The 72,089-nt window shown below is 40.4% G+C and overlaps 2 protein-coding genes across 2 annotated transcripts; one reads left to right on the forward strand and one right to left on the reverse strand.

The window, feature by feature from the left end:
* Positions 1–1,556: 1,556 nt before the first annotated feature.
* LOC105045546 (L-galactono-1,4-lactone dehydrogenase 2, mitochondrial) lies at positions 1,557–10,245 on the forward strand. Its single transcript, XM_010923872.4, has 6 exons — positions 1,557–2,279; positions 4,948–5,198; positions 5,333–5,515; positions 5,743–6,145; positions 6,750–6,890; positions 9,756–10,245. The coding sequence occupies exons 1-6, from the start codon at positions 1,569–1,571 to the stop codon at positions 9,912–9,914; spliced, it is 1,848 nt and encodes a 615-aa protein (XP_010922174.1). The 5' UTR covers positions 1,557–1,568; the 3' UTR covers positions 9,915–10,245.
* A 16,952-nt stretch (positions 10,246–27,197) lies between these two features.
* LOC105045547 (DEAD-box ATP-dependent RNA helicase 10) lies at positions 27,198–50,240 on the reverse strand. The gene is made up of 14 exons (XM_010923874.3): positions 50,041–50,240; positions 47,479–47,726; positions 44,783–44,906; positions 44,615–44,684; positions 39,784–39,846; positions 37,693–37,767; positions 34,396–34,515; positions 30,023–30,064; positions 29,841–29,915; positions 29,055–29,201; positions 28,751–28,888; positions 27,915–28,026; positions 27,733–27,821; positions 27,198–27,561 (listed from the first exon to the last, which is right to left on the reverse strand). The coding sequence occupies exons 2-14, from the start codon at positions 47,609–47,611 to the stop codon at positions 27,439–27,441; spliced, it is 1,311 nt and encodes a 436-aa protein (XP_010922176.1). The 5' UTR covers positions 47,612–47,726; positions 50,041–50,240; the 3' UTR covers positions 27,198–27,438.
* Between the last annotated feature and the right edge of the window lie 21,849 nt (positions 50,241–72,089).

Consider the following 72,089-nt stretch of genomic DNA (forward strand, 5'->3'; position numbering starts at 1 on the left):
GTCATCCAAGGCCGAGCAACGGTCTTCCAACATTGATAGAACATGTCTCTCTGTCAAATCGAAAAAGTCCAAATAGAGAAGAACTCTTTCACAATCGAACCTTCTCCAAAGGAAAGAACTCTCTTCAAACCAATCTACATGCAAAATTTGGAAAGCAATCAAGACTTCGAGACATATACGACTCCAACTTCTCCTCTATAAATAAAGGAGCACAGAGATCCGCAAAGTAAGTTCTCCTCTCCCACTCTCTTTTTCTTATTGTTCTCCATCTCCTGACTTGAGCGTTGGAAGGTCTTCACCGGAGAACACTCCGATGAGGACTTTTTGTAGGTTCTTGGGTGAAGCTCTAGCAGCAACAGTACCTTGGTCACCTTCACTTTGGCTGTCCGTCCTCAGGAGCAACAATATGCATGTCAAGCCTCTTGGCATCTCCTATAAATTTTCTAATACATTGCCTTTAAACTTTTTTTTGTTTGGTAGAAGAACTTTCCTCTAAAAAATGCCAGCTGGCTAGAATTCCAGCAAACACCCACAAAATCTATTATCAGCAGGAAACACATGATTTATTCATCAATACACATGATCATGGTTAGCTCAACATGTAACCATTATCCTAAATTTTAATTTATGGCCATGTGGCAAATGATGGTCAGAATCTTGTTATAAAATAGGAATGGGTATTGGCCCAACCATATTCTCCATTGATTCATCTTGTGACCGATCGGTGAAGCATGTAAGTAGGTGATAGAAATGGTTCTAAGTACTAACAGTAGGCCCACAAGAACCGTTCTCAAGCATGTGGTTGTTGAGTTAGTTCCAAGAATCAATTAGGGGGTGTTTGGTTGAGGAGAATGGGGATCCAGAATCGAAATTGGAATGGATGACTTTCATTCCCACCGTTTGATTGGGAGGAGTTCCATTATGATTCCGATTCTAGAGTGGAATGAGAATGGCTCAATCTATGTAGAACTCAATCCCTACTCTCCTCTATGGATTCAAATTTTCATTCCAATTCCAATTTCGATTCTAATTCTGATTCTGATCAGGAACCAAACGCTTCGAAGGATTTGGCCATTCCGATTTCAAGTCATTTCGATTTTTATTTCCATTCCGATTTCGGTTACGAACCAAATACCCTCTAGAATTAAATAAAATACAAGCACAAGAATGTCAGGGTAGTTCTGAAAATTGACTATACCTTAAAACATCACATAAATGCCATCCTTGTTGTAGGTAATTTTTTTGTGGTTACAAGTATAAACAAACAAGATCAAGTTTGATGTAGACATCACCAATCTCTTGATACGAGTACCCTATGTTTGCATCAAGTTTTCAATAAAAATATTTATGAACTAAAAAAATTAAATTATTTTTTTTATTATAATTAATTTTATTAAAAAAAAAATTTATGTTTGATTGAACCAAAATTTTTGATCAGTTTGCTGGCTATGGCACACCGGCAACTCGTTTGATCAATAGTTTAATTTCTCAGAAAACAACAACATCAAATAAGGCTGTCTCATGTAGGGAGTAATAGCCAACCATAAAAAGGGGAAGAAGTAGTTGGAATGTATATATATCACACTCCATCCGTTCCAAAATCGAACCCCAACGGCCCCGTCGGAAACTTTACAAAGGTCAGCAGGATGCTGCGACCGCTCTCGCTGGGCCGATCCGCCCGACTCCTCCGCTCGTCCCTCCATTCCGCCCGAACGCTAAACCCTAGCCCTACCTCCGACCTTCTCCGCCCCCTCTCCTTCTCCTCCTCCTCCTCCGGCGGTGCCTCCGATGCTGAGCTCCGGAAGTACGCCGGCTACTTCGTTCTCCTCCTCGGCTGCGGCGTTGCCACCTATTATTCCTTCCCCCTCCCCCCCGATGCCAAGCATAAGAAGGCTCAGATATTCCGCTACGCCCCGCTCCCTGATGATCTCCATACCGTCTCCAACTGGAGCGGCACCCACGAGGTCCACACTCGTGTCTTCCTCCAGCCGGAGTCCCTATCCGAGCTCGAGGCCGCCATCCAAGATGCCCACAATAAGCGCCAGCGGATCCGCCCGGTCGGGTCCGGGCTGTCCCCCAACGGGATTGGCCTCACGAGGACCGGGATGGTGAATCTTGCCCTCATGGATAAGGTCCTAGAGGTGGACCGGCAGGCCAAGACGGTCCGGGTGCAGGCCGGGATCAGGGTTTCCCAGCTCGTGGACGCGCTCAAGGAGAACGGGCTCACCCTCCAGAACTTCGCGTCTATTCGGGAGCAGCAAATCGGAGGCATCGTGCAGGTCCTTTTCTATCTTTTTGCATGCTTCCTTTGCAAAAAAAAAAAAAAAGAAAAAAAGAAAAAAGTCATGTTGGATTGTCGATTTCGTTCAAAACGTACATTTTTTAACTTTTAGGTATATTACCTTCAGTGGGGTAGTCGAAAGTTGTCTTTTTTCTTGGAGAAGTAGTTATTATATCGTTAAATGCTGATTCAGGTTGACTGACCCATTCTATGAATCTTTAGTTTGTAATTTTACTAAGTTGAAGTGCGTTAGTCTGCAGATAAATTGGATAAATAGTTTTTGTGTGTGTGTGTGGTGTTTTTTCCTTCCCTTGGAATCACAAAAAAGATGGTTACTTGGACTATACTTTAAGTTCTATTTTCCACTTTTAACTTTCTGATATTGGATTATCCAATTATCTTCAATAAGGAGAGAAAGGTAGCTCTTCATCTGGGAGAAGGTTTACTCTATTGCTAGTTCAGGTTGACCAAACCATTTTATGAATGTTTTATGATAAACATTTACTAACTTGATGTTAATTTCTTTGAATGGATGATTTGGATCTGCCATTTTCGAAAAAAAGGGTGCCTTAAATTAGCTCTGTCTTTGATCATTGATTGGTTTATGGGTATACAAAGTTGGTATTGGCTTGAAGCAAAAGAACTAACATTGTGATAACTCAAGACCTTGTACAATTACACTAAAAGGGTAGGCTTGAAGGTATTATTTGGATGCCTTGGCCAAATATAAGTACTCAGGATGTCCCTAGTACACAACTTATATGGGGCTAAATGTCGTGCCTGCATGGGTCTCACATAGTTCCCACGTTTAAGTCCTGGCATCATCACCTGTCTAAGGGCCTAAACATGTCAAATTCAAATCCAATTAGATCCAATCACAAACACCATGATCGATTGTACTTATCACCAAAAGGGCTCCGGACGTATGTCTCCTAGTCCACGTGGGCCATGACTGGGTTTGCTTTGACACCATTTTCAATGACCGCTCCCAAAAGTCTATCCGGAAAATGTTATCTAGGTTTCTTAACTTTATATAAGTATCCAAGATCTCGCAAACATACAAATGATATACAAGTGAAAACATGCCATCACAGGTCCTTTAAAACATGCAAGGGGGAAGGGAGAAAAAACTGCTTGTCTAGACAGCCGGATTAATCCAGGCAAATAGGTGCTTATGCAGCCAATGAGACGACCCTCTTGGTGAGCCAATTTGCTAGCGCTACTTGTTTTGTGATGCAGCTATCGCCTTCTGTTGATATGCTCAAGATGCCATAACTTTCTCTATTGCATATTCTTCCTTTTTTGGTGAAGCTTCATATTTCTGAGTGATCAAACTGAAAAACATTTGAGTTTTGCCATTTTGCATATCTTTAAGATGTTTTCTGTATAATTGAAGAAAAGAGGTAGGTTATCACTTATTCCCTATTGTAATTGTCAATTGTAATTGTGATTCTTGGACAATTGCCCCTATTAATGGATTTATCTAATGTTTCCACAGTATTGGTGCTTACTTGTATAATTAGAAGTACAGAAAAAAATCTTACTTCAGTTAGAGTAAAACAAGCCTCTATTATCTCTCACATTCTGTGATGTCTGGATTCACAAAAAAAAATAAAATAAAATAAAAAGAAAAGACTTCTTGGAAATCATGCATCAACAAAAATTTAGGACTACAAGTGACTTGATAAAGAAATTTGCAAAATCTGGTTGCAATCTATTATGCTTTTTCCAAGTCCTTGATGTTGCACAAACTACATGAACATGCCACATTCTTTTGTTTTCTTATCAACTTTGAGAACAATTTAACAATCATTAAACATAAGGAACTTATGTTAGATTTTTTCATTTCAAAAGCATATAGGTATGCAAATGGAGAACAGAGACAGACAAAAACCAGTTTGTGATCAAGATACTAAACCATGCCAATCATTGTTCTCATAAGCATGTCGCATTCTCTTATGATCTTATCAACTTTGAGAACAATGTAACAGCCATTAAACTTTGGATTTTTTTAATTTAAAATGCACATGGGTATGCATGTGGAGATCACAGACATATAGTCACATAAGTACCAATTCATGATCAAGATACTAAACCTCATTTTGAAAAATCAGCAATTAGTCTATTGCCTAGTTAATGTATCTGATGTCAAAAAAAAAGGAAAAAAATGTCATAGTTGACAATGAAGAAAACCATGCAGCAAAAACAACTTATTATCAACATATCAAATGAGATAAAGATCAAAATTGTGCTGATAGAAACTGGGGCATAGACATAAAACAATAAATTAATGGTAAGTAAATAGAACACATGCATTTCCGAAAACTGTTGGTCTAGGATTCTACCTATGGGAGCAGAAGAAGAACTGAGGAAATGAAAGGAGAAAAAAGGATATCAAAGGGGAGGAGCAGGGGGGGAAAAAATAAAAAGAGAAGGAAAGGAGGAAGGACAAACTGCACTAATCTTATAAGTGTGGCATTATGGCATATGACTGATGATTCAGAAAAGGACTCAAGTTACTGTAGTATTTCTTTTGTCTTACTGTTATGCTGATGACAGTGCAATACTTTATAATTAGTGTTCTATAAAATATCCCATTGTCTTTCTGGCTTCCTGGTTTAGATCATCAGAAAGATCTTGTTAGTATTCACATGCATAATCGCCAGGTTGGCGCCCATGGTACTGGTGCACGACTGCCTCCCATTGATGAGCAAGTCATCAGCATGAAACTGGTGACTCCTGCCAAAGGAACAATTGAGGTGTCAAGAGAGAAAGATCCTGATCTCTTTTATCTGGCTCGCTGTGGTCTAGGGGGCCTTGGTGTGGTTGCAGAGGTCACTCTTCAATGTGTGGAGAGACATGAGCTTGTGGAGCATACATTTGTTTCTAATGTCAATGAGATCAAGAAAAATCACAAGTACAATTTATTATTTAACATAGAATCTTGTTATACTTTGCAGTACAGTTTTGGTATTCCTGGTGTTCTTTAACCTGAACAAAACTTGATGGTATGTAATCACTAGGAGTTGCTGCTATACTCCCTGATTGCAGGAAATGGCTGGCTGATAACAAGCATGTGAAATATCTATGGATTCCCTATACTGACACAGTTGTAGTTGTGCAATGCAATCTTCTGTCAAAATGGAAAACTCCAAAGTTCAAATCAAAATATGGGAAGGATGAAGCATTGCAACATGTTCGTGATCTTTACCGTGATTCACTTGAGAAATACAGGTAAACCTGTGGGTTATGCTGTTACACTTGCTAATCAACCGCCATGTTGACCTACCAAGGCTGTTGACCAGCTGATGCTTTGAGGAAAATGATTAATATGATTCTTACAATGTCTAGAAAGGTCATTTTACATCACCAGTTCTTGAATTTCTATGGTTAGTCCAATCTATGATAAACAAATAATTTTTTTGAATCATTTGTGACTGCTAGTTTGTAGATGATTGCAGGGTTGAAGTTGGTAAGGATGAATCAGATATAGATCAACTTTCGTTCACAGAGTTGAGGGACAAACTTCTTGCCCTTGATCCCCTCAACCAAGACCATGTCATAAAAATCAACCAAGCAGAAGCTGAATACTGGAGGAAGTCAGAGGGATATCGTATAGGTTGGAGTGATGAAATATTGGGTTTTGATTGTGGTGGGCAGCAGTGGGTCAGTGAGATATGTTTCCCAGCAGGGACCCTCCCAAAGCCCAGCATGAAGGACTTGGACTACATAGAAGAGTTGATGCAGCTCATACAGAGCGAAAAGATACCAGCACCAGCTCCTATTGAGCAGCGTTGGACGGCTCGCAGCAAGAGCCTTATGAGCCCAGCATCAAGCTCTGGGCAGGATGATATATTTTCATGGGTAACTATAATTCTCTTATACTAATTTCACAGCATCAAGCCGCATCATTTGGTTCCATGTTTTGTAGATTTCCTTTTTTAGGTAATTTTCTTTGAACTCTTCACCTTTAGATCTACAGGGTGGAAATCTGAATGAATCGAAACTTCATTGTTTATGTCATCATATGTGAAATGTGAAGTTCTCGAAAATATCCCAGTCTGGTAGATTTAGTAAAGCTTTTCTTAGCGATCTGCATGTGTCTAGAAAGTTTGGTATTGATATTTCCAATGTGGAGCCCTATTTAATTCTTCTGCATATGTAGTTTCCATGTGTCACCATTATGTCTGATGCCTGTTGCCTCTTGTAAGAGGCAAGGGTACTTTAATGTTATCATTTTCACCGAGCAATTATTTTCTGTCTTTGCAATTTCTTTTCCCTTTCTAGTACAAACAACTCTAGATGCTGTTTCATCGGAGTGGTTGTTTTGGTTGTATGGCATGGCTTGTGACCTTCACTAACTAAATACAGCCTTCCGAAGCAATAGGAGTTGCACTTCTTTCGGTTGAATATATCATACTATTGCCTTTCAAGTTGACTTTCAGCTCCTCATCTCTCTGTTTCGTAGGTTGGTATAATCATGTACCTGCCTACAATGGATGCTCGTCAGAGGAAGGAGATAACAGAAGAATTCTTCAGTTACAGACATCTGACACAAACTAGACTGTGGGATGAATATTCTGCTTATGAACATTGGGCTAAAATTGAGGTACGTTAAGTGATTGGATATAGTCTCAATCTCTTTGTTATAGTATTAACGTAAAAAATTAAATATTTGCGTATCTAAGACTGAGAAGTTGAGATGCATCAAAGATTTAGGGGTTACATGGGTAGTTGATTTCCAAGTCTCTGTGTCATCTCATGGTGGAAAATATGACATTTAACTGACATTCGTCTGTGGAGAGAAGGTGGAGGGCGTGGTAAGGATTAGAGAGACTCCTGTCTGGAGATTTCATGGATATTGTTATCCTGTGCTCAATCCACCTCAACCTATTTGAAAGCTGGTTACATTTTACACATAATATAGGTACAGTAACTGGGTCCATACAACCCTGTAAAGTATGTACGTTTGCACGTATGTTACCTCAGTATATTCACAAGGGCAATGTAATATGCTGGCTCTTCCTCTTTTATGGAGAGAAACAGGCTAGCATTCATAATGTACAAAAAGTAGTAGACTTTACCAAGTTATGTTCATTGTATATTAGGCACTTGTGTTTGTATATCTTGAAAGGGCAAATTAGATTTTACAATTATAGCAAGCCACATAATTCAGGATCTGGATGCTTGGTGACTCATCTTCTGAAAACTAATGCACCAATTGCTATCATTACTTCCATTTTTGGTGTATTAGTGGATTTTTTTCACTGTGATATGATGGTTTCATCAGTGCAATGTAAGAGTATAAAAAATTTGTTTCCAGATATGGTCTGGTTTATGAGTGTGGATGCTGCCAAAGCGGCAGGTGTAAGGATTAGCTCTTTTGCTGTTCTATTCCTTTTTGGTAAGATGCGGCTTTTTAGGTGGTTATGCAACTAGGTTGTGGATGGTTATGTCGTGAATAGTGCTGTGAATAAGTTCTCTCAAATTAATTCATGTCTGAATTCTACCAGCTTTTAGTAAATTTCTCGATTCTAAAAATTGGAGGATCTTTTTTTGGGGGTAAATGATGATATCCTTCAAAGCAGATACTAACTTCTTTTGGGCACTATTGCCATATGAGATTCTGGTGTCACAGTGACAATTTACTAAAATGTACTTCTTTACCTATGGTCTTAGTGACTGTCCCACATCATTCTTTTCAGGCGATCTTCAGTATACCTCTACTAAATTAAAGGTAAGTTTTGAAGTCTAGGACTTTTCGTCCTAAATTTCATCTGTCAATTTTTCAGTCCAACATAACACTCTCATTCTAAAAATACAGAAAATATCCCAACTGCCAGCTAATATTTTGAAAGTATTCAGAATCATAAACATTCCATGAAATTTTAATTGATTATAATCAATTTCTGTATATGACTGATCAGAATATGAAATTCTAGATATTAGATATTTTTGGAAATTATTAATCATAATCAAAACCAATCATTTCGAGTATTTTAATTAATTATGATCAATTACCGTATCAGGCAGATTAAAATTTTGGAAATTCACATATAGGTGAGTAGGAATCAAATTTAGGACAGAGAGAGCACATCAACTTCTCTCAACTCTAAAATCAATAGTGGGACATCCAAATTGAAAATCCACACTGTTGATGATGATCTCTCCACTAAAAATATTTAAAAACCAGAAGCCGAATATTCTAATGTTTTGTAAACTATGCATCTGATGGAAACAAAAATGCACGGTTAAACACGATATTAGACCTTGTTTTGTTATGATATAAGCATCAAAATCAATTGATTTTCAATTTGTATATATTTTAACATGTATAGATTATGATCCGACTCTCAATATAGATGCTTTATCGTGTATTCTGGTAAACTAGTATAATGAAAACCATGTGTTCTTGTGCTTATATGTTGCATAGTTTAGAGACCAACAAAACATATGATTTTTTTAGTTTCTAGGCATTTCAGTGGCATAATCATGATCAACAGCATGGATTTTCGATTTGGATGCCCATTTTCTAGAGCAAAGTGCATATATATGTTTGTATGGCTAATTAGTTCCCAAGGAATAGCTAACTACCAGCTCGGTATGTATAGCTAATTAGTTCCCAACGAATAACTACTTGTACATGATAAAAGTATCTCTATGCATTGCACTAGATTGTTGCGCATGCATTCAGCATTTTTGTCATTTGGCAGATGTAATCAGTGCACTTTTCTGCATTGATTGTGTCACTTTGTAACCCATTGATTGCACTTATCAAATGACAAACTATCCCCATGCAAATAAACCCATCTAGTGCAATACACGGGAGTATTCTTCTCACTTTTTAGCCATCCCTTCTATACACATTTTTTCAGATCTTTTACCCATGCATGGAATCAATGGAAAATAAATGATTTTAATGGTATGATGTTATGCTTTCATTTGACTTACAATCTACAAGTATGCAAATCAACTGAGATATGATTTGCATGTTTTAAAATATTTAGATGAAGATCAATGGTTGTGCTCACTTGACGCAGAGCAAAGAGACCTCCAAAATAAATAATTTTATCTCTAGATAGTTTATGTGCCATTGATCATGATCAATAGTGTTGATTTTCATTTTCAGAGATCCATGATTGATTTTCACTAGGAAGCATTTGTGGCCAAATACAAGTACATTGTAGCCTACCCCCTATCTCTCTCTCTCTCTGCGTGCGCGCGCACACACACATGCACACACAGAGAGAGAGAGAGAGAGACCTTGCAAAGTACTTTTTTTCTTAGCCCTGGAAGATCCAACTATTTTCCCATCCTGGCTGGAATTAGAGGTTGCATTGGACTACTCATTTATTTTATAAAGAGAAGTGGAGACATGATTAGGTAAGAAAGAAAAAAAATTAAGGGGCTTTCCCAGTTAGCTGACCCCTTAAAAGTTCTTTTAGCTCTAGCACTAACAGGTCTGCATCTGCAGGTTCCAAAGGATAAGGACGAGCTTGCTGCACTCCAAGAAAGACTGAGGAGGCGCTTTCCAGTTGATGCCTATAACAAAGCACGTAGAGAACTGGATCCCAACAAGATTCTTTCAAATAACATGCTAGAGAAGCTGTTCCCTTCATCTGATACAGTTTGATCATCAAGTCTGTTTTAAGTATTTTTCTGCTTCAGGGTAAATAATTGGTGGTTGAATTTCATGAGGTAGTATGAAATGGTTAACTTTCTCAGAGAATCAATTTGCTTTTCTAAGAACTGCCCTATCATGGCTCAATGATCAGAGAATTAATTTGCATCCCCAGACTTTGCCTGTGCCTGGGGTTTTTTAATCCCATCGATGGGGATTGGGGAATTCTCTGCTTGCTATGCAATGTAATTGATTCAGTGATGGATTTTTACTGTCATCTAACAATCCCTGACAGGGCTCTTTTTTAAAAAAAATAAGTTATCACAGGATATTTACATGTTTATTATGCCTTCTCATTTTTGCCCTAGAAAGAAACAAAATCTTTTCTTTAATGACACTAGCATCTGGTACATGGCTTGCAGGAACAAGATGTATAGCTGTGATGAGTTTCTTCTTTCTTGAAACAAAGACTTATGGCAGATGATAAATGCACTTCAGTGTTTTTGGTCGCTATACTTCATCTGTCTTAAAAGAAAGGGGTAATAGAAAGAACCCAGGATCACCACTGAGCCAAGCCATTCATGAACAATTTTTGCTCAACTTAGTAACAGGCTTGCTCAAGCTGACTTGATCAAGTTCATAGAATATTTTTAGGACCAAGCTCCAGCATTCGTGCAGAAAAGTGGAGCTCAGGCTGGGTTTGATATTTAGCTTGTTGAAGTCCATTTATTTAAACCAAGTTTGAATGTTTTAAATTAATCTTAGCTTTAAAACCAATCAAAATCAAAGACCCGTTTCATTTTAGTGCCAGACCTAACAATTCAGATCATGTCAATTTTTTATCTTTCTTGTAGTCATGACGAGCTAAGCTTGAGTGGGCGCCCGAAGTAAAGATGCATTTTACCCCAAAATGCCCTTATATCGTAGAGATTGTTGAATGTTTTGACCCGAAATCTAGTTGGTGCGGAATAAATCACATATAAATTTACAGTGGATTTAAGCACGCGTTGGGATCCAAAGCATCCCCACAAATTATTCTTTTCAGTTAATTCGGGCTATTGATGCCAAACACGATGGGCGTGGGATCATATCCGAGCCTTCTTCCTATCTTCCATATCAATTGGTGATGTCAATATATGGAGATCTACAAATAATAGTATCAATATTATCAATATAATAGTATCAATATCAATATTATAAAAAATATTTAAATCTTTTACTATAACTTTAAATGAATAGTGTAACATTATATCATTATATCAATAAATGGTGATATCAATATTATCATGATGATAATAAAATAAATAATCATATATCTTGTAAAAAACAATATTGCAATTAATAGTATATTATGAGGATAGTAAATAATCGATCATATTATGTTAATAATGTAATGAGCTACAAAATCTAAAAATAATGAAAATAAAATTAACATGATACTTAATATAATAAATAAAAAGCTAAATTATACAAATGAAATTGAATAATATATAATATATTAGAAAAATGTAATCAAAATATATGTAATTTTTAAAATAGTAATCTACAATAAATACATTATTTATTATATAATAAATCACTGTAAGATAATAAATTAGTATAATATATTTTTGATAAGTAATTAATATAAATAACATATATTTTTTATCAATAATTAATAATGATAATATATTAAAATCTAGAATAAATTACAAAAAATTCTTTGAATTTTTATTTATTACTGTTTAATCCATTAATTTTCAAAATCTATACTCACACCTTTGAAATATAACGACGTTATTCAAACTATTTTAAAAGTATAAAATGATCAATTTTCCATCCGTTATAAAAAAGAAGTATCCATCTGTTGCGGCCAATCCCCTCGTCGCCTGATCGCCGGGAACAAGCGCCTGCAAAAGAAAGTCCACGCTGACCGGAGGTGGCTCCGGCGGGGACCCTCCGACGGTCAAGTCAGAGAGGAGACTGGGCAACAGTGAAAAGAAGACAGAGAGCTCAATCGAGAGAGGAAAAGAGAGAGAGGGGATAAGCCCAAGAGTTTCGAAGGGACCTCTAGCACTGTTGCCTTCCCCGATATATATAGTGGAGCGTGGTATGGCGCCGTCATTAATGGCGCAGACAATTGAAGAATTGTCAATTCACTGTAGACTGTCAGAGTTGCCGTGAAGGTGTCACATCGCCGTGGGGCTGTCAAATCGCTAGGGTTGACCCATGCCTTAGGTGGGATAATGCCCCTAGGCGGCAGTGCCACATGCTGTTGTCAGGACTGGCAATCTCTGGCAGTAGTACGGCGATTGGAGGAGTCGACCGGCCTTGGGTCGGTGACCAGCTGAGGAGCGTCGGGTGGAGATTCGGACCCTCCGACGGTCAGTCGGGCACGTCGTGGGAGTCGGGTATCGGACCCCCTGGTGCAGTCGGTCGGGAGAGCCGGAAGGGTCCGTCCGACCGACATATCTTCGGTCGGTCGACAGTTGGTCGGTCAGGTATGCCCGATTATAAGTCGGCATGAGCGAGGTCGGTCGGTATTCTCCAACAGTTGCCCCCCTCCACTCCTAAGTCGGACGGCGCACAGCGTCGGGCGAAAAGGAGTGGATCCACTGTGTGTCAAGTTCCGACCGTACCGTGGGTTGATATGATGTCAGGCGTCTCATGAATGTCGGGAGATTCGCTGGCGTCAGATGTCCAGTCGGTGCCAGACGTCTCGTCCCATCGGGAAGGGAAACCGCCGTTCCCGCGCGCCCCTTCGGGGATACGAAACGTCACGGTCTCTGTGCCACGTGGCACGTGGTCATTGGGAAGGATCCGTTGGAGCGGATTGAGGTGACGTGGCTCAATTTGAGGATGGGTGCGTCGAACCGTCGGGCCGACGGACGGCCCGGATGACGCCACGTGGCGAGATCTGGAGACTTCTCGTTGGTTGCGCCTTCATCTCGACCGTCGGGGGGTACTATATATACAGGGTCGCCCATATTCAGTTTTTACCCCCCCGTTGCTTTGCTGTCGAGACTCTGCCCGCGTAATCCCTCATTTCAGGTACTCTTCTTCGCTTCCCTCCTCCTTAGGAGTTCCGCCTTCTTCTTCTATAGGCCATCATCACCTTTTCCACCTCCTCCTTCTTCATTTCCTGTCATTTTTCTCAGTCCATGGCCAGAACTTCTCCACGAGGTGGTCGGTCGGGAGAGCCGACGGACGACACTCGGTCAACCCTGGAGGTGGAGGTCTCTTCACTTTCGGGGCTGAACGTCGATCGGCTCCGGGAGCAATATTGCATCTCGGAGCAGTTTCGGCTCTTCGCCCCTGGTGCCAATGGTCGGATCAACAGCCCGCCTGAGGGCCAGGTGGCCTTCTACGTGGAGGACCTCCGGGCCGACCTTCGTTTCCCAATCCCGGAGTTTGTTCGAAACATTCTCGACTATTACGGGCTGTGCCTGGCACAACTCGCGCCGAACTCAGTTCGGCTAATAGTCAGCTTTGCTCTTCTGTGTCGGTTTTTGCCGACTGACCCTCGGATCTCTCTCTTCCGAGCCTTCTTCGTCCTCCGACCCCACCCTAAAGCCCGAGGGTGGTGGTACTTCAATCCTCGGAAGGGGCTTTCCTTCATCACTGATCTTCCGTCATCCATCCACGGATGGAAGAACCAGTTCTTCTTTGCATCGTCTTCCACCTCTTGGGGATTTTTCGTCCGTTGGGGGAATCCCCGAACCGAACCGAACGAGAACAGTCGGGTGGAAGCCGAAGATCGGGAAGACTTCCACCGGCTAAAAGATATCTCGATGCCGAAGCAGAGGGAGCTCGTCACCGAGCAGGCCCTGTATGACGCCGGCCTCAGCCCGGTCCCTCACTTAGGTCGGTTTTTCATTTTTCTTCTCCTTTTTCTTCTTTTCATTTTTCCTTCATGGCTCTGACCGTTCGTCGTTGTTTGCAGATATGCCGTCGAGATCACGATTAACGACAGCCGACGTACGCCAGTACGCCGTTCGAAAGAGGCCGGCGCAAGGGGCCGGGCCGTCGCGGCCTCCCAAGAGGCCACACGCAGCCCCGTCGAGCGGACCGACTGGGTCGGGGGCGGACCCCATCATCGCACTGTCGGCTCCGACAGTGCTCGTCGAAGTCCCGTCCGAGGGACCGTCGGGCGAGGGCGGCGCTTCGCCCGAAAGAAGGGTGGCTGAGTCGGTCGACGGCGCGTCGGTTGCCCGGCCGGCAGAGGAGGATCGGGAGGAGGCTCACGAACCCGAGCGACCAGCGCCCGCTGCTGCCGCGCCGTCGGTCGAGACTCGGTCGGGCTCAAGCCTGCCGTCCATCTCCGACGTCAGGGCCTGGGCGTCCGGCCGAGGGAAGGCCCCCATGGCGTCGGGCGACGAAGGACGATCGGTCGGTGGAGGATCGACCGACTTCCCACTCCCCGAAGGTGCGTCGGGCCTGGTCAACCATGACTTGGCCAGGAGACTATGCCAGGCGCTCCTTCTTCCTACCGACATCGAGGCGATGAAGAACCAGCGTGTCTCCGACATGCTGTCTTCGTTCTATCCGATGATGATCCGGGTGAGTTTCTCTCTTCTTTGCCTTCAATGTAGTTTCCGTAAGCTCGATCTCCTGACGTTCGGTTTTGTTTTGTGTAGCTGGTTTCCAACATATCCGAGCTAGAAGCCGGATACCGAAAGTTCGGCGACATGCACGCGGCTTGGAGAGACAAGGTCGCGGTCGCTGAAGCCGACAAGGTCATCCTGGTCGACCAGCTGCAACAGTCGGTCGATCGGGAGGGCCGACTTGAGGGGGAGGTTTCCCAACTTACGGAGGAGGTCTCCCGACTCAAGGGCGCCTTGGCGACGTCGGAGTCGGAGCTGCAGTCGACCCGGGACGACGCAAAGAAGAAGTCCCGGACCGTCCGTCGGCTTCGGCACGAGCGGGACAGCTTCGCCAAGGAGCTGGAGGTCGACCGCGAGCAGCTCCGAGTAAGTCTCGAAAATCTTGCTAAGGCCGAGGAAGGCCTATCCGTCGCCCAGGCTGACGCGGACATCGCGAGGGCAGAAGCGGAGTCGGCGAAGGAGGCCATGGGTCGGGCCGTCGAGGACTTCCGTGACTTGGAAGAGTACCGAGAAGAGCTTCTGGAGAGCGGCTTCCTTTCGTACCGGGTCGGGTACGAGGATGCTCGAGAAGCCGTTCGAAGCCTGTACCCGGAGCTTGATCTTAGCAGCATAGTTCTGCCAGAGTCGGAGGCCCCAGCTGCGGAGGAGACAGCCGACCCAACGTCGGAAGGCATCACCATCGGTGCGGAAGCCGAAGAAGACGCAGAGCAAGCCACCGAAGATCAAGCGGCCCCGACTGCCGAAGCCATAGCGGGTTCGCCGACCGTCCCCGACCGTCACCTAGTAGAGGAGGCCGACTTCGAGATTAGTCGGTTTTTGTTTTTGCTTTTGCTCCGGCTTGTATTCGGGCTTTGGCCCGGCTTTGTAGGCATATTCTGATCTTCAATGAAATCAAAGTTAAAGTTTTTTGGACTTGAACCTTTTTCCCTCTGCATGTCCTTCTTTTTTCCATGTGTTGTGGAACGCATCGCTAACCCATATAGATTAGTTAGGACGTTCGGTAATTCGTGCCGCCACGAAGGTAGAACAAGTCCCGACTTTGGATCGGCCTTTCGATGGTCGAGGGCCTAAGTCGGGCGTCCTTTGCCCGACTATGAGTCGGGCGTGCTCGTTGTGTCGAAAGCCGATCGACCGTCGGATGAGACTGGTCTGTCGGGTCTCTTCCGATGCGTTCAGTCGGATGTCACCCGGTGCGTTTAGTCGGGGAAACGATGATAAGTCGGATTTCAATACCCTTGTATCGGGTATTTACACTGCACCACATGATACACGGTGGTAAGCCGAATATCTTCCGGCCGACCGTAGCTCGGTCGGTGAGTCGTGAACGCGACAGTGGTCGCTTCGTGTGATAGACGGTGGTAAGCCGAATATCCTTCGACCGGTCATAGTTCGGTCGGTAAGTCACGACGGCGGTCGCGCAGGCATTTCGCCTTTCTTTGGTCGGGGCTTAATCGGCAAGTTAGCCGATCGTTTGGCCCAAAAGTTCGACCATAGAAGGAGTGTCAACTCCCGTTGTCGTGGACGGTTCGGCCCTTGTGAGTGCCTGATACATTATCGGCGGTCGGGCCGTCAGTCCCACGTGGATATTAAGTCCAAGTCGAGACGTCGGGTCTCATCCTTTCTGGCGAGTGCCGATCATCAGTCGAAGAGTTAAGACTTCGAATTTTGGAACTGGGTTTGCATTCCGAATGAACAGGTACAAAGTTCATTGGTGATACAACTTCAAGTTGTCAGTGTTCCAGGTCCGGGGAATCGGTTTTCCTCCCAGAGTTTCCAGTCGGTAATCCCTTAGTCCGTAGGTGTCTGCTACCCTGTAGGGTCCTTCCCAGTTCGGAGCCAGCTTTCCTTGGTCCAGAGGCTTCGAGACCTCTGCCTTTCTTAGGACTAGGTCCCCAGGCCTGAAGAGCTTTGGCTTGACCTTGGCGTTGTAATATCGGGCTACCCTCTGTCGGTATGAAGCCATGCGAAGTTGAGCTTCGTTCCGTAGTTCGGGGAGGAGGTCTAGGTCGGCTCTCCAACAATCAGAGTTGTCCGGCTCTTGATACCGCTCGATCCTGGTAGATGGCAGCCCAATCTCGAGTGGTATCATCGCCTCCGTTCCATAGGCCAAGCTGAAGGGTGACTCCTCGGTCAGAGCGCGGGGGGTCGTTCGGTAAGCCCACAGAACGGAGCCCAGCTCGTCGACCTAGAGGCCTTTGGCTTCATTTAGTCGAGTTTTGAGCCCGTGTAGTATGGTCCGGTTGGTCACCTCGACTTCGCCATTGAACTGTGGGTGTCCGACTGAAGTCAGTCGGTGCGTGATGTGAAACCTCACGCAGAAGTCCCTGAAGTCTTGGTTGTCGAATTGTCGCCCATTGTCGGTGATAATGGTATGCGGCAATCCAAACCTGAAGATGATGGATTGTTGGACGAAGTCCTCCATCTTCTGTTCAGTAATCTGCGCCAGAGGCTCGACCTCCACCCACTTGGTGAAGTAGTCAATAGCAACGACTATGAACTTCCTTTGGCCCAATGCTGGAGGGAAAGGACCAAGGATATCAACCTCCCATTGAGCAAAGGGCCATGGAGCGGCGATAGGAGCAATTTGGCTGGCCGGTTGGTACTGAATGTTGGCGTACTTCTGGCATGGTTCGCACTTCCGGACCAACTCAGCTGCGTCCTTCCTCATGGTGGGCCAGTAGTAACCCTGCCGCAGGACTTTGTAGGCTAAGGATTTACCCCCTAAGTGACTCCCGCAGATTCCTTCGTGCACTTCTCTGAGCGCGTAATCTGCGTCGGTCGGTCCCAAGCACCTGAGCAAGAGAAGGGAGAATGACCTTTTGTAGAGCCGGCCATCCATGATCACATATTGGGAGGCCGACCATCGGAGCCACTTGGCCTCCACGGGATCTTCAAGGCTGATCCCGTCGGTCAGGTACCGAATGATCAGATCCATCCAGCTTGGTTCGGCCGTCAGTTGTAGCACCTCCTCGATCCTGTCGATACTCAGCTGCTCGAGATTCTTCAGGAATGTCCGGCCCAAAGAGCCGAAGGCCGAGGTCGCCAGTCTGGAGAGCGCGTCGGCCCGAGCATTTTTCGACCTGGAGGTGTGGGAGATTTCAAAATACCCGAGGCGCATCATGAGATCCTTCACTTTCTGGAGATATTTTGCCATGGCCAGATCTCGCGCCTCAAATTCGCCTTTTACCTGCCCCACGATCAGCTGAGAATCGGAGAATGCCCTGAGGCTGTCGATCTCGAGTTCCCTTGCCATCCTTAAGCCGGCGAGGAGCGCTTCATACTCGGCTTGGTTGTTGGAGGCTTTGAAGTCGAATCGGAGGGCGTACTCGGTGACTACCCCATCTGAGTTGGTGAGCAGGAACCCAGCCCCGCTCCCCTAAGCATTTGAAGCTCCGTCGATGTGCAGTACCCAGGTGGAGACCGGATCAGGTTTGGAGATCGCGTCTCGTCCGGGGTCCACATTTTTCGACCCTCGATCGGTCGTCGGGCATTCTGTGATAAAGTCGGTCAGGACCTGAGCCTTTAAGATAGGTCGCGATCGGTACTGTATGTCGAACTCGCTAAGCTTCATTGCCCACTTTGCCAGTCATCCCGATGTGTCGGGTCGGCGCAATATCGCCCTCAGGGGCTGGTTGGTGAGAACCACAATGGCATGCGCCTGAAAGTACGGGCGGAGTCGCTGCGCGGAGACGGTCAGGGCAAAAATCATCTTTTTCATCTCTGAATATCGAGCTTCAGCACCGCGGAGCACTCTGCTGGTATAGTAGATAGGTTGATGGGTCCGGCTCTCATTTTCTCTGACGAGCACCGAACTGACGGCGTCGAGAGAAGTGGCCAAATAGAGATACAATGTCTCCCCGACCTCCGGCTTCACAAGCAATGGTGGGGAAACCAAGTAACTCTTCAGCTCCTCGAAGGCCCGTTGGCACTCATCCGACCAAGAGAAGCCCTTTGCCTGCCTCAGAGTTTTAAAGAACAGGAGGCACCTTTCGACCGATCGAGAGATGAACCGACTGAGAGCAGCGATTTTTTCGTTCAGCTGTTGGACCTCCTTCTTGGTGTCCGGATGACGCATGTCGATGATTGCCTTGATTTTCTCCGGATTTGCCTCGATTTCTCGTTGCGAGATGAGGAACCTGAAGAACTTCTTCGAGGTTACTCCGAAGGCGCACTTAGTCGGATTCAGCTTCATCCGGTGTCGTCGTAGAGTGCGAAAAGTTTCTTCGAGATCCCGGACATGATCCAGAATTTGCGCACTCTTTACCAGCATGTCGTCGACATACACTTCCACATTGTGCCCGATCTGGTCTTTGAAGACCTTATTGACAAGTCGTTGGTAGGTGGCACCGGCATTCTTCAACCTAAAGGGCATTACTCGATAGCAGTAGAGGCCCTTGGGAGTTACGAAGGCAGTATGCTCCTCGTCTTCGGGAACCATCCGGATCTGATTGTACCCGACAAAGGCATCCATGAAGTTGAGCAGTCGAAACCCGGACGTCGCATCTACCAGCTGGTCGATCTTTGGAAGTGGAAAGCTATCTTTCGGACAGGCCCGATTCAAGTCGGTGTAGTCGATACAAATCCTCCACTTCCCGTTGGCTTTCTTGACCATGACAACATTGGCGAGCCAATCGGGATATGTAGCTTCTCTGATGAAGCCCGCCTCGAGTAGCTTGTCCACCTCCTCGTCGATGGCCTTCTGTCTTTCGAAAGCAAAAGACCTTTTCTTTTGTCTCACCGGCCTCATCGTCGGGTCGATGTTGAGTCGGTGCATTATTGTCTCCGAGAGGATACCCGACATATCTGCTGCCGACCAAGCAAATATATCAGTGTTGGCCTTCAGCAGCTCTGCCAACTGTCGTCGTTCTGGGTCGGACAGTTGAGACCCGACCCATACCTTTCGGTCGGAGCCTCCCGCTATCGGAATTGGCACGAGCTGTTCGGCCGGCGAGCCCCGTTCTTCCTCCTCCCGTTGGTCTAATTTGTCGATCGTCAGGGAGCCCTTCAACTCGTCGCTTTGAGCGAAGATTGGGAAGCATCGACGAGCGAGCTGTTGGTCTCCGCGCATCTCTCCGACTTCATTTTTGATCGAAAACCGAACCAAAAGATGGTACGTCGAGACAATCGCCTTGAGGGCGTTTAGTCCGGATCTTCCAAGTATGGCGTTGTAGGCCGAAGACACCTGGACGACCGCAAAAGTCAAATGGACTGTACTTCGTCGTGGTTCGGTACCGACCGTCACGGGCAAAGTGACTTCTCCTTCCGTTGTGACTGCGTCTCCGGCGAAGCCTACCAGAGGCGTAGAGACTCTCTTGAGTCGGTCTGTCGATAGTCGCATCTGGGAGAAGGTCGAGTAAAACAAAATATTCGTCGAACTTTCATTATCTACAAAATTTCTTTTTACATCACAGTTTGCTATTGTTGCCGAGACAACAACAGCATCGTCGTGGGGGGTTTGGATGCCCCGAACATCTTCCTCCGTAAAGGTAATTACATCATCCGGGCGCGGCCTCTTCGTCGGCTCTCCTCCAGCAGACGTCCCCGGGCCAAGTCGTTTGAAAATCATATTGATGACCCCGACTGTCGGCTGATTAGTCGTCGCTTCCTCAGTCGGCTGGGGTCGTCGATCAGCGACTGGTTTGAGTCGGTGGGTTCCTCCAAAATTTATCGAGATACCCTCGGCGGATGAGAGCTTCGATCTCATCCTTAAGCTGGATGCATTGCTCGATATTGTGGCCGTGGCCCCGGTGGAACCGGCAATACTTCCGTCGGTCGAGGCCCTTTGCCTTCAGAGGCGGAGGCCGTCGCAGGTACTCTTCCCCTTTGATTTCCATCAAAATCTGCGCACGAGCAGAGAGGGGAGTGTAGGAATCGTACCTGGGGCGTGTCGGCCTTGGGCTCTGCCGGCGGGGCGACCTCTGGTCCCGTCATGGGGGTGAGACCCGACCGTCGGTCGATGGCCTACTAGGCGCAGTGGGGTCCCGACCCTTTCTTCGCTTCTCCTTCGGGCCCTTGGGTTCGGCCAAGCATCGATCGGAAGCTCCTTCGTCCGCGCGCATGTACTTGTACGCGCGCTCCAGCAGCTCAGCGTACGTTCGGGGGAGGGTTTTGTCTAGGAAGTAAGTGAATCGGGATGCCCTCAGCCCCCGTTTCATGACCGAGATGGCCATGTCTTCGTTGAGGTCCCGGACCTCAAGCGTGGCCGCGTTGAACCGCGTCACGAAGCATCGGAGCGTCTCATTTTCTCTCTGTTTGAGGGAGAAAAGGCTGTCCGACGTTCGCGGCGGCTTCCGACTGGTGCTGAAGTGAGCCACGAAAGAGCGCTCGAGCTGCCCAAAGGAGTGGATACTTCCCGATCGAAGACCGGAGTACCAGGCCCTGGCAGTTTTGCGGAGCGTGGCGGGGAAGCCGATGCAAAAAAGAGCATCGGTTGCCCCTTGAATCATCACGAGAGCTTTGTAGGTCTCCAGGTGGTCGATTGGGTCGGTGGAGCCGTCGTAGAGCTCCACGTGTGGCATTTTGAACCGACTGGGGATCGGTTCATCGAGGATGAGTCGGGAGAGAGGTTGGGCGGTCTGGAAGTCGACGTCGTTTGAAGACTTCTGCTCGTCCACCTGCAGCTGCGCGAGCCGACGGTCAATTTCTTCGAACCTACGTTCGTAGTCGTCTGTCCGTCGATGCTAGGAGACCCTAGGAGTGGAGTCTCCGGAAGAGTCCAAGAGAGAGGCGGACGGCGCTCGCGGTCGCTTCTCCTTCCTCGCTCGTTCCAGCTGGGAGGGAGAATGCTGTCGGGATCGATGGGCGTCATGCCACGGTCGTCCCTCCTCCTCTCTATGGGAGCGCTGTAGCAGGTGCTCCTGCAGAGGCGACAGAGATCGACGCGGGCATCGGCGGCTGCTCCTGGAGGGCATCAGACGTGCCGCCGTTTGCCCGGTCGGTGATAGCGGCAGCTGGACCGGCTGTTGCCGGAGGCTTTTGACCGCATCCGTCAGCACGGTCATCTGCCGTACGATTGCCGCGATTTGCACCTCCGTGGTCACCGCGGGGTGTGGAGAACTGAGTTCCGCCGCGGGGGGTGGAGGAGAGGCTTCTTCCCGGTGGGAAGAGCACCTCGCCGAGCCGGTGACCCTCGATCGCTGAGCTCTTGTCTTTGTCATCTTGAATTTCGTGGGGATAAAGTACCGTTACGCTGTCTGCATCCCCCCTACCTGGCGCGCCAATCTGTTGCGGCCAATCCCCTCGTCGCCTGGTCGCCGGGAACGAGCGCCTGCAAAAGAAAGTCCACGCTGACCGGAGGTAGCTCCGGCGGGGACCCTCCGACGGTCAAGTCAGAGAGGAGACTGGGCAACAGTGAAAAGAAGACAGAGAGCTCAATCGAGAGAGGGAAAGAGAGAGGGGGGGCAAGCCCAAGTGTTTCGAAGGGACCTCTAGCATTGTTGTCTTCCCCGATATATATAGTGGAGCATGGTATGGCGCCGTCATTAATGGCACAGACAATTGAAGAATTATCAATTCACTGTAGACTGTCAGAGTTGCCGTGAAGGTGTCACATCATCGTGGGGCTGTCAAATCGCTAGGGTTGACCCATGCCTTAGGTGGGATAATGCCCCTAGGCGGCAGTGCCGCATGCTGTTGTCAGGACTGGCAATCTCTGGCAGTAGTACGGCGATTGGAGGAGTCGACCGGCCTTGAGTCGGTGACCAGCTGAGGGGCGTCGGGTGGAGATTCGGACCCTCCGACGGTCAGTCGGGCACGTCGTGGGAGTCGGGTATCGGACCCCCTGGTGCAGTCGGTCGGGAGAGCCGGAAGGGTCCGTCCGACCGACATATCTTCGGTCGGTCGACAGTCGATCGGTCGGGTATGCCCGATTATAAGTCAGCATGAGCAAGGTCGGTCGGTATTCCCCAACACCATCCAAACCTCTGTAATTGTCTTCAACTGCCACGGCTTCATGTAAGAGCAAAAAGAGAGAAGGGGAGAGAGGAAAAATCAAGAGCGAGAGAGATAATCTCTTATTTTTAATATTAGAGCTGCAGAATGTTTTTCTATAAAGAAAAGCTCGAAGAGACACGCTAGCCCATAAGAAAGAGAGAGCTTTGAAAGGTGGTTGTACTTTCCTTCCCTCTCTTCTCGGCTGTAGTAAGCATGGGCTGTGAGGATATGGGTTTGAAAGAGCAAAGAGAAAAGTGAGCAGAAAAGTAAAAAAAAAAAAAGGAGAAAGACCCAGGAGCATCAGCCATATAAATAAATGTTCCGAGTGGATTGTGAGATTCTAAAGCTCAAATAGTATTTTTTTTATTGAAAAAAATATCTCGAGATTCGATCTACAATATATCCAGAATGAGATCTCGAACGACGAACGAAATCCAACGAGCTTAAGATCAGTCCAAACGGAGTCCAGACGGTAAAGATACGTGCAAAGGAAGCCACGGGAGCTCGTACAGCCCATGGGCCGTCAGAGGGCCCATGGGCCGGTGCAGGCTGCCGGCGGCACGGCCCAAGCCCAGCCAGGCGTGCAACGCACATGGGCTGCAGCACTGGGCCAGCCCAAATACGTAGGTGTGACCCATGAGCGGGTACAGGCCCGCTATCCAGTCGCGGTCAATCGTGGACCACACAGTTTCACAGTCCACGCTTGCAGCGTGGATCGATCAGGTGGGAGGCTGGATGAGGCAATCCGATTGCTATCTTTTTTTCGCGATTCGACGGTACAGGATGCTGTCGGTCGGGATCGGATGGCTGACGTGAAATCCGACTTGATTAGACATGATCAGGACTAATATGTGCGATCGGATAGCTCTGATTCAAGGCGGTCATGATCGGATGATCCAGAAAGATTCTAGGGTTTGATTTGAACTTGGTATCTTAGAGAAACATAATTTTGGTGATTTTGGAGCCTATATAGCTCTGATTGACGAGCTGTTTATTGTGTTGGGTAACTGGTGACGTCCTAGTCGTGTAGAGAGACTTCTTAAGAGGTTTTAGAGAGCTTTTATAAGGATTTTGAGATTTTTTATTGAGAGATCTTTGTACAAAGGTTGAGTGGTGAGTTTTTCTTGTATTTGTTTAATTTTCTTTCTCTCATACTGAAGCTTGCATGCCCTATAGAAATAGACTTGAAGCTAATCCACGTTACCTTAATTTATTTATAATATTTTTCTCTCTCTTTCTTCTTTCTTCCTCTCCCAACAAGTGGTATCAGAGCACAACAAGTGATATAAGAGCCTGGTTACCGTGGATAAGTGGTACCAAATGATTTAGGCAGAGGTGGTGTTGATCGAGATTGGAGATAAAGAAAATAAGCACAATCAATGTGGAGATCAACCAGTTCGATGGAAAGAGCAATTTCTTCTTATGACGAGCGAGGGTAAAGGACGTGCTCATCTAACATGGGTTGATCGGTGCTCTCTTATACGAGAAGAAGTCAGACACCATAGAGAAGACTTGGGAGTGGCTACAGATGCAGATGGTGAGTACCATTCGCTTGTACCTAGCGGATAAGATGGTGATTCATGTACTTGATGAGACTTCTCCAACGGTACTGCAGTTGAAACTCGAAGAGTTGTACATGACGAAGTCCCTCACCAATACTCTCTTTCTTTGGAGGTAATTCTACCAACTATAGATGGAGGAGGGACAGAGCGTGTAAAAGCATCTCAGCCACTTCTAAAAGATTCTCATCGATCTTCTCAATATAGGTGAGAAAATTGAGGAAAAGATCAGGGCGTTGGTCTTGCTAGCATCGCTTTCCTCCTCGTATGAGTCCTTGATGACTGCTCTTCTAGAAAAAGAGAGCACCATCAAGATGGACGAGGTCACCGCAGTGATTCTCCAAAATGAGGTTCTCAAGCGAAAGAACCAAGTTTCGAGTTCAGATGATAATAGTTCAGCTTTGATGGTTTCTGAAGGAGCATATGACAGTAGATGGAGTGACAGAGGATCGCGAGGAGGATGATCCAGGTCCAAGATGAGAGAGCCTAGCAAGATCAGATACTATCGGTGTGATGAGTTAGGACATCGTGTCAGAGATTGTCCATAACTCAGGGATCGGACGAGGGCTACTGCAGCGACGGTCAGTAACAAGTCAAAGGATAATGTCTTGTTGATATCTGATGAGGTATCTACTTCTTCCCAATAGTGAATTTTAGATTCTGCATGCACCCATCATATATGTTGCAAAGAGGAGTTGTTTGACTCTCTAGAGAGTAGTGAGAATATTGTTTATCTATCGGATGGATCGTGCTGTGCGATCAGAAGCACCGGGACGGCCAGCTAGAGGACACATGATGGTGTAGTGAGGAGATCGGATGAGGTCCGATACATATCCAATTTCAGATAGAATCTTGTCTTACTGAGCAGACTGGATTCAAACAGGAGATAGAATTCTGAAGGTTATGCGTGGCGATAGGGTTATTCTGAAGGGGGAGAAGAAGATGAAAGGATATTACTATCAGATAGGGAGACCAGTACGAGGTGGAGCTTCAGGAGTCAGGGGGAGCCCAGTGCGAGGTGGAGCTCCAGATGGAGATAGATCGGGCATGAGATGCGAGACTTAGGGGATGAGAGGTGACGTCGCAGAGTGAAGCTCCTATTACTGTAGGAGACTTCTTCAAGCAGATCTTTGGTCAGAGTGGACACAGTCCATGATGGAGGTGGGATCAAGCGGTCTGGCTCGACTCTCATATTTTTTCATCTATGAGATAATAGGCATACCTTAGGACATGAAGGCGAGACGGATCATAGGCTCTCAGAGACAAATAGAGGTCGAACATCGAGTCGAGATGGAGATTATTAAGAAAAATATCTCGAGATTAGATCCATAATAAGTCCAGAATGATGTCCAGGATGACGAACAGAATCCAACAAGCCTAAGATCAGCCCAAACAGAGTCCAGACGGCGAAAATACATATTAAGGAAGTCCGAAAGGAGCTAGTATGGCCCACAGATAGTCGAAGAGCCCCACAGGCCGGCGCATGCTGCTGGCGGCATCGGTCAGGCATGCGGCATGCATGGGCCACAGCGCGGGTCGTCCCAAACGTGTGGGCGCGGCCCGCGAGTGGGTGCAGGCCCACTATCTAGTCATGGTCCATCGTGGACCGTGCATAATTTCACGGCCCTCCCCTGCGGCGTGGACCGATCAGATAGGAGGTTGGATGATGTGATCCAACGACTGCTTTTTTTGCACGATCCAGGATATTGTCGGTCCAAATTGGATGGTTGAAGTGAATTCTGACTTTGATCAGGCATGATCAGACAGCTCTGATTCGAGCCAGTCATGATTGGATAGTCCAGAATGATTCTACGATTTGATTTGAGCTCAATATTTGATTCGAGCCGGTCATGATTGGACAGGCCAGAATGGTTCTACTGTTTGATTTGAGCTCCATATCCTAAGGAAACACAGTTTTGATGATTCTGGAGCCTATATGGCTCCGATTAACGAGCCGTTTATTACGTTGGATAGCTGATGACATCTTAGTCGTGCAGAGAGACTGCTTGAGAGATTTCAGAAAGCTTTTGTGAGAGTTTTGAGATTATTTATTGAAAGATTTTTGTACAAGAATTGAGTGATGAGTTTCTCTTATATTGTTTGATTTTCTTTCTTCCATAGTGAAGCTTACGCACCCCGTACCTTGATTTGTTTATAGTACTTTTCTCTTCCTTTCTTCTTTTTTTCCTCCCCCAATATTTTTCTTTCTTTTTTTTATTTTTTTTTATGCATCTTCCACCCTTTTCAAAATGATCTGCCTAGACGTCTGCTCCATCGATGGTCCATGGGCCATCCCACCCTCACCGATTTTGCGGCATTCGAAGGGGGTAGGGTGCTGATGTTCCTGATCCCTGAGGGGGGGCCAGAGGTGATCGAAGGGAAGGGCTAGACGAGGGTGCGGAGGAGAGTAACAGCGACAGCACAATCCATGATGGGCTAGACGACAGCAACGTTGGCCGAAGTGAGGAGGATAATGGAGATGACGTCGTGGATGGCTAAAAGTCGGACAATGTAGACCAAGAAGATCATGTGGCCCATCACGAAGAAGAGATCATGTCGGCATAGATGATGCTAAATCCACAACGGTTGGTGGCACATTTGTTGCTCATCTTAGAGTTGGGCCAAACATAGAGAGGTTGGCGGCACACTTGCTGCTCATCCTGGAGTTGGGCCGAACATAGAGAGAAGAGGAAGGGCTGATGACGGCACAACAGACAAAAAAAGATAGAAGGTACCAAAGAGACGGAGGAAGTTGAGAGAATTTTTTTAACCCTTTGTTTGAGGCTATTTGATCATTTGTAAAATCTGTAACGATGTGGCAATGAAATCCCAATTAATATTGACTGCCTAACAACATAAATTAGACTATAAGATTACCTAAAACATTAAGAATATAATTGTAGATTTTGAAAACTATTGGTGCCCAGGTAATCATAAAAATAGGGTAAATTATAAACGCGAGAGCGTGCGCGCGTCAGAGTATAGGAAACACGCTACCCATGATTAGAGGTCGTAAGATGCGCGCGCACGCAGAATATAGGGAACACACTACCCATGATTAGAGGCCGTAAGACCTTGCAATGGCAACAACCCCTCCGGCCGAGCATCCACGATCAAACAGGCTAAAGGCTAATTCCGTATTATGTTTCGAAACACTTAAAAATCAAAACTAGAACAAGATGATACCTTGAGTCATGGACCAGACCATCAACAAAAGTGGATTAACCGAAATGCAAATCAAAATTAGTTCTAAACTCCCCAAAAACAGTTCTGTAAGAGGTAAATCAGAAGAAGACTACAAATTTCATCCAGACTTCATGCTATTACATAGGCAAAACTTGGGCAGGATCACGGAACTTAATATCCCTGGGTGTAAAGGAAAGAAGGAACAGAAATTTAAATTAAAAAAAAAAATTGAAGCTCTACGATCAGCATTTCATTTTCCTATATTTCAGTATTCCATCACCTCCGTTTTGATTTCTTGAATGCTTTTGCATTCTTGGGATCAATAACATATCTCTCAGCTTCTTCCTCATCATCTTCCACCTTTTTCCGTTTCTTGTTGCCAGCACTTTCCTTGATTTTCTGTAAAGAAAAATACTTAAATCATACATGCTTCCAATACCAAGAAATAATCCAGCATATGGCACTTTTAAGGCAGAAAACAAAAGAAACACAATAACAATTAGAAAACAGATTTTCTGGTACAAAAATAGTAAAATGACGCTGCAATCAATACAGAGGAGGGTACCATACCATATGAGAGATCCTCCTGGCATCAGCTACCCGTTCCAAGAGCACCAGAACTTCTGCTTCCTCTGCGGGATACTCGGGAAGCTTTTTGCCTGCAGAATAATAATTGATACAAACTGTATAACTGCATAATAGTGTTTGAAATCAATTTTAACTCTCAACCAATTCGAGGAACAGATGCCTACCAATGAGCTTCTCTATCTGCAGGTACCACTCAACTTCATACTGATTCACTAAAGATATCGCCAACCCAGATCGTCCAGCACGTGCAGTTCTGCCCACACGATGGATATAATCCTGTTTTGCAACAGGCCATAGGAGAGGCCATGAGTAAGTGATCACACAAGAAAATGAAAAGCCAAAGTTCAGAAATCATCCCTAGAACAATTGACAGAAATGAGAAGTGCACAAAAGTAGGCCTTCTGTTTATTTGGGAACCTTTTCATTCAAGTCCAAGGAGCATACAAAATGAAATCGGGATCAGGAAAGGAAGCGGTAGATTTTTAATCAGTATAAACTAACATTTAATGCACTATGAACTACAACAAAGAAAGCTGATTTTTCAAGCATAAGAATACAGACATGTAATCACATTGCATGACAACAACATGGTCTATGATTACTTAACTACAAATGACAAAGTTGAAAGAAACTGCCATCATTATCACAACATTCACTCAAATGCAACTACAAGTAGCCGGAAGACAGTAGAAAATACAACTGTGCATCATGCAAGCTGAAAATGTGTTGACCCACTCTACACGAACATAATCTGACTAAATTTATACTTCACAACTAACTGAAGACATAGATTAATCAAAACTTCTCCAACTTTAAAGAGTGAACCATCTTTTACGAGTGATGCAATCAAAGACACTGGAAAGCTTAGTCCATTTAAGCACGTGGTCTAAAGTCAAAATGCAGCATATCGAACCTCCCAATGCATAACTTCATTATTAAGAGAAGATTTGAAGTTTGTTCTCGAAACCAACCTCCAATGACCAAATTGAATGATACAAACCTTTGAATTGCTTGGAATATCATAATTGATAACCACATCCACAGAAGGGATATCAAGACCTCTACTAGCCACATCTGTGCATATAAGAATGTTACATTCTCCAGCCTTGAACTTGTTCAAAGCTCCCAATCTCTTGGCCTATCAGAAACAGCAATTGAAAAGTGTCAATGATGATTCATCTTACAGTTGCTCACAAAAGTGATAAGATAAAAAACAGGGTGAGATTTCATGCTGCAAAGTCAGGTAGATTAAATTGAAGAATTGGTTCTCACAACAACCGATATTGAAAATACAGATACTTTACCTGACCCATTTGACCACTAATTGGTATGGCTTTTAAACCAAGATTTCGGAGAATCACAGAGAGAAGCCGTGTTGATTCACATGTGCGAGTGAAAACCATTGAAGTACTCCCAGACATCTCCGTCAGAATATACACAAGATAGCAATCCTGAACAAAATAGATTATGAGAAGTAAAATAGACGGGCTCCTAAGATGAAAGTGGACTTTGTTATTGTTGTTAACTATTAGACTGTGGCAAATTAGTGATAGTAAAGAAACTAAATCCTAAACATATGGCACTAGCTCAATAATTTTAGTATCCTCTTTAAATTATTTACTGGTTTACAGACAATGTTTTAACCATTATATATCGTCAATAGCTTACAAATTATTAAACAGGATGCTATTTGTATCTGGCTGTGCCCGCAGTTGCATTGATCTCATGATTTTAGAGGACCGAAAACAACAGTGAAAGGACAAATGCATAACTCCATCAGAACTGCTGCCATGACATCAATTACCTTCTAATCAACAGTTTGACTAGAGTAATTGATCATGGTGAGATATATGCTGTTAAATTTTTGAAAAGTCTCATGTTCGACAGAGACTTCTATATAGCTTCCAGATCCTGAGAAATAACTAGTATATATTAGCCAAGTGAATACTTGTGTCACCATACACAGATACAAAGTTTAGTTTATTCTTGCAATTCTGAAAAAGACCGAAGTATACTGCAACATTTAGCCAGATAACTGGTGTTAAAGTCCTCCCAGTAGCTGTACACTAACATGGAAAAGAGGAAACAACCTTAAACTTTGCAGGAGTCAAGCGAAACTGTTGCTTAAGCGTATCGACGGTGGAATATTTGGATGCAGCCTCAATCTGAAATAACCAGCAATGAATATCAATTTGCATACCAATAAAAGCCATTAAAATATTAGCTAATGCTTGCAAAAAAACATGTAAATGAAGAATGGAGGTGGCCAAACCTTCACAGGATTCCTTAGACAGGCCCGCTGAAGCTTGCCAACCTGTAAAACAAATAAAAATGGCTTATTACATAAAATTTTAATTACTTTTTCAAAATGAAACTTTTAGAAAAAGCATTAACTAGACCAGATCAACCAGATCTAATATGTCTTCCCTAAAATGGTTCTAAAATCCAAAGACATGTAAATTATTTACATACAAGCATACATCAGAAATATTATAGAACACATTAACTATAACGTTCATCTGTTGCAACCAACCACGCATATTTTGAAGCATGAATATAATCTCCCTCATTTACATGGCAGTATTTTGTGTGCAACCTGAACAGTGCCATTGAGAGTAAATGCTCACTAAATGTGAGATGCAAGGGACAAGCGAAGTAGGCTTGTTCAGAATTTTGCAGCATTTTCTATATAATTGAGTAAAAACTCCTAAAATGCTTCTTTCAGACATATCCTTTAAGGCTCCATTTGCTTGGGGGTCAAAGTGCAATAAGACCATTTTAACCAATTTATTCCGCCTCATTCACCCAAACAGTAATTTGATCAGCTGGTTTAACTCTTCTCAACAGCAGAATAACCATTCTGAGAATGTTGCATGGTAAATGCTTTACTTTTCTCCCCCTAACCCATTAACTCCACTTAAACCAAGAAAAGATTGCTCTGTTGAAAGACCAGCTAACCTTAGTTGTTCTGCGTTGCACTTCCATACAAATTTAATCTAATCCCCTTGTTAATTACCTCCTCATTCACCATTGTTAGTACATTCTCTATAGCTCTTGGTATATATCTCCCAACTTGTCTTCCACATGCATCTCACATGCCTGCAACACAGATCATAGCCCATTTCAATAAGGCTTCTGGATGAGTTCACGTCTTTTAATCTATAAACATGTAAAGGAGGCCAATATCATTTGATTCATGAGAACTCGAGTCTCCAAAGACATCCAGCTATATAATCACATATACCACCCAACTTGTTTTGCAAGCAAAGCAAAGCTCACCAGGTGAACTCATTCTTTCCAAGTGGATCAAATTCAAAAACCAGAAGACATCGATATTATGAGGGTGCCTTGAACTTCACACAGTGCCCTAATGCAAGTCTATCATGGTTCATTGGTGAGCCTACAAAAATGATGGGATTTAAAAGAACAGAATAAAAGGATCAGAAAAGAGATAACTAAATGAAATGAAAAATAATACAAGATAAGTTTCAGTCAAACTTATTGTTCAATGTTGCATATTTCAACTTTACTGCTTAAAGCAGGAAGAATAGCTATTTTGAAAATGTCGACCCATGAAGAAATTTGGGTGAAATTGCCGATTTAAGTCTTTCGATTTAATGATTGATAATCATAAAGAGGAGAGCTACTCTAGGCAGACTTGTTAAACGTGGTCGCCTAGAGGGCGCATGGGACCAGGTCAGCTAGGCTCAGTCTGCTCTAACCCTACTTTTCTTTCTGCTCCTTCACCCCTTCCTTTCCCTACTTGAAAGCCATATGGGAGATTTGAGATTTAGAGGAGGATACTACCATGCTGTGCAGCAGCCAGTAGGATGATCAATGGCGATCATTGGGTCAGCCAATGGCAATCACTAATGACAATGATGGCAACTGCTAGCATTGATGACAGGTATGTGTTCTTTCTTTCTTTTTCTTTTTTTTTTTTGGTTGTTTTTTCCTTCCTTGAGATGTTTCATTGTTTCGTCTTCTTTAGATCAGCCTTCATCCTCTCTTGACTTTTTTCCTCTTTTCTTCTTCTATTGCTTCTTCTTCATCTACCCATGCTTCCCCTGTTTTTTCTATTTTTCTATTTTCACCTTCTTCTTCATGGTGTTTGCTGTGGCCCTGTAGTCTGTTGGCTACTACTTCCCAGCCCCTCTCCTTGGTGAGTGTTAGTTGCGTAGCTATGGCCCTACAGCTCGCTGGTTGCCACAGAGTCTGTTGGCTATGGCTTCCCTGCCCTTCTCCTCTTCTTCCTTTTCTTTCACTCCTTGCTCAGTGTTAGTTGCCTAGCTATGGTTTCTACAGCTTGCTGGTTGCCTCAGTGGCAGTGATGCTATTGCTGCTTTCTTTCTTCTCCTTTGATCTTTGGGCCTTTTAAAAAGTTTCTTTGGTGCCATATATGGTGGAAACAAAAAGGAGTGCACATATAATGTATGCACATAATTATTTATGTATGATATCATTTGAAGGTATGCATATTCAAGGTTTGGAGGGCTTTCGTCTCGAGGCAGCCACCACCTAGGCACCATGGCATCCATCTAGGTTCAAAAGCATATTCACCATGTGGGTTCACCTGAGAATTTTAACAACCTTGAATCTAGGGTTTCTCGAGATTTCTACGATTAGGATTGCACCTATAAGTTGATGAATTTTTCAGCAGACTTAAATATCCTTAAACATAAACAGCTAAAAGGCTTAAGATAGGGACATTCAAATTCAAATCTACAATTTTACACCGATTTCAAGAACTTACGGTTACTTAAAATTCAATCACAAAAATGGATTCTTAGGAAGAAGCATAACTATAAAAGATAACCAGCAAACTATTTGTAAAAAGGGTTAGCCCAAATGGAACTTCACCACAATGGTTTAACATTGTCACCTAAACTTGCAGCAAGTTTTAGTCTTCAACATTAAGTTACACTGCCAAGGAAGAATAGTGAATTCGGGCAAATCTAAATACAATATGTAGCTCTTGTTCATTTAGAATTAACACTTTGACCTATTATATGAGAAATCCTGGAAGATCATTCAAATGGAGTCTCTTCACATTGTCTGAAGTTAAGTATAATGACTGATAAGGTAGCTGAGAATCAAAAAACCAACCCACACCAAAATAACCCTAAGTCTAACTATTACATTCTAAAATTCAAACTAATAATGGTCATAACACTAAATCCCAATAATACATAGTGAAATTAAAATTAAAATAGTCAACCCTTTATATCTGAAAAACTTGTATGCTACAAAAGCACAAAAATTTCTATTAACTACAGTCAAAACATGGTATATTATTACCTTGATTTGGTGCAAAAATCATAAATCATTCATAGCAAATTGCCTAGGTAGCAGCTATCCCTTCGAAGGCCCAGATGAATGCCCAAACAACCAAATGGGAGCCTAATTTAAAATTACCCAATGCTATTTGGGATTAACATACAACTACAGCAGCTATATATGCTCATAAATAGACTCATATGGTGCAAAGTTACGTAGAAAGCTTATTAAAAAAAACCATTTAGAATTTGATAAAGATTCATGGTCTCCGTAACTACTAATTTGCACCAACATCGTGGTGATTATTGCTACGAACTCATGCAATAGTTAAAGCATAAACCGGTATATCCTCTTGCAAGCCTGAATCAAGGAGCGAGAGTCAAGATAGCATCCAAACAACTTAAAGAGAAGCACCTTTCTGGTTGGCCCATTCCCAAGATAATGAGTTATATCTTTGCAAAAAATGCATTTATTAATAGGAGGGTGTATCTATAATTCTATACTAAAGAGAAGCACCTTTCTGGTTGGCACATTCCCAAGATAATGAGTTATATCTTTGCAAAAAAATGCATTTATTAATAGGAGGGTGTATCTATAATTCTATACTTTCCCTTAGTTTCATAATATAGTAATACTATAACATACACAACTAAGCTTTAGTCCCAAACTAAATAGGGTCGGCTACATGAATACTTTTCCCCTATTCTGCTCAGTTTAGGACAATAATACAACTTATTAAGTAAGATCTAGTATGAGTTTATATATTGAGGTGCTGGCCTAGGCACTAGATGGCCATCAGATGTCTAGACACTCAAGCAGTTGTCTCGCTTAGGACCTATGATGTGGCAAAGTGGCAATAGCCTAGAAAGCCACCTGTCACAACAATGATCCACAATGACACTGACATTATGTATAGAACTTCTAAACTAAACAGTATTTTAACACTAGCCATGGTTGTGTTAACTGAATTATTTTCTCTAATTTTGAATTCCAACCATGAACCATGATAGCTACGATGGACAACAAAAGAAAGACAACTGAAGATTGGCAAAAGATATAACTAAACCAGTTCCACAAAAAACACAAAATCATGTTCACATATATCAAAATACCATGCAATGCAAAATACTAAAACTAGAATACAGGTTGGCGGCTGGCCATACCAGTACCTACACATTAGCGAAAATCAAAATACAAGCCATGCTCCTATAAGATATAAGAACAACATGCAATGCATCCACATTAGAACTAGCAAATAGGATCAGACTCCTTATGCCTTGAAACACATAATAAAGTTATTGTAACTAAAAAATATGGAACACTGTTTTCTCAAATTTTAAAGAAACACCAATAAATCAGAAAGAATACCTTTTTTGTCATGGTAGCTGAAAATAGATATGTTCTTCGTTCTCGAGGAATAACCTTCAAGATGTCATCAATAGCTTTTTCAAAATCCATGTTGAGAAGCCTATCAGCCTCATCTAAGACCTTCGCATCAGATAAAAACAAACCAAATTAGCAATTTTGTTTTATGTATGACAGGTAATTGTCGAAGCAATACATGTATGATAATATGTACAAACAGACAATACTAGAAAGGAAAAGCAAAGAAATGAAAGTAAAATAATGTGTCACTTCATGATTTCACAGTACACAATTTTATGTGGCAGTTCGGAATGTTGTTCCCATCCTACATAGAACATGTTGCACACAGCAACATAGCCTTTTCCAATAAAGAATAGCTAAAGCATAAACCATCAATACGAACACCAAAGGCAAATGATTTAGCAAATTTTTACAACCAACTTTCAACATGCCATCAACCCTTCAATGAATTGTACCAACATTATAGAAAAGATAGCAACAGGAGAGAGGAAACTACTGCATGTTTTCAATCACCGCAAGATGGTAAATAGGAAATTATAGCCTAAGCTATCTTTGTAAAGCACAATGGCTCAATCAGAAATTATTCAATAGGACAATAAGCAAGCCAATAACAAGATACACTTTCCTGTGTCATCTTTCTTAGTCAACGAAAACCACTGGCCAAATGCCAAAAGCAACTACTTGCTGTAGTAACTCACTCTCGCTGTAGTAATATCCACAAAACACCTAATTATTAGCTAAACAGACATTAGTCCTGCATAATCTCCATACAAGTATTTTTATGGCCTATTTTGCTTCATCTATAGGTACTCACTCTCCCCTCCCAGTAATGACCTCACAGCAACCAAACCATCTCAAGCTAATCACCAAAACATTGTCCTCCAGCAATGTACCTTTTAGATTCCACTAATTTCCATCTCTAGCTTTACCTTTCATAGTTTTCCACCAGTCCACCTATATTTCCTAGTCATACTCTATAGTCTATGTCATTTTTTTTCCTGCGAATGGACCTTTATGGCCCAATTTTCTGATGCATACTTATCTTGCAGCTCCTGACAAGCACAACTTATCTTGCAGCTCCTGACAAGCACTATCATGCAACAACACATGATGATTTCCACTTCATCCATTTCTCTTAACTTAATTAATCCGTAGAACAGGAAATGGCGTATGATTTTTACGAGTGATACGACAGAGGCCTCATTCTGAAGAATTTTAATCAAGGCTTTATTGTGGACATTATGTTTTCGTTGAACAAATTTTGCTGGGCACCAAGTTAGTGACCACATAGTTATTGCTTGAAATCTTAGCAACCAAACTGTCATGAGCAGACAAACAGAGGGACAGACTAAAGCTGATCTATACTGTGGGCCTATTGCAGCTAGGAAACCAGCATTTCCACCACAGGTCACAAAGACCTGAATATATCATATTCAAAATTTTTCCTAAAGAATACTATAAAAGCAAGAAAAAATAAAGGGTAAAGAAAAGCCAATTAGTTAGTGCAGCTCGAACAGCCATCAGACAGCACATGCCAAAAATTAATAAATACATAATCGGTAAAAGAATATATCCTCTCACCAAACAGTTATGGTGTGATAGAAACTAGCAGACTATCAAAGCACGCCTCACTCGGTTTACCATCCAGAAGTCCAACACTACTGTCATCTCAGCATCTGGTCATTCTGCCCAACTCAAACAAACTACCATAAATTCATCCATCTGTAAAAGTGGCTTATAAGGATTCTCTTGCCTTAAACCAAAGAAAAAAAGAAATGTCTCCAAGCCCAGTCACATATTTGTCTAATTAACTCATATTCGACAAGATGATAGTTGTTACCACTGCTTAATCACACAACACGTCCATGACTAATCTCTCCCTTTTTAGAAAGTTGTCACAAGTGCTGCATGGACACGGAAATGAGAACTAGATACGGGCATGCATCCAAGTGTCAACTCGGCAAGAGGGAAAAAGAGAGGTATGACGATACACAGGATGACAAATAAACCTAACTAAATTATATATTTATACCTTTAAATGTTAATTGTTTAAACATTAAAAAGAACATCTTAAAAAACATGTTGTTTGTTAAGATTCATTATACATGTTTCTCATTCAAACTTCCTAACTAACAAAAGAACATTAGCAAAATAATATCTGCAAAGTTGTTTCAACACCTACACCCTTAACAAATCTCGAAAAAGAACAACTACTCACTCCTAGTATCAAGTCAGAGGATCAAACTCCTTGTTGGAAGAGTTCAACTATTGGAAATAGCTACCAAGACCTTCAAGTGTTCAAGCATCCGATACATATCCAACTCGGATGTGTCCAACACAAATTTTTGAAGCAAGACACGTGTGTCCATGTAACACTGGTTGCAGCATCCCAGGAGAACAAGCCGTGAATATATGTGGGTTATTCTATCACGTGGACAGCAACCTTATTTTCTTAACCCATTTCAAAAGCTACTGTTAAACATGTATTTCATGAAGAAACCTCCTCCCCACCAACTTGTCAACCTTCAACTTCAACTTCATGCACATTACAATGTTGATCATGCTGCCATGGCAAACAATTGTCAGTCCATTATTTGTTATTGTCTCTTGAACTTCTTGCCTAGTAAAAACTCAAAGAAAAGGACCATCATCTTGCAGCTAAGGATTATGATAGACTATCATGCCAATATAGCACTTTCTAATTTTGTTTCTTCCCCAACATTAGCTGCATAGCTTCTTGCTAAAATGGGTAGTATTCTTGTATAATGAAACTAAATATCGCTTAGATCTCGCTCTAAACAAACTAATAAAATATTGAGATTAAATGTTACTAACATGCTTCAAGTACTTTTATCCCTTTGACCTAACAAAGTATAGTCTTCTTAACAAAATCATTAGCCACTGAATGAGGAAATCCTTTCTATATAATCGACAGTGTTTTGTTTCTAGAGGAAACTTAGAGTAGATTTCATTTGATGGTAGTATATGGGTTGAATCTGCTTATCATATATTCATATTAGTCCTTATTGTGATAACAACTTCTATATCTTGCAAGTCTGAGTTCTAGGATATTATCATTGTTAACAGATTATTCCTGGCATGTTGCTCACTAATATGTTTGAATTGTTAAGATAACAAGTCCATGTAACTGAATAAATTGGACTAAGATAGTTGACTTAGTTTGAAAAATATAAGAAATATAGACAAAACCAGAGAAGCAAACAAAGTCCTTATCATACTTCATATGAAATTAACATAGTAAATGAAATGAAGTTATACCAAGTATTTTAACATGCGAAGGCTAAAACCTTTTGTATTTGACAAATGATCCAAGAGACGCCCAGGAGTCGCCACCTACACAAATATAACATTTGTGTCAAAGAAAAAGTCAAAAAAAACACATACAGCATTTCATGCTAGGATATAAACAAATATTTATCAAAAAGAGACAAAAGGGCTGCCTATAACCTCCAACAACATGCAACAACTAAAGCAATGAGTGTTAGTAGGAACTGCTGTATGAACGTTCAATCTTGTTAAATGCAGTAACTTTGTTCAAAGCCCCCTAAGCAAATAATAGATACTTTCATTAGCAACAAATAAGACTCATTACTTGGAGACCCATCAGAGAAAAATAGATACTAGTGAAAAGGGCTGTCATGGAGAAAATATGCATGAAAAGAAAAGAAAGAAAATTCACAATTATGTGCAAGAAAAAGCAAACAAAATCTATTACCGATCTTTCTACATCTCACTTTCTATAAGTGATAGAATATAAGTACAGAAGTACCAAACTTGTTGGATCCATTCAATAGTTAAAGCAATAGATTTGCAGTATAAGCAGCTCAGCTGCCTGGAAAGTTTATATGAACCAGGTGGTAAAAAAGTTTGGTTTCAGAGGAAAATAGAATGCTACAAAGCACCACATAATTGAAGTTCATGCCCAACATAATCCTCAACTACTTCATATCATATAAGGAAAATTGAAGTGACTTCAAAATTAACAATCAAGAGTGAAAATTCATTATCATTGCTTTACCTGTCACAGCTAGTAGACAACATAAAAATAATGAAAAGAATAAGAAAGATACAGATGTCATTTTAAAAAAACAGAATGAACATAGAACTATATTTGATCTTTTTTCCATTATTTTATCCAGCAATTAACATCTCTAGCATCATAAACTTGGCTATTGGTAATTATTACAAGTCTGCAACCATTATGATTATGTAAGTGTCTTTTTTGATATAAGTTGCTTTTATGCATCTCACAATTATTAGTACAAACAAGTCAATACAACATAAATACCAGATCCGAACAAGAAAAATAAACCATTTAAGGCTTTGCTTCAACAAAAACAGGCCAACTAACTCCTAAAGACAATTTGTCAATATAAAAATAACAAAACAAAATCAGATTAGCTAAATTTGGATGCTTTTGTGTTTCAAACGATAATTGATCCTTTATCTAATCTTTTAAGATATCCTGATGTTAAAAATCAAATTAAAGTGGGAGCAGTTTTTACTTTTCAGATAAGATGTTCCAAGCAGATGGGCAAAATTGACCCCACCTTGGCCGGCCATGTTTTGGGCTGGCTTGGGTGCCGTATTTCATCCCAATGGGTTGGCTGTGCTAAGGCATTATCCTTTATCTCATTCGACAATTTTTAATAGCAAAAAAAATGCAGGAAGGTCCCTCTACTTCTGTAAGGCTTTTAAATCATGTCTAGCAAATCTTACTATAAATGAAAATTAGTGAATGATTTAAAATATGGATTTCACTAGGGGGATTATGTCCCCACAACTATCAGAGGCTGACTGAATAAGGTGTAGATCAATATTAGTCCTCCAAATATTTCCAAGAATGACAAACATTTTCCATGTCCAATGATATTTCCAAGAAGCAAAAAGCAATAACAAGTGGTGATAGGAACTCAAGTTAATAAAGGTGAATATTGAATGTAACATAATTTAATTTTATTTAATGCAGCATGACAAGTAAATACAACAAAGCAAGAAGGCAACAAGACTTATGTGGAAGACACAGTATACACACAGTCATCTCTGTTGGTTAAGAAAAAGAATGAAGCTTTGAATTTGGCAGAATCATGTTGATAGAATTTCTTAGAAATTTAGCTTGCAAGACAGCAAGAGTTCAAGTGGAAATCTTGTGATGTAGTTTGTCTATTACCCAAACAAGGATTCCATTAAAGGCAAACTCCCCACCCAAAAGTTAAATACAACAAGCTGACTCTATTTAGTTACCTCCATAATTAGAAACCATGAAGCAAAATTCAGACTCCTTGCACAAAAACACTAGAGATTCTAGCGAGCATGCATCTAGACTGCAGAATAGATATCTATACATACCACAATATGCGGACGCTTTGCGAGAGAAATTGCTTGTTGCATCATGTCTACTCCTCCCACAAGCTGCAAAAAGTTTGCTTCTCTCAATTAGAAAAAGTATGCAGTATGGTGAGTCTCCACACCATATTAGTAGCACATTACCATGTATGTTATGTACTTCCGTACCTATGTATGTTATGTACACATGAACCTGGAGCAAATTTAGATTGTATGTGAAGTTCTAAAGCTTTCCTAAAGAAGGAATAACAACATTGTGCCAAGGCATGTCTAAAACAAATCAAAGAGTGAGAATGTATGCAAAGACACTTCAACAAGCTATCAGTGGTTCAACAAAAGGTCATCAACAATCTAATAAAAGAATGAATAATACACTGCTTAGTCCACCATCAAATATTTGACCATTAAAGATCTGATTTTTTTTTTTCAAATGCAACTAACTGACAATACTAAAAAGGATCACCAGGAAAAATAGAAAACATATGATTCTATAGTGACACAATTGAGAAAGCACATTGTAGATGATCAGGATCATGTGTTAGTCAATAATCGATTCATCCATGACATGACAGAACTATGGCCATGCCTCATAAAACTGATAATCAAGCATGTGAAGATGAAGTTTATTATAAAAGAAAGCACATCAAGATAAATATGCAAGGGCAAACTGTAACAACAAATCAAGTGGTCAGTGAAAAGATGCAAAAGTGGACCCTACAATAGTTGCAAGATTTGTTTACAACACAAGATTTTGGGGGACTTTTGCAGTTGAAAATTGCTGATACATTTTCATCAAAGAACGGAGTAAAATTTTGCTTCGTGAAGTATATCATAAATAGATCATTATATTCTCATTTCTTATGCTAATAGTCCTTTAAGAAAGATATATTGAATTTAAGAAATCAACCTCCAGCTGTAACAAGCAAGATGCCTTTTCATAAGATAATTTGATATACATTCACTTAAGCAGTAGATACTTTATGTTTCAAGACTAACTTCGCACTCCACGATGCTGCAATGAACATCATATATTTTATGGCATGACATGCATTCTTCTGTTGGTAAATAATTTTATGCCCCCTTTTTAAATTTTTTTTAGCTTATACCCAGTTCTCGTATTATAGTTCTCAAAGGGTAAAGCCAAAATATGATGACAATATTAGGACTATACTAAAGTAGGTTTCCATTACTTCTTTCATTATATTTAAAATTTTTTAAAATAATTTGTTTCTGCAGAGCAGAGATGGTATGATATCAGCATAAAAAGGATATATCTAAACTCGATTAGGCATGTACATAAAGGCATACATAAGGTCTAAAAAGAATTTCAATAATATAAATTAGTTTCCATAATCTTACATGGACGATTGATGCAGCAATCATTCAAGATCAGCTGCTATGGCCTAAGCGAGGGAACAATGGCTACAAAATTCAGCTCCCAAAACAATCAGGTTGCTGTTTGGAGCCATGAACAGCTGAGATTGCCAGGCTGCATTGCAATTGAGGCATCTTAGGGCCTCATCCTGCTGCATTGAATAACCATGAAAAAAGATTTGCAAGCATATTTTCATCCAACGGGTTCCAAATCATTTGCCGATCAATTTTTCATTTCAATAGAAGTGTTTGTATATTATTTTTGACTTAAAACTATAGGCTAGTTACTGTTTTCATTATTGTACCATGAGTGACATGACTTACAGTAACCATGACCTTTTAGGAATCCTATGAAGCATCAAATTTGTTGGTAGTTAGTGGGATTTTGGGGGTTTTCTTTATAATAAGAGTCCTAGATAGCCCAAATTAGGAACTTTCTAGGGAATTGACTGAACTAATAGAGTCCAGAAGGGTCATTGAAAAGTAAAGTGTATGCTTTTTAAGAAGAAATACAAGACTCCTTCTTGCTGCTGCTGCTTCTCATATTCCTCTTAATCTTCTTCTTCATATCATAATCTGCTATCTATCTCTACTGATCTTAATTGATCATATTGCTGCTCAATTCATAAACCGCTCTATTCTAGAAAAGGTTTTTAACATTTAGATTGCTTGCAGCATTATTTGGAGATCAATTTTAAACACCAAGGTGTTGCCAGATCTTGTTGCTTACCCTCTTTTCTCTGAAGATTGTAGATCAGGAGACCATTCACAATATTCTGTGCACAGCAAGCATTGAACAGCAGGCATTGAATCACTTTGGATCGCCATATAACTTTTATTTATGGTTTCAAGCATCTGCTAGATTCCCCTTGTCACTGTTGCAGGCTTTAGATCAGCTACAAGCAAGCTTTGATACATTCAGTCCTGTTTACTGAAACTGGATGGCAAGAAAATAAGGATCCTAAAACCTAGGATTTCTCCACTTTTAGGTCCTCCACTCATTGCAGATCATTCCTACCTGGTCCTGTATCACCGATATCCATGCTTTTCTTAGTACAATAGATTTTGGCCTGGGGGCAGCTAACTTTAGATCATGAAATGATGCATCCATCATTCTCTTTCGATGCGTCTATTTAGTCTAATGTCACTCAATTTCAGATCTCGGTAGTTTTATGCACTCCGCCTTGCAAGAAACTATGAATTAACTAGTCAATGAGACACAAGCATAATATAATAAACCTAGGTGCTGTTTGGTAGGGGGTAATATTTCACATCACCCCAGTGATGTGAGTTGAGTAATGTGATCACCTTATTTGGTATTGCAAAATCCCATCCAGTGATGAAGGATCCAGTGATAAATTCGATGATAGCATCACTGCACAATACAGTGATGCTATTATCTGGAGGTCATCATCTTGTTTGGTATTGCACAATCCCATCCAGTGATGAAGGATCCAGTGATAAATTCGGTGATAGCATCAATGCAGTGATGCTATCACCACACATACCCTAAGTGATAGCATATCACTAGGTACTAGTGATGTACTGAAATTATTTTAAGACAAAAATATCCCTAGTCAGTAAATTGGAAAGAAAATAAAAATCCTCCTCGTCTTTTTCTATAGATACCTATCTACTAGACGTGTTTTTTATTTTTATTGATAGGTTTAGTTAAATGATACAGATGCCTTTTATTTATTTATTAGATACCTATTTTATTTCTACAGGTAGATATGGTTAATTGACATGAATGGATCATGCTAAATCCTTCATGCTTTTTTTTTCTCAATTTGTTTTGATGGACTAAATCATTCCTAATAGGCAGTCTTGATATTGATGGTCAAAATTGACTGAGCCTAGTTAAGCCTAATTATATATAATATTATCGTAATATCATTGTAATAGATTCATCAAAATAAATATCTATAATAATAAATAAATAAATAATTATTATTATTATTACTACTGCTACATGTTTTTGTGAGGAGTTATAAATAAAGAATATTTAATCAAATTGTAGAGTAATTATTATGTACTAATGTATAAAGCTATTTATGGTATTTTATACATTATCACTATCACTATTTAGTGATATACCAAACATAGTGAAGTTTTATTTCCAATGATATTCCAATGATATACCAAATACAATGATTACATATCACTTCAATATTTGCACATCATCCCAGTCTTCATATCACCCCAGTGATCACATCACTCCAGTGATTACATCACCGGTAATATACCAAACAGCACCCTAAGATACTATAGTTGCACTTACCATTCGCCTAACATCACTAAAGTTTTAACATTAAGAAAATGTGTTCTTCATAACCAGCAATAACCTACTTCACCCAATAAGAACACAAACTTGCCATTTGCACAACTATCTTCTCAAATGGTCGGCAGTCTCAATACTTAGCCCTACATGTTCCACCTGAAAACATTTAATAAAGGCACAAGCACTGGTGTGTGGGATGAGTAGACCTAAACCTAACAAACAATCTGGCCTGATTTATGGCCAATCTAAATCTAAAATCTGGACGTGTAGGATTAAAATGGGTCCCAACCTACAGCAAAATTAACGACAGTATCAGGCTCGGATATAGAAATTTAGGATCAAAACCAAATCAATCCAGTTCAAGTCAAGTTGATAAGGAACTGAACAGTTAGAAAAGTTGGATGGCTAATATGATCTGCTTGCACCACCTTATATAGCTGAATGAACTTCTCCAAGTACTATAACAAGCAGGGGAATAAATTTGACCTTGCTTTGTTGAACACACAACCACTCAAAGCAATTCAAAGCATATTTTTAATTACTACCACAGTACCACTACACTCTCCTATACAAGCTTCAAATGAAGAATTTCAGTTTTCAGCAAAGTCATCTGGTCGCTTCATTGAAATATGCACCCAACATATATACATTTATTCAAAAATTATGCTTGTTTTGAATCTTCCAGCACTCCAAACAAATGTTAGCAATTCGATAAGCAGCAAGATTTCAACTGATTTTCAATTGATAGTGCCTACACGAAGTTCTACGTCCTTAATTTCTTCACACTCATGAAATACTCATGACCACTATAAATCCACAAAGTTTGATTAATATATGCATTTATTCAAGCAACAGCATGGTAACTTATATGAGTTTCAGGATCCTCTACAGTGCATGTTTTGCACCTAGAGGATGGTGCATGCTTGGATGGGTGACACATCACCCATCTCAGAGATGGACGACTGTCATCCATCTCTCAACTCCTGCCTTGTACTGCATGCCACCCTGCTTGGCACAGTTGAGAGATGGGCGACCACCATCCATCTCCAAGATGGGCAACATGTCACCCATCCAAGTATGCACCATCCTTGCGGTGCACAACATGCACCGCAGAAGATCCGAACTCAACTTATACCAATGAAGAAGGGAAAACAAATGGCATGAGCTAGATCCTCTTACCACGGAACATTTAACACCTATGCCAGACCCTAAAGCTTCAAACTGTTCAGCTATCTGAATCGCCAACTCCCTGAAAACAAACAAAAATAAAACTAGGAAAAAATTAGCATCACAACATAAAGGAACTACCAATAAAATAAATCCAAGCAAGAAATCACTACCACCAACCTAGTTGGAGAAAGCACGCAAGCAAAAAATGGTTGTGGGTTCTCCAGTAGTGCATGTAGAATTGGCAATGCGAAAGCTCCTGTCTTGCCTGACCCTGTTTGTGCTAATCCAATCACATCTCTTCCTACAAGAAACAAAAGAAGATTTTCCTACAATTTATTTACTGATAAATTAGAAATTTGGAATTAAATACTATAAATCAGGTATGGCCTCCAATATATATATATATATATATATATATGAGAGTGTATCCGTATGTACGTGTTTGTACATACATATACATACAAACATAAACACACACACATATATATACGGAAACATACAAGCATACATACACATAATACATACACACATGCAGAAACATATACACATATGCATATGCATATATGCATGCATGCACTCATTTATATATGTATATATAGCCTAGAGGAATATAACAATGAAAATGTTGTCAAATAATATACAGTAGGGGTTTTTGCATATACAAACCTAATATAGCTTAGTGCATATTTAACTTCTAAAAATCACTATTTGCATAAAAATACCCCTCAAATCATCCATTTTTGCATGACCCCCCCCCCCAAATAGATATTTGATTGATAGAGTTAATAACCACTTTAAGTTTAAAATAACTTTACTACCCCTGTCCATGAATATCCTTGAAAAAATTATATAAAAATACATCTCTTTTTAGTAAAAACAAAATGTGAACTTTTTAAAGGTATTAACATGAAAGGATAATAATGTCAAGTGATAATACCATTATTTATGAACGCCATCAGCCAAAAATCTAACAGGAAGGGAGTCCATCCAAAAACAAGATTGTTCGAAAGGTAGATAATACAAATATCTTTCAAAGGGTAAATACGCAATAAGCCATATCTACAAGAGTATACTATAAAATAATTTTCTACAACAAAATCCTAACAGTATACAAAATCCCAGCTTATCCCAATCCCAAAACACCCCAGTACTTTGAGCAAGTTCCTATGCACAATCTGATTTTTTTCTGTTTAAACCCACTTTGAATCTATCTCATACCACATAGTCTTTTATTTTTTTGGTAATGACCACAAAAGAAGTTGGGTTCAGAGGAGTTGTCCACTCCCTATCACAAAATCAACTTGCTAAAAGCCAAACCACATGGTTTCACAATATTAAAACAAGCTCTATCTCCAATCTCCTTGTCAAAGTGGCATTTCACACCACCATATTCCCATCTATTTTTCATTTTTATTTTTCTTTGAGAGTAGCAAATGGAGATACAATTGTTGTCCATGGAAAGAACCACAGAGGCACCAAGGCCCTGATCCTTTAATCCAAATCTGACTCACTCTTTGTCAGAGTTCCCCTAAGTCCTTTTCCTACCATCTCTTCTTTATTTCTATCCCTTTATCATATTCCAGCTAGATTATGTTCCCAAAGAAAGTCATTAACAATTCAGATCTATAACTATTGAATGGACTCAGATTATCAAACCCTTTGTTACACGTTTAAGAAACAGATTTTTTTTTTTTTTTTGAAAAAGCACCCATGCATCTCCTCAGATTACATCTACTAATCTTTTCTGGAAACCTCTTCCCCCAGTATCTATCTTGTAATGTCGCTTTCACCTCACCAATATTGGTATCATCAGATTCAGCTATAAGTGTAGAATCAGGAAAAGGCAACTTAAGGTCAAACTATGTCAACCTGCCTTTTTAAAAATAGCAACATATCCGAGGTCAGTCATAAACAAGCAATTGCCTTATCTTATTGATACTTCTTACATCATTGTCCAAGCTCATGATATTTAAAGAAAAAAAAAAGACACATGCATGCATACATGCATGCAAGCATGCATCCATACATACATACATATAAGAACTAAAGATTTTGTTATGCTTTTAGTTAAAATTTCAGAAATGCATGCCTATAGACTATCTACGTAGTCAAAATGTTTAATCACAACTTCTTGATGCAACATTCATTCCTTATGTCATAATCATAAATTCAGGCATATAAATAGGACCTTGCATGATGAAAGGTTATCAGCCCCTCAATAAGGATGATGATTATGTGTCTTATGAAAGTGAACTCTGCAATATCATAAAAATAAAAAGTGACACTAGGAAATTTTTGAGATTTGTGGCCTGAGTCTGATCACCAAAACAAGACTATATTCTCTGTTTCATTGATACAGCAGACATAAACAAGACCAAACTGATATAGTTTAGAATGAATTAATTGATCAGTTCAAAAGAGAATCATCAGCATGGAGCCGAGGCAGTTAAACACTAGCTCATTGCCTATGTATTGGATCATGCCCCCATTTCACTCGATGTCTAGCAATTTTTTGAAATAGTCACATCTATTTTGAATGTGTATCAATTTTCTGAAACACTTACATCTATTTTGTTCCATGATAGCTTTCCATCAGATCAAATGACTAACATGCGTACATGAATGCTCACAAAAAGAAGGGGAAAAAAGCTAAGCTCCCACACATGCATCATATATATTTAAACAAACAAAAAAGTTATTTCTCCCAATCTATTGTTCAATAAACAGAAGTAAATTATCAAAAACAGAAACAGACTAAAATTTGAGCTTTTTGAAGTCCGAAATGATGAAGATGATTGCCAAGAAATATCACATCACAAGAAGAACTAGAAAAAAGAAGGCAGCGCTTGATTCAATGGATTGAAGAAAGGTACCTTCAAGGGCATGAGGGATCGCCTCAACTTGGATCTTTGTTGGGTTTTTCCACCCCAGATTATCACATGCTTCCACCAATTGCTCGCAAACGCCAAGGCCGCTGAAGGTCTTCTGCTCCGCATCTTCCGCCATGACCAATAAATAATGGAGAATGGAAGGGAACAAAAGTAATCGATCAAAAAGAGGATGGGCGGTGGAACTGGGACTCTATTGGAGATCACAGGAGTGTGAGAGAAACTTCAAAACCCTGAACAGGGAACATGCTTGTAAGTATATGTCTAGTACTCCTCTCATATACATGTGAATCTACAAGGTGGCATTTCCACTGAATTTCTCAAAATAAAAAACAGAAAAAATTGTTATGATATACATGTGCCTAGAGGAACAAAAGCCCAGGCCAAATTTGTACGCAGGCAGAATTAAGAAGCTAAGTTTTAATTATTTATTCTGACTTGACACCTAAAATTTTTCCAAGGATTTTCTAACCAGTGTTTTTCCCTGAAAATCTGCAAAACAGTTTTTAATTTTGTAGAATTGCTAACTTGGATGCAGAATAACTATTTTGGGTAAATGTTTTATGATAACTTATTTGGGTAATCTAGCAAGTTCTTTAACAATGAGCAAGGTAAATTCAAATGACATGTAGTCTTGTATGACCAGGCCCCAGCTCTTCCTTTCTCCCTTCTCCTTCTTTCTCTCCCCTTCCATCTTCTCCTCCTCAGCGCCTGCCCCCCCCCCCCAACCCCCCTCCTCTCTCCTATCTCTATCTTTTCCCTTATCTATGAAACAGCCCATAAGATCATGGCAAAATACAATCATATATACCATAAAAAGATGAGGATCCACAATCTCCAACCCACCAAATTTTTTTGTTAAAAAATATAGGAGGGCTTAATATATGGATCCATACCTGATCATTGAGGAATACCTGCTGTGGTATTGAAGATGGCCGTGGATCTTTAATGGCTCTAAGGGCATTTTAAAAATAATAATAATAATAATAACTCCCAACCCATAGGAAAGCAGCTTTCCCATGTCCCACATGAGTTTTTCTTTCCCATGAAACATGAAAATGTTATTCCCATGGGCATGCCACTTTCTAATCTCTCTCCTCCAAAAACTTCAACCAAACAAGAGGGTTATGTTTGTTTAACGACCGGAATCAAAACCAGAATTGATTGGAATGAAAATTGGAATGGCCATATTCCCCAATATGTTTGTTTCATGTTTGGAATCGGAATCGAAATGAATGATTCCCATTGTCACTATTTGGCTCATTTAAAAATAGGAATCGAAATCAACAAGGAATGGCAACGAGTTGGGTACCCATGAAATTTGCCCTACTCGTATCCAAACCTGTTTAAAATCTTATTATCCAAACCCATCTCAAACCCAAATTGCAAAACTATACAAAATTCAAAACCCATCCCACTAAAAAATGTAAACCTGTCGGGTATCCCAATGCGCCCTATTAACCTTTATTCGGGTCAGGTTATTCAAGTATCCGAACCCTGGTTGGTCTTTCTTCTATGCATGTATCAAGTATATGCCCAATCATGTAAACAATGATAAAGTACTCAAATCAAATTATTTTCCAGTTCCACAAGTCTAACCTAAAACATAGAATAAAATAAATAAATAAATAAAATAAAATAATTACTAGCATGCCATGCTGATTTCGTGATAACAATTTATTAAAGCCACATCAACAGATTTTGATGTCCATAGCTATTGCTAACCATTAAAAACACAGAACTTTGTTTTCTTTGATTCCCATTCGTAATGACTGATATATATACATCAAAAAGAAGTGAAGAAATTCTTTTTTTTAACTAATTACAGGTTAAAAGTACACCAGCCACCTCGATGAAACATTGTTTTTTCTGATTCCGAGCATGATTCCTACCCAACCTTTCAAAACAATTAGACCACCTCCCATCTCATAAAGCTAATGTTCAGAAAGTAATGAAAAGGGCATGTTAAACCATGAACCTTGAGTCTGTCTCTCTCCTTCTGTGGCGGCCGGTGCCAGCAACCGTGACACATGTTTGGCCCTTGGAGTTGCAAAGCATGAGCAAGGCCTTGTTCATGCATCCGCATTACAGTTCAGAAAGGTGGAACATAGCCTGGTGCAAGTCTCACACCATGGATTTGATATCATATTCATATTATCATGAGAACAGAACTCCAAAAATTGAAAATTTTGGCGCCCAAGAAGAATCCTTTCGATCAAAAATCCCCCAAACCCCACAAAATGTCATGCTTCTACCACGATTAGGCTCTCAAAACCTCAAGGGACCAACTCACACCGCCACAACTCGCCCAAAATCCCATATGCTTGAGAAAAAACCCCAACCGGAACCTAAGAAAACTCACACCGCCACAACTCGCACAAAATCCCACATGCTTGAGAAAAAACCCCAACCGGAACCTAAGAAACCCCTTCCGATCTCCCTCAAGTGCTCCCCTTCCCCACAGATCTCCGAAAAAAGAGAATTAAATGAAAAGAAAAAGAAGCGGAAAAAAAAACCATGATCAATCTGCGTGGGAAAAGGTCTTACCTTTCAATTTTTTTCGTCTTTCGTTTGTTTTCGTTGATTTTTCCTTTGTTTTCCCCAATTTTTCCTCTGTTTTTTCCGTCCTCGGGAGGAGGCTTGGAGCGGCCGAATAGGGAAGCTGAGACAGTTAGACCATGGCTAGGGTTTTGTGTCGGGTGTTTAGATATAAGACTAATGGTTCGCCGACCGGATGGTTAGACGATGGCTGGGGTTTTGTGCGGGGTATCTAGATACAAGGGTCGTCTTTTTGTGGGTAAGTATTATAAAAAATTAAAATTAATTTATTTTTATTTTTATATTTTTAAAATAAATAAATTATTTTATTATAAATAATATTTATTTATAAAATAAAAAAAATTATTTATACAGAAAGTAACTAAATCATTATTTCATCGATGAATAAAATAGATATTTGATACTGTATCTAAAATATCTATCTTTATTTTCAATATCTCTATCATTTAATATTTGATAATTTAGTTAAATATAAAAAATAATAAAATAATAAAAAATATGGATAAATTTTATCAACTTATCTAAGAAAGTAGTAATATAAAAGAACATAGGTAACAAGTTTTAAAATTATTTTTTTATGTATAAAAAAATATAGATAAATTATTTTTTTATTTAAATATTATCTAAAAAATATTTATTTAAAAAAATATGAATTCTCAGATAAATTTTTTAACTATAAAAAAATAGGTCCTAAGATTTTGTTTGAATTAAGGGATTCAGAGAGAAAGAAAAGGAAGAAATTTTTTTTTCTTTGTTTAAATATTAATTTTTGAAGGAGAGAGAAAGAGAGATACCTTTTTCCCTCCGCTTTCATTTATTGAATTAGTTTTTTAATTTTTTTAATTTAAAGCAATCAAAAGATCTGATATTTTAAAAAATAAAAATATCTATAAATTTTTAAATAAAATTAAAATTTTATTCTAAAATTAAAATCAGAGACGACTTCCACCACTCATCTTCTAATCTCTCATCAATAAAATCATATAGGAAGTTAGTAGTTTGAACTTTTTTTTTACTGATCTTATCATTTATTTTTTCAGTTGTTTTATTTTTTGATGTTAGATAAGTAGTCACTTTTTCTCAGGTTTTGTTTCGTTTTCCGTTGGATTTTATTTTCCGTTTGTGAATTGTTCTTGCTCAAGTATGCAGATAAGGATCTGGGAATCCACTTTGTGCTTTCTTATTCTTTGTGAACTAAATTTATCTGTCATTGTCTTGTGCAATCACATTTTCAGTGTCCGGTTTCCCAAGAGGCCATAAATTGTCTGTCATTATCTTGTCATTGTCTTGTCATAATATATTTTGCTCATCCAACCATCAAAAATTGCCACTGGTTATAGATACGGAGGACTCTCAAATATTTTACCTTTCAAGTTCATAGTTTGATTTCCAATGTTGTAGAGCCCTCCTAGATTTTGATCTAGAGACCAAGAAGGTAAATTATAACAAACATAATAAAATGAAACATAGCAGATGAGGTATGAGTACTCCTATTCCACCCCACCCACTTTGTATGTCTTCCATTTTAAACACAAGCTGACCCATCCCATGGATTTGAAAAATCCTAGCTGTGCTCCGTTCAAAATTAAAATCATTTAGCTGATAGATTGTTCTATACTTTGTATATTGTTCAAAATCATTCAAAATTAACCCACTTTGTACATTGTTCTATACTTTGTCCTTTTTATTTTGTAACATGTAAAATTTTTGATGGTAGATGGATCCTCAAAAATTTCAAATGGCTATTGTCGAATTTAAATAGAGAGAAATTAGATAAAGAGAAATTTATAGAAGGACGATTACTCAACTAATATACTTGATCGCTTAATGGTTCATTTTCAAAATGCGGTTATGTGACCAACGAATTAGTGGTGGTTTCAACTCCGAAAAAAAAAGAGTGGATGAGGAAATATTGAGTAAGATTATTGGAAGTAATCAAGGGCATAAAATAATACGAATGGGGTCTAAAGCATTTTTAGACTTATATGATTTGCTAGAAAAAGATGATGGTCTAAAACTAACGAGAAGAGCAACGTAGAAGAGCAAGTTGTTAAAATACTTTATATACTAACACATAATGCTAGAAATCGTGAAGTTCAATTTTGATTTTGAAAATATGAGAAAACTACAAGTCATCATTTTTATAATGTGTTGAAATCTATAATTGAATTAGCAGAAAAGCTTCTCAAACAATCAGATGGCTCACAAGTTTCGCCAAACATTCTTAACAGTAGTCGGTTCTATCTATATTTTAAGGTAAAATCATTATCCTATATTATAAATATCAAATAATTTTACAGTACATTACTATTAACATAGACGTGTAATTTCAGGATTACGTGAAAGCAATCGATGGAATGTATGTCCATGTAAAAATGTCTATTTGCGGATGCTCCTAAATATTATAGTAGAAAAGATTATCCCACATAGAATATATTAGCAGCGTGTGATTTTGATCTTAAATTTATATATATCTTATCGGGATGGGAAGGAACAGTAGCAGCTGACTCAAGAATCTTAAAAAATGCATTATCAAGAGAAGATAATCTTAAAATTTCTGAAGGTAATCAAAATAATTTCATACATTTTTTTATCTTATGCTCATTAATTAATAACTATATATGATGGTTGTAAATTTGAATAGATAAATTTTATCTTGTTGATGTTGGGTACCAGCTGACGGGTGGGCTTATTGCACCTTATAGAGGAGTGTATTGTCACTTGAAAGAATATTCGAGGAATCCACTATAAACTGCTTGAGAGTTGTTCAATCTTCACCATGCATCCTTGCGTAATACTATTGAACGAGCATTTGATATGTTAAAAAAATAATTTTCTATTATAGCAAGTACAACGAAACCCACATATGGGGTTAAAGCTCAAAAATATATAGTGTTACCTTGTTGTATTTTGCATAATTATGTAATGGGCGTGGGCCCAGATGAGAAGCTTATTACTGAAGTAGATGCTGAACTTGCAAATCAAAATCAAACAGAAAATAAAAGACGTGCTCAAAAAAATGATGATGAGGATGCTATTCAAAGAGAGATTATAAGAGACCATATAGCTACAGCTATGTAGAATGATTATGTTTTGTAACATACTTATTTACTATCATATCAAATTATTTTTGTGCTATGTTCACTTTCGCATATTTATTAGGTAATCCTATTTGATTGTTCGTACTTGTAATGCCTATATGAAACCATTTGACATAGTTTTCTTTTTAATAGTTTTGTATATACTATATGTTTATGTTATATTATATGTTTCTGTATATTTTCTTTGTAAATGTGTGTAGATTAATCATGCCAAGAAAGAAAAAAGATATGTATGATAACTCAAAGAAGGAAGAACCTGTGTTCTGAAACTCTGCTATGGATGATGCACTCATGAGGCGTTCATGCATCAACATAATATGGGAAATAGAGTGAATGGAATATTCACAACAACAGCATATGAAAATATAGTGACTGAGATGAATGAAAAACTGAACAAGAATTTGGATAAGGAGAAGAAAAAAATCGTTGGAAGACTTTAAAAGTAAACTTTTTGAAATGTTTTGATTTCTTCAGAAAAACTTCAGTGATCAAATTAGCTTGGGATCCAACTACTAAGATATGGACTACTGAGCTTAAAGTGTAGGAGAAGTTAATTGAGGTTTGTCTAAATCATTTATCTTTATTTATTAATATGTCAATATTTAATTTTGACAGCATGTTTATTTATCTTTCAACAGGCTTATCTTGAAGCTGAAGAGTAGAGGAACAAATCTATTCCACATTATGACAAGATGGTGATTCTTTATGAAAATGATAGGACAGTGATAGATCATGCTGAAACTGTAAAAGAGCTAAAACATCGACAACTATCAATGACTGAGGATGATTTCATCAATACCATTGATGGTATGGATCATTTGGTTTCACAGAATGAGGTGACTATTGAGAATATAGATGATAATGTGGAATTTGATGAGGAACAAGAAGTACATTCTCATACTCCACAAAGTACAAGTTCAAAAAAAAAAAAAGGTGTCGAAGGAAGAGAAGGAGCTTAGAGGTATTAGAGAGACAATTGATAATATGGCTGGGATAATCAAACATAGAAATAAGGCAATTCGTGAAGGAAATGAAATTTTTAAGAATGCCTTTCAGCGACTTCTAATTCAAGAGGATAAAATTTATTAACTTCTTGTCGACTTGACCATTGCATCTGAACATCTGACAGATGTTTATTTTTTTCTTATCAAGCATCCTGATAAGTTGAGAGGAATATTAGATTTTTCAACAGAGAAGAGGAAAGATGTGTTGATGCAAATGGTTTTCAATTGATACATTGAAGCAAATAATTTTTGGTTGATGGGAAAAAAGTGTTGATGCAAATAATTGATGTTTTTCTTTTTATTAGTTATTTAGGATGCTAATTTAGTATTTTGGAACCTATGTTGTTAAATTTTCTTCATGAATTGGCTAAATTTTGTCTGGGTTGGTTTTGACTTCATACCTTTATTTTATTATGGCAGTGGTATTCTGTTAATAATCTTTTATTTTATTATAGACTGTGCATTAGTTTTAGATAATTATTTTTTATACTCTTGAAATACATAAAAAAGGTATAATGATCTTTTGGATTTAAAATACCTATCCTCTATTTTCTTTTCTTTCCCTTATGAGGGCTATCTAAACAAGTGTAATATTTTCTCTCCCTTTCCTTTCTTTTCCTTTATGAAGGGCTATCCAAACAAAGAGTAAGAGTTATTTTAAAAATAATTTATCAAATCAGACTAAATCATCCGATTCAACTCAGCAAAATTAGATCGGTTTGACTCTTAAAATTAAAACAGGATCCCAATTGGTCCGAACTGCTCCGAACCATATGGTTTGGTATGATTTTGGGCTAAATCGATCAATTTGGCCCTGATTCGATTTTTTTGCCCTTTTTTTTTACAGTTGACCATAGTAGAGTCCTGGGAATGGGAGATCTTTTGAGTAGAAACCTGTGGGAGGAAATGGATCTCTTCCATCTTTTTCATCTTCGAAGAAAACTCCCCCCTTTCTACCGTTTAAGCAAGGTGCAAAATTAGAGAAGAAGTACGGAAGCTTATCTCTCACTTTCTTTTTTTTTCTTTCTCTTTCTTTTTTTTCAACTTTAAAATCCATAAAAATTAAAAAAAATAAAAAAAGATCATAATAAATTTTTGGTTTTAGTATAATTTCAGTATATTTTGTAGATCTATAGATGATGTATATAAAGATACTAAAATCATTAATTTTCATTAAATACATAATTTTTAAAAGTAAAATATATTTTTAGAATAAAAATATTTAAAAAATAAAAAATAAAATTTAATTATTAAATCAAAATATTATTAGGAGTTTGTAGGCTATTTTTGAAGTAAATTTTGTGCCTGTTTATCGAAGTTTTAATGCATCATATACATACTAATCTAGACCTAAAATTAAATAAACTTAAAAAATATATAGCATTTTATATAGGGATAAAAGTGGTGCGGATATTATCCATCTGGATCTATTTTTATATTCGAATCAATCCAAATATGGACAAAAATTTAAAAATCTGATTAATATCTATATCTATATCCATATCTATTAAAGAAAAATAGATATGGAGATGAATATACAACTATCTGATCTATATCTGAATATCCAAATCTGTATGTAATCTATAAAATTTTATATAATATTTATTAATTTTTAAAAAATATATATAAGTATATAACATATTATTAGTTTGATTTATCATCTATTTAGCAATATCTTTGATTTTATAATTAGAAAGTTTAATTATCTAAGTTATATCTGTAATTATATTCACACTTTCAGTATCCAAATTAAATTCGTATCCATTTAAAATAAATATAGATATAATTTTTTACATCCGAATAACATCCATATTCATATTTGTATTCGTCTAACAAAACAAATATGGATATGGATATACTGATATCCAATCCGTATTCGATCGGATTTCAATCCTAATTTCATGTATGCCCACTATTTTAGAAAAATATATGTAGCATTCGTGATGGGATTCTATTGCTCCTGATCTCCGCATCTGAGGTCGAATAGCCGAGGTGAAAGTGGCCAAAGTAATGCAGCTGCTAGAGCTTCATCAGAGTATCTGTAAAAAGTCCTCATCGGAGTGTTCTCCGGTGAAGACCCTCTGACGTTCAAGTCAGAAGATGGAGAACAATGAGAAAGAAAGAGTGGGAGTGGAGAATTTACTTTGAGGATCTCTATGCTCCTTTATTTATGGGGGAGCAATCGGAGTCGTACATATTTCGAAGTCTTGATTGCCTTCCAAATTTTGCATGTAGATTGATTCAAAGATATCATTTTCTTTTGTGTGAGACTCGATCGCTAAAGAATTCTTCTTTATCTGGACTCTCCCAATTTGGTAGAGAGGTAGATTCAATCAATGGAGGTTAGCAGAGAGATGGATTCTATCAATGAAGGTTGGATGACCTTCAATAGCTTGTCCGGAGCCGAGGTGAGGTCCTCGGCTACCGAGGACCGAGGACAGCCGCTACTTCCAGATCAATATGGTGTGTCCAATAACTTTTAGTCTATTGCAAATATGTGGTCTGATCAAGTCCATCTTTTGTAGTTCAGATGGTGTTGAGGATGCATCTGATCGAAGTCGAGGTGGAGATCCACAATAGATGCCCCCCACTCTTGAGCTCGATCTTGAATAAGATCGATCGAAAAGAGTATCAGTCTGAGATTGAGGTTAATTTTGTCGAGCTTTTTTCAGTCGACCTGCATTAAGGATCGACTTTGTATGGCAAACCATCTTCACATCTGAGCCGTTGGCTCTCTGAATCTGCGAGAGCTCTGTTCTGATCAATCTCGAGTTGCCACTTGGCGCACATCAATGGAGGAGGGTGATTCGTCAGTAGATCAGAGCCATCTGATCTCCAATAAATAGGTGCTGTTACAGTTTTACTTTTTACTATTTTTGCTGTGCAGAGAGGGGGAAGCTCTGATACTTATCTTTCGATGATTTTGTTCGTTTGAAGCCGAGCTATGGCAGACCCCCATCTTCGTCCTCTTTTCTGCTTGGCCGCATCTCCCTATAGGTCAGTCTCTTATCCTTTGAATATGAGTGCGTTGAATTCGTTCCCTTTTATCTGGACCTTAAGTGATGACTCAGGAGATGCAGACCTTGGATCTGATGTAGCTTCTTCTTCGGGTAGACTCAAAGTAAGTGAGGTGTCTGACTTTGGTCCATTCTGTGTGAACTCTGTCCTCGCCCCAGGGGATTTAGAGGTCCTTAGGATGAAGTACCAAATTTCGATCGAATTCTGACCGGAGGTTGTTGTTCTCAAGGAGCGCATAGCTCTTCTACATCAAGGTCTAGTCGGCCTTTATGAAGAATCTTTGAAGGCCGGCCTCAAATTATCTTTTCACTATTTGGTTGTAAAATTACTTAATACATACCGAGTAAGCCCTTAAAGTATAGCACCAAACTCATGACGTCAAATTTTAGCTTTCTTAGTCCATTACCTTTTCCTCGAGGTTGAACCGACCCCTCGTCTCTTCAAGGTTTGCTTCATGTTGAAGGAGTACCCTAAGGAGGTCGGATGGTGGTATGCCTCTTCTCGGAAGGGGCGATGTCTCTTTTGAGGTGCTCCTTCCTCGATGCATAACTAGAAGGAGCAATTTTTTTTGTCTCGACCGAGCAACCTTGGAGCTTTAACAAGTCGTGGGGTTAACCTCAGAGGTTGGCGGTCATAGCTCCTATCCTTTTAGATGCCGAGGAGTCATTGGTGCAGATCTTCGATCTCACTTCTCCATCGCTCTCCATCTCCTAATTAAGGAGAACTTGTTCAAGGTTGGGTTAAACCTGGCTGATCTTGCGAGTAAGTGGGTTTGTTTTTCACTTTGGTGTTTTCTTCTTTCAGCTAACTTCGTCTTCTGCGTAATTATGAGATCCGAGGATGTCGAGGCTCTTCGTCGGGCTACAAAAATGAAGAAGGTGAGTACAGTCCCAGCTCTGAAGTGCCATCAAACTGAAGTCATTCTTGCCCAGCTCACGGTCGGTGGTTCCTCAGGACCCAATCATGCTCCTTCGAGGAAGGAGCCTTTAGTGCTGCATGACGCTCAGCCCCTCAAGTCTATCGCCCTAAGGGATTCAGTCCCTTGGCCTTTTGTCTCTTCATCACAACAGAGTTCGGGCACCCTCCGGATTTTGGTACGCATGTCATCACACCCAACCAACCTATCGACTAAGGTTTCTCTCCCGATGAAAGTTCTGTCAGAATTCGAGGTCCAAGATAATAGGAGGGGCATCGAAGATTATCGAGTTATCCGAAATCTGCTTTAGTCGACAATAACACCCATCGACGTCAAGGCCAGTGGTGCAGAAGGGGGCGCCTTTTGAGTCCAAGACTCATATGACTCTCTTTTTTGGGTAAGTAATGATCTTCTGTCGAGCTTTTTTTCAGTTCTTCCTCACCATAGTGTATCATTATTTTTTTCTCTCCCCCCTTAACCTTTTTTTTGTTTTTTAGTTCGTCCATCATATGGATCACTTCATCGAGGTGATCTGAAAAGCTCGATAGATTTCCAGGGAGGCCGAGGAGAAGGCCGATCAGGCCAACAGGAGGGTGAATGATGTCCAACTCTCAAAGCTCAAGACCGAGGAGGAGGCCAAGTCATTAAAGGCTGAGGTGAAGTAGCTTGAAGTCGAGCCCGCCAAGGCCCGAGGTGACGTCGAGGCCCAACTATCCGCAAAGATCAATAAGTGGAAGGCAAAACTGGAGACCGCAAAGGTTGCTGTAGTCGAGGCCTTCCGCTCCTCAGAAGAACTCCAAAAGATCTAGGCAGAGTTCGGCTCTGAGTCGTACTTACAGGGGGTGGCAGACTTCAAGGCAAAGGTTTAGAGCCACTTTCCTAACTTTGACCCAGGCCCTTGGAGTCAGATGATGAGGAGGAAGTTGCTGAGGTCAGTGATGAAGAGATGCAGGCCGAGGAGATGTTCAACCCGATTCGTAAAGACCAAGTGGCTGAGCATGTAGCATTGGCCCAACCTCCTACAGTCATCATTCTCTTGGACCCGGATGACGTCAGTGATTCCCATGCCACTGGTGGGGTTTAAAAAATTTCGTGTACTTTAGCTCAGACATGTCTGGGCTTAAATGTTGGTCAGTCCATTTTGTTGACTTCAGTACTTGCCAAGGTATTTTGTACCAGACTGGTAAAAATTTTGTAAAGACTTTCTTTTAATGAATTTATCTTTTGCACATTAGACTAGCCATGTTGTGGAGATCGACTAGTAATATGTAGTTGAGTTTGGTATCCAACTTTAAGTAGGGATCTATGTAGGTTGTCGTTAATCAAGATTGCATCCGTTGTCTCTAGCTCTCCTAGGTTATGTCCTCCGAAGATGAGGTATAGAAATTGACGATGACCTTGAGTAGATTCAAGCTTCAGGGATCTATTATATTTCAATATGCTTAACTCGTTTAAAGATAAAGAGTAAGTTTAGGGATGCCCATGGTGGCTTATTTAACTCGTAGGAGGACGAGAAGCATTGCTTGGAGATTGGAGATGTGTTCCGCTCAGCTTGTCTGAGGACGAGGAGCACGTGTTGGAGAACCGCATAGAGACGTATTTAGCTCAACTTGTTCGAGGATGAGGAGCGCAAATTGGAGATCATGGAGATGCATTCCCTCAGCTCGTCTAAAGATGAGGAGTGTGCATTGGAGACTGTGAAGATGCATTCCATTCAGCTCATCCGAGGATGAGGAGCGCAGTTGGAGAACCGCATGGAGACGCATTCCGCTCAGCTTATCTGAAGACAAAGAGCGCATGTTGGAGATCGTAGAGATGTACTCCGCTCAGCTTATCCGAAGGTGAGAAGTAGAGCTATCAATTTGGATTGGATCCGTCAGGTTGGCCCACCTCGCCATATAAATAGGATGGGTTGGATTTATATTTTAGCAACCCATTTAAAAGTGGGTCACCTCGTTTGGGTCGATGGGTCGGGGCAGGTCGGGGTGGGCTGAACCGTCTCTTTTTATTTATACACACACACATACATACATACATATACATATATATATATATATATATATATATATTTTAAAAAAAGATTCTAATATTATTGAAGAGATAATTGATGAAGAAGAGGAAGAAGATAAAGAATTGAATGATGAGGACCACAATAATGATATAGAGAATAATTTTTTGAGACTTTGATTTATCTCTAAATTAGTTTGAAAATTAAAACTTAAAGTCTTTTAAGTTTGGGTTGTATTAAGTATTTAGTTTAAGTTTGATAATTTTATTTTATTACTCTAAGAATTGAGATGTGAGATTTTGATAGATTGATTTAAGCTCAAATTGAATATGAAATTCAGTTTATATGACTGTTTACAAATTTTTTTTTTTTTAATTTTGGTAGGTTGGCCCGTTTAACCCACGTCCCATAGTGGGTTGGGTCGGGTTGGAATTTTTTCAATCTATCAGTTAAACAGACCAGCCCACCCCGACCCATTTAGAGGCTGGTCGGGGCAGGTCGGGGTAGGTTGGGACAAGCCGGTCCGTCTTGACAGCTCTAATAAGAAGCACGTGTTAGAGATCATGGAGATGTATTCCGCTCAGCTCGTCCGAAGATGAGAAGCATGCATTGGAGGTGTGGAGATGTATTTCGCTTAGCTCGTTCGAGGATGAGGAGTGCGCATTGGAGAGCTGCATGGAGATATATTCTACTCAGCTCGTCCAAAGATGAGGAGTGCATATTAGAGACCATGGAGATGCACTTCGCTCAGCTCATCCGAAGATGAGGAGCATGCATTGGAGATCATGGAGACATGTTCTGTTCAGCTCATTCGAGGATTAGGAGCATGCGCTGGAGAACCGCATGGAGACATATTTCGCTTAGCTTGTCTGAGGATGAAAAGTGCACATTGGAGAGCCGTATGGAGATGTGTTTCACTCAGTTCATCTGAAGATGAGGAGCACACGTTGGAGAATTTGGAAGAATATACAGATGAAGACAAGAAGCACGCATTGTAGAATTCAGGAGAACATATAGGTATAGATTATTGGAGTTTCAGGTTTTGAAAATTGGAGTTCCGTCTAGCCGACGGAGGCGATAAGCTTTTGGTTGAACTACTTCATCGATGTGGTACGGGCCCTCCTAGTTAAGTGCTAGCTTTGTTCGTTCAGTCGGATGAGATATTTTAGCTCTGCGAAGAACAAGTTCTCCAGCTTAAAAGACTTTTCTCTTGACTCTTGAATTATAGTATTGAGCTATCCTCTGTTGGTAGTTGGCCATTCAAATTTACGCTTTCTCTCGAGTTTCTTTCAGTAAGTCCAAATTCGCCCTCTGCCCAATGGAATTGCTATCTTCATCAAATTCTTCCACCCAAAGCATGGGTAGTCCGATCTCAAGAGGTATGACAGCTTCAATCTCGAAAGTGAGTTTAAAGAATATTTCTCCAGTCGAAACTTGTTGAGCTGTGCAGTACATCCAAAACACATTGTATAGTTCTTCTACCCACAACCCTTTAGCTTGGCCTAGACGGGCCTTAAGCCCTTGTAGCAAGGTCCTGTTTGTTACCTCTGCGTCACCATTGCTTTAGGGATGAGCTATCTAAGTCAGCCTGTGAGAGATTATTAGCTCTTTATAGAACCATATGAATCTTGGGTTGTCCAATAGGACGTCCGTTATCAGCGATGATGGCTCGAGATAGGCCAAATCGATATATAATTGACTTCCATTTGAAGTCGCAAACTTTGACCTCGATGATAGTCACTAATGCTTCTGCTTCTACCTATTTATGAAGTAGTCGATCGCAACGATCAAAAACTTGTTCTGTGCCGCCGCAATAGGAAAAGATTTAAGGATGTCCATCCCCCACCAGGCGAAGGGCCAAGGGATGGTGATTGAAGCTAGAGGGGTGGAAGATCAGTGTTGAATGTTGGAGTTTCTTTGACATTGGTCATATTGGCTTACCAGGTTGGTCGCATCCTTCTGCATGGTTGGCCAAAAATATCCTTGCCACAGTACCTTGTGAGCAAGCGCCTTGTTCCCCAAGTGGTTGTCGTAAATTCCTTCATGAACTTCTCATGGAGCATATTCCACTTCCGAAGGTCGGAAACACCAAAGTAAGGGTAGAGTGAAGGACATTTTATATAGCTTCTCGTCATATATAAGATATTGGGATGTGAAGTGCCTTAGCCTCTTGGCTTCATCTCGGTTGGTCGGCAACCCTCCATCTTATAGATATTGAAAGATTGGATCTATCCAACTCAGTTCAGGATCTGCTTGCATCATCAAAGACTCCTCAATGCTTGATTTTTCGAGAGTTTCTAGATATGAGCTTTTTTTTAGGTCGGCTGCACCAAGCGTTGCAAGCTTAGATAAGAGGTTGGCCCTCACATTCTCCGACCTCAAAATTTGTTGGATGTTCATGATGATAAAGTTAGAGGCAAGGTCCTTGACTTTTTATAGATACTTTATCATGTTTGGCTTTTGTGCCTCATACTCACCTTGTACCTATTCGATAATGAGCTGGGAGTCACTACAAACCCTCAGGTGCCGAACTCCCAGCTCCTTGGTTATTCTTAGGTTAGTTACCAGTATTTTATACTCGACTTCATTATTTGAGATAAAAAATTTGAACCACAGTGCATACTTTGCAACTACTCCATTTGGGCTGGTTAAAATCAGTCCTGCTCTTGATCCCGTGGCATTAGAGGAATCGTCCACATGAAGAACCCAACATTGTTTGGGTGTTGGAGCTATCGATCCATCACCTTGTTCCTCGTCCAGGATGGTGCTTTTCAAGAAAAAATCAGCCAATGCTTGAGCTTTGATGGATAGCCTCAGGAGGTATTTTATGTCAAATTCTCCTAGCATGATGGCCCATTTAGCTAGCCGTCCTGAAGTGTCAGGCTGATAAAGCACGGACTTGACTGGTTGGTTGGTGAGGACAACAATCGTATATGTTTGAAAGTACGAACGTAACTTCTTGAAGGATATCACAAAAACATAAACCATCTTTTCTAGCTTCATGTATCTCGACTTGGTATCATGAAGAACTTGACTGATATAATAGACCAGCTTTGGCACCTTAGCTTTCTACTGGACGAGGATCGAGCTAATCGCCGAAGGTGAGACAGTAAGGTCTAGGTATAATACTTCTCTAGGTTTTGGTTTACTCAAGAGAGGTGGTGAGCCGAGGTACCTCTTCAGTTCTTCAAATGCGACCTGACACTCATCTGACCATCGAAAATTTTTTGCTTCTTTGAGAGCTTTGAAGAAGGGAAGATTTTTTTTAGTCGACCTTGAGAGAAATTTACTGAGAACTGCATTCCTTCTGATCAGATGTTGTACCTATTTGATCATCTTCAGAGATTTCATCTTTTGGAGAGCTTGAATCTTCTCGGGGTGTACTTCAATCCTCCATTGCGATACCATAAAGGTCAAAAATTTGTCCATGATGATGCCAAACATGCACTTGCTGGGATTGAGCTTCATTTGAAAATACCACAATGTGGCGAACGTCTCCTCAAGATCGGTGATGTAGTGCTCGACAGCTCTGCTTTTAATGAGTATATCATCCATGTATATCTCCATATTTCTACCGACCTACTCCTCAAAGACTTTATGACGAGTCATTGGTAAGTTGCATCTATATTTTTTAAATCAAACGACATGATCCTGTAGCAAAAAAGATCTTGATCAGTGACAAAAGAGATCTTCTCATCATCTTCAAGAGCCATTCAAATCTGGTTGTATCCGAAGAATGCATCTATAAAGGATAAGAGCTGATGCCTTGAGATTGCATCCATCAGTTGTCGATCGAGATAGAGGGTAGCTATCTTTGAGACACATCTTGTTGAGGTCAGTATAATCGATGCATGCATGCCACTTTTCATTAGCCTTCTTAACCAGTACGACATTGGCTAACCGCTTCGGATAGTAGACTTCTTGGATGAACCCCACCTTTAGAAGCTTATCGACATCTTCTTATATGGCTTTTTATTACTCGGGGGTGAAGCTGTCCTTCTTCTATTTGATCTAATGGTACTTCATATCAATATTCAGTCGATGTACTATGACCTCCGGGTCGATACCTGACATATCAGAAGCTGACTAGGTGAACATATTTGTATTAGTTTGGAAAAAAGAGATGAGGTGTCGACGATCCTCTTCACATAAATTTGAGCCAATCTTAACAATTTTGCTTGGATCTTCATCAATTGGCATTAAGACGAGATCTTCCACTAACTGACCTCTCTATTCTGTTAGCTCATCCCACACATCAAGCTCATGTATTGATTGTTCTCTCAATGCGTAAAGTAGCCATGTAACATTCTCTCGCTAATTGCTGATTTTTTTGAAGCTCGCCGATCCCATAAGGAGTAAAAAATTTTACTGTCAAATGGTAGGTCGACACTATGGCTCAGAGAATATTCAATCCGAGCCGATCTAGGATGACATTATACACTGACGGACTCTTTACTACAAAATAGTTTATTTCAATAACAATTTATTTTGAAGCTCATCCAGCTATCATGGTAAGAGAGATAGTTCCTTCCATAGAGACTGTACTATCCGAGAATCTAATTAGAGATGAGTTCCTCTTCACCAATCGCTTAGAATTTAAGCCCATTTGAACCAATGCATTGTAAAACAAAATATCTACAAAACTTTCATTATCAATCGAGACCCAATGTACATCATAATTTGAAATATTTAGGGACACAACTATAGGATCATTATGTGGGTATTTTATTCCTTTCAGATCGACTTCAGAGATAGTGATTTCATCATCGATCTCTCTCTTCTTCCGCTCTTTTTCTTCAGTTCAGCTTAGTCTGGAGGTACTGTGGTCGAGCTGCCCTCCAAAGATGGTACGGATCTCATCCACTATTGGTTGATTACTGTGAAGGTCTTCTAACCACAGAGGATCACCCTGTGGGTTCTCCTAGATTCGTCATTCATCAACATAGCACCGAAGATGTTCCTATCAAATGAGCGCTTTTATCTCTTCTCTGAGCTGCCAGTATTCCTTAGTGTCATATCTGTAGTCCTAGTGCTACCTATAATATTGTTTTGGATTCCATGCTCATGTCAGAGCAGACATCCTCCTCGATCAGGGGAGCTCTTCTTAGTGTTCTATCTCCATTAGTATTTAGGCTCGGGAGGTATTCAATGGAGTGAAATAGTGAAACTTTCATGCAGGGATTCTAGATCGGTGTTGTCCTACAGAAGAACTAGCTCGATTTCTCCGAGGTGGAGTTCGAGAGCAATGGGGCCTTTGCTTGACATGTCGATACTGCACTCACTGATAATCTTTCTTCTTGTCCTGTTCAGTATTTGGCTGTGATTCACTATTGAGATTCTCTCCTTGCTGATCCCAGGTTTTTTCTGCTTGAGCATACCTCTCTATCTGCTCCAACATTTTAACGAAATCCTTCGGATATTTTTTATTGAGCGAGAAGAGAGGTCATTTTGGAGAAGTCTGACCTTTAGTGCGATCATTACTATGGATTGGTCCGAGTTCCACACTTCCAAGATCGTAGCATTGAAGTGGTTGATATAGTCTCGAAGTGGCTCGTTCTCACACTACTTTATGCTGATGAAAAATTTTGAGTTGTGACATTGCTAACTACTGCTACCAAAGTGCACGACAAATATTCAAATAAACAGGTAAAAAGAGTCCATGGTGTTGGGTTGCAAGTTTGAATACCATTGACAGACGGCCTTCCTCAATGTTGGAGGAAAAACTCGACAAAAGGTTGTGTTAGTTGATCCTTGCAGGAGCATAAGGGATTTAAAATTTTCTATGTGGTCCACTGGATCGACAGTTTCGTCGTACGGCTCCAACTGCAGCATTTTGAATCGACATAGTAATGGTTCACTCATGATCTTTTGGGTGAATGGTGGGTCCGTGTTGAGACCCAGATCGGCATCTTACTATTGTGGTTTCTGTAGCATGTCAATCCATTGCTGCATCTCCTGAAGCCTCCTCTCTAGATCATCCTCCTGAGTTAGATGACAACGAGGAGAAAAATGACCTGGTGTCGAATTCTTTCTTGAGATCAGGGTGGGCGATCATTTATGCCTTAACGAACTGGACTATCTAGTTGGCTAAGACGACTGGCATCCACACTTGGGCTACAAGGAGGTCGGTCAGCCGACCTTCCTCTGATCGATTACAGAATTTTTGAAGCGGGATGAGGCTTGATGTTCTGCTGTATTCCCCTCACTGCAGTTGAAAAAGCTAGCACCTGTTGGACAAGGTTGTTGTACTACTCTTGGGAGATTGCTGGTATGCTGGTGGGGAATTCTCTTGGATCGATGGTAGTGCTGCATTCTTCGATCAGGCGTTGTTGGCCTGCCTACCATTAAAGCGATGTGACGCATACGATGCACCCCTTCATGTCTTCATGGCGATCCATGGTGAACTCTCTTCTCTCAGAATAGGATCTCGAAGTTAGTTAGGGGCCCTTCCTCTAGTGCCAAATGTTGATCCTGATCTCCACACCTGAGGTCGGATAGCCGAGGTGAAGGTGGCCGAAATAATGCTGTTGCTGGAGCTTCATCCGAGTACCTGCAAAAAATTCTCATGGGGGTGTTCTCCAGTAAAGATCCTCCGATGCCCAAGTTAGGAGATGGAGAATAATGAGAAAGAGAGACTAAGAGTGGAGAACTTACTTTGAGAATCTTTGTGCCTCTTTATTTATAGGAGAGGAATCAGAGTCGTACACGTTTTGAACTCTCGATTGTCTTCCGAATCTTGCATGTAGATTGATTCAAAGAGGTTGTTTCCTTTTGTAGGAGTCTCGATTGCTAAATAATCTTTCTTTATCTGGACTCTTCCAATTTGATAGAGAGATGAATTTTGTCAATGGAGGTTGGAAGACCGTAGCTCAGCCTTGGATGACCTTAAATAGCTCATCTAGAGTCGAGAATCGAGGACAGCTGCTACTTCCAGTTCAATATAGTGTGTCTAGCAACCTTTAGATCTATTGCAGATATGTGATCTTATCAGATCCATCTTTCGTAGTTCGGTCAATGTTGAGGATGCATCTGATCGAGATCGAGGTGGAGATCCACAACAGATTTCATATGGATCTAAGATTAAATTAATATTTTATAATTTTTAGATTTTATAATATTTTTAAATTTTAAAAATATAAAAATATATAAAAATAATTTAAAAATTAAAAATTAAGAAAATAAAATTTTATTATTTTTACATAATTATTAAATTACTGTAATTGTTCAATCTTGAGTTAGAGCGTGACATTGATTGAGACCACGGATAGATGCTTTCGGGTCGACATCATTGAAAATGTAGTTGGTACAATACAAAGTTCAAAAGAAGAGGAGTAACTAGGTTGAAGTAACACTTAGCTGGCGGTTATTCCAACATAGCTATATACAATAAGTGTCTATAAGAGGTCCGTCAACTAACAAGAAGCACTTTACTGATTTCAAAATAACAAAGGAGAGGACTTCGAAGAAGAAGGTGGAGGTGGACCGTCAAGCCACACGTTCACCTTCTTATCACTCTAGGAAGTCACAGGAAGCGTCTGCTCTAGATAATAAAGAGGCTCAAATCCGGGCTACCATTAATATAAGCTTAGAAGATCAATAGCGGCTTGAAGAGTTGGTCATGCATAGGGCTTAGTTTGACCGTTAATTTATGAGTCAAGGTCAAACTTTGCGAGCACTGCAAGAAAGTCAGAGTTTAGGAGGAACTCCTCAATTAGAAAGCCTGTTGATAGAGGCATAAGCCGCATTACTTTATGTTGGGGATTTAGTACCAATTGTTGTGATAGAAAGAAAGAAAAAATAAAAATAGGATACAATCAAATACGTGGATTAAACCAAGGTCTACCTTTATGGGGCATGCAAAGACTTCACTATGAAGAAAAATAATTACAAGAGGAGATCACATACTCTCAACTCTCATAAATCTCTCTCTTTCAATAAAAAACTCTCACCTCTCATCCCTTATAAAAGCTCTCACAAAATTTTTCAAGGGCAATCAGGGATTCAAAAGGACTTAACTACCCTTTCCAGTCGTTGGATCTTCACCGCTTGCGTCCCTGGCCACCAGATCGTGCAAAAAGCCTCCCAGATCACCTTCCAGCCATTGGATTGAACTATGAGCTATGATTTTTGACTTATGGATCAGGCCGATCCACGACATCCGTGTGGACCGCGCCATCCAATGTGATCCATCATGGACCGCACCAAAATCAGCCTCAGGGCAACGCCACATGGTGCCGTATGGGTGCACGAGCATACCGGGCTACGCATTTCGTAGGCCTACGCATGCATCCATATGCATGCACCTGGGCTGCACTCTGCTACGGGCCTTGTGTGCCCGTGGGCCATGCCTATAGGCCTTTCATGCCTGTGGGCTGCATCTCCGAGCTTCTCACATCTGGATTTCTCCTACAGGCTTCTCTGTCTTGAATTTTTCTCCTATAGGTCGAATTCGAGGTGTTAAAATTTTAATAATCTCTATCTCGACTCGACATTCAGTTTCTTCCTAACTTTGAGAGCTTCTGGATAATCTCGTTCCTATGCCCTGGACAAATACCTGACTGCTCATGTATGGACAAACATGGGAGTCGAGTCAGGTTGCTCGATCCTATTTTCATCGTATGCTATGACCTATCTGATCTGAGATCTGCTTAGGATAGCCTTCTGCTGCAATAGAAACTTCACCTTGCGACATCGCCTGTCATCCTTTCGAATCTCCCATCTTATGCCTAATCCACCTGCTCCTGGAGCTCCACCTCGCATTGAACTCCCACTGACTCCTGAAGCTCTACGTCGTGCTGAGCTTCCTGCAAAACGTAGTATTGTTTGTACTTTCTTCCTTTCATCATAACCCTATTGCCATGCAAGATCTTTAGGATTCCATCATCAGCTCTCTATCTGTAGCCGCTTGAATCTAGTCTACTCAGTAAAATTAGATTACTCTTGAAGCTGGGTATATATCGGATCTTATCCAACTTCTTCATTGTTCCATCATGACTCTATAAATTGACAGTCCCACTCCCTTTGATCTCACGACTCGATCCATCTGACAGATGAATAGTGCCCTCACTGCTCTCTGAAAGTTAAACAGCTCCTCTTTGCAACAAATATGATACGAACAAGTAGAATCAAAAATTTACTGAGGAAAAGAAGTAGATACCTCGTCTGATACCAGAAGAACATCATCATTAGCTTCTGTATCCCTACTCACCATCGCCACAATAGTCTTTGTCCAATCTTTGATCTACAGACAATCTTTGACTCAATGCTCCAACTCATCAAATCTATAGTATTTGATCTTGTTCGAGTCCCTCAGCCTGAACTTAGACTATCCACGTTGTGATCATCTACTGCTTCGTCTTCTACCACCACCACCTCCAATCATCGCCAAAGCTGAGTCATCATCTGAATTGAAAGTTTGGTTCTCCCACCTAAAAATCTCATTTTGGAGTAGTGAAGAGGTAACCTTCTTCATCTTGATGGTGCTCTTCTCTATAAAAAAAGCAGTTACTAAGGACTCAAAAGAAGGAGAAAGCAACGAAAGCCAGACCAATGCCTTGATCTTCTCCTCAACCTTCTCACCAATGTTGAAAAGATCAGTAAGAATCTTTTGAAAGTTACTGAGATACTCCTACGCGCTCTGTCCTCACTCATCCATAGCTGGTAGAACTGCGTATAGAGGAAGAGAGCGTTGGTGAGTGATTTCGCTATGTATATCTTCTCGGGCTTCATTTATATCGTTATCGAAGAAATCTCATCAAGCATATGGATCACTATATTATCCATCAAGTATAAGCAGATCATACTCACCACCTGCATCTAGAGTCATCTCCAATCCTTCACCTCTATAGTAGTCAGCTTCTTCTCACATAAGAGAGCATCGATTAACCCCTGTTGGATGAGCACATCCTTCACTCTTATTTGTCATATAAAGAATTACTCTTTCCATTATATCAATTGATCTCTACCTTAATTGAGCCTGACTTCTCCATCTTCTTTAATCTTGATCAATATCATCACAACCTAGATAATCGCACATGCTGGTACCACCTGGCTCTGATACCAATTGTTAAAAATTTAGTATCAATTGTTGCAATAGAAAGAAAGAAGAAATAAAAATATGATACAATAAAATATGTGGATTAGACCAAGATCTACCTTCACGGGGTATGCAAAGACTTCACTATAAAAAAAAATAATTACAAAAAGAGATCATACATTCTCAACTCTCATAAACCTCTCTCTTTCAATAAGAAGCTCTCACCTCTCACATCTTACAAAAGCTCTCATAAAACTTCTCAAAGAGACTCAGGCCTGTCGAACCAAGATCCTTTGATGTTTCTAGACACTTTATGTTGCTCTCAGCTACTACTCATTGCCTGCTACTACTTCATGGGCCATCAGAATCCTTTTATAGGGCAAAAAATCCAATCTAGATCGAAAATTGGGCTTCAAAAGTACTAAACTACCCTTTCTAGCCATTGGATCTTTATCGCTCACTTCCCTAACTGTCAGATCATGCAAAAAGCCTCTCAGATCATCTCCTAACCATTGGATTGCACTGTGAGCCATGACTTTTGAATTATGGATTGGGTCGGTCCATGGTGCCCGCATGGACCGCACCATCCCACACGGTCCATTATGGATCGTGCCAAAATCAACTTCAGGCCAGCAACACATGGGCGCGTGTGCATCCTAGGCTGCATGCCCACTTGGGCCATGTGCCCATGCCTAGGCTAGCACATGCTTGGGCCACACGTCCTGCGGGCCTGCACGCACTTGCGCCTGGACTGTACTCTACTACAAGCCTTGTGTGCCCATGAGCGATGCCTGCAGGCCACATCTTCGAGCTTCTCATGTCTGGGTTTCTTCTATAGGCTTTTTTGTCTTGGATTTTTCTCCTGTAGGTTGGTTTCGAGGTGTTAAAATCCCAATACTTTAATGTTGAAAACTTTTAATAGCAGAAAGAAGTCTTCTAGAGAGATTCTAACTAGAGCTACTATCCATGACTTAGATCCATGCATCTTTCCAAGCAGGAATTTCAAATAACATAAGGTTGATGGCATGTTGAAGAAGGATAAGATAAAGGGTATATGGCTATTATGTCCTAATTTTTCTTCAACCATATCCTAACACATGTGGCAGGCAATACATATTATCATTCTACCATTGCATCTATATAGGCTGGTGGTCTAGATGTAGATCCTCCAGGACTCAAGAACATCTATAGTAAGCTTTTTGATAATAATGAGGAATGATAGAAATAAATTACATCATATCAGAATAAGTGGCTGATATATAGAGTTATAATAATGTGTGATGGTTGGACCAATTCTCCCAGACGGAGCATTTGACATATTGTGATGAAAAAATATTTTTTTAGTAGTCCATTGATGCTTCAGACCAGGTACACAATACTGCTTATATCCTCAAACTAATGGATAAGATGATCGATCAAGTTGGAGAGTAGAAGCTCATGTAGGTTATCATCGATAATGGACCACAGTATAGAGCTGTAGGAGAGATCCTGATATAGCGATGACCACATATATTCTGAATACTATATACTGCACATTGTATCAATCTAATATTGATAGACATTAGGAAACTTAATAGGGTGTAGAAGATAGTGGACTCAGTGTAGATTATCATTAGATTTATTTACAATCATACATGGGATCTATCATTGATGCGGTAGTATGTAAAGAAATACATATTGAGACTAAGTGCCACATGATTTGCTACAAATTATATAGTATTTGATAGCCTTATTAACAAGAAAGTACACTTATGTCAAATATTTGTCAATCTCAAGTGGTCAGGACAAACACTGAGGAAGTAATGTGTAGAACTTAGTGATGAGACAAATATTTTGACTGCAGTTAAGAATATAGCAAAGGTTAACAAGCCTTTATATGAGGTGCTTTAGGCCGTAGATAACAAAGGATACCCTCAGATAGGCTTCTTCTATCAGATAATGGAGAAAACAAAAG

Source organism: Elaeis guineensis, chromosome 5, assembly GCF_000442705.2.
Source record: "Elaeis guineensis isolate ETL-2024a chromosome 5, EG11, whole genome shotgun sequence".
Classification (NCBI taxonomy): Eukaryota; Viridiplantae; Streptophyta; class Magnoliopsida; order Arecales; family Arecaceae; genus Elaeis; species Elaeis guineensis.

Bases quoted from the DNA above. Each gene is read 5' to 3' on its own strand.
- LOC105045547 (XM_010923874.3), bottom strand. From the start codon at position 47,611: ATGGCGGAAGATGCGGAGCAGAAGACCTTCAGCGGCCTTGGCGTTTGC. The intron at 44,907-47,478 runs GTACCTTTCTTC...TGTTTCTTGTAG, and splicing joins GATCCCTCATGCCCTTGAAG to GAAGAGATGTGATTGGATTA. The intron at 29,916-30,022 runs GTTTGGCCACCT...TGGTTATTTCAG, and splicing joins GTCTAAGGAATCCTGTGAAG to ATTGAGGCTGCATCCAAATA.
- LOC105045546 (XM_010923872.4), top strand. From the start codon at position 1,569: ATGTATATATATCACACTCCATCCGTTCCAAAATCGAACCCCAACGGC. The intron at 2,280-4,947 runs GTCCTTTTCTAT...CATAATCGCCAG, and splicing joins AAATCGGAGGCATCGTGCAG to GTTGGCGCCCATGGTACTGG. The intron at 6,891-9,755 runs GTACGTTAAGTG...CTGCATCTGCAG, and splicing joins AACATTGGGCTAAAATTGAG to GTTCCAAAGGATAAGGACGA.